General features: G+C 35.7%; 1 protein-coding gene across 1 annotated transcript; it reads right to left on the bottom strand.

The window, feature by feature from the left end:
• Positions 1-21910: 21910 nt before the first annotated feature.
• On the bottom strand, positions 21911-51463 carry LOC116888617 (E3 ubiquitin-protein ligase RLIM-like). Its single transcript, XM_032889915.1, is given in 4 exon segments — positions 21911-23403; positions 24840-25010; positions 31314-31508; positions 50836-51463. Coding segments are annotated over 4 exon segments (2487 nt in total).
• Between the last annotated feature and the right edge of the window lie 20626 nt (positions 51464-72089).

Raw genomic sequence — 72089 nt, 5'->3', positions numbered from 1 at the left:
TATAGTCTTTAGGTAGTGGCTTAGTCCTGAAGCTCTGGTTGCTTGGACATTGTTGTACATATGGGGTCTCGAGCCCCTTCAAGCTCTTCCAGTTCTTTCTCTGATTCCTTCAACGGGGGTCCTATTCTCAGTTCAGTGGTTTGCTGCTGGCATTCGCCCCTGTATTTGCTGTATTCTGGCTGTGTCTCTCAGGAGAGATCTACATCCTGGGCTCCTGTTGGCCTGCACTTCTTTGCTTCATCCATCTTATCTAATTGGGTGGCTGTATATGTATGGGCCACATGTGGGGCAGGCTCTGAATGGGTGTTCCTTCTGTGTCTGTTTTAATCTTTGCCTCCCTATTCCCTGCCAAGGGTATTCTTGTTCCCCTTTTAAAGAAGGAGTGAAGCATTCACATTTTGATCATCCGTCTTGAGTTTCATGTGTTCTATGCATCTAGGGTAATTCAAACATTTGGGCTAATATCCACTTATCAATGAGTGCATACCATGTGTGTTTTTCTGTGATTGGGTTACCTCACTCAGGATGATATTTTCCAGTTCCATCCATTTGCCTATGAATTTTATAAAGTCATTGTTTTTGATAGCTGAGTAATATTCCATTGTGTAGATGTACCACATTTTCTGTATCCATTCCTCTGTTGAAGGGCATCTGGGTTCTTTCCAGCTTCTGGCTATTATAAATAAGGCTGCTATGAACATAGTGGAGCACGTGTCTTATTTATATGTTGGGGCATCTTTTTGGGTATATGCCCAAGAGAGGTATAGTTGGATCCTCAGGCAGTTCAATGTCCAATTTTCTGAGGAACCTCCAGACTGATTTCCAGAATGGTTGTACCAGTCTGCAATCCCACAACAATGGAGGAGTGTTCCTCTTTCTCCACATCCTCCAGCATTTGCTGTCCCTGAGTTTTTGATCTTAGCCATTCTCACTGGTGTGAGGTGAAATCTCAGGGTTGTTTTGATTTGCATTTCCCTGATGACTAAAGATGTTGAACATTTCTTTAGGTGTTTCTCAGCCATTCGGCATTCCTCAGCTGTGAATTCTTTGTTTAGCTCTGAACCCCATTTTTTTTTATTAACTTGAGTTTTCATATACATTTGAAAGTGTTATTCCCTTTCCTGGGTTTCCAGGGCAACATCCCTCCCTCCCTTCTTATGGGTGTTCCATCCCCCCCCCTCCCCCATTGCCACCCTCCCCACAACAGTCTAGTTCACTGGGGGTTCAGTCTTAGCAGGACCCCGGGCTTCCCCTTCCCCTGGTGTTCTTACTAGGCTATTCCTTGCCCTATGAGGTCAGAGTCCAGGGTCAGTCCATGTATAATAGTCTTTTTGGGTGGTGGCTTAGTCCCCTGGTAGCTCTGTTTGCTTGGCATTGTTTTACATGTGGGGTCTCGAAGCCCTTTAAAGCTCTTCAGTTCTTTCTCTGGTTCTTCAACGGGTCCTGTTCACAGTTCAGTGGTTTGCTGCTGGCATCGCCTCTGTATTTGCTGGCTTCTGGCTGTGTCTCCAGGAGCTTAATTCACATCCGACTCCCACGGTCTGCACTTCTTTGCTTCATCATCCATCTTGTCTAATTGGGTGGCTGTATATGTATGTGGGCCACACATGTAAGCAGGCTCTGAATGTGTCCCTTTCAGTCTCTGTTTTAATCTTTGCCCTCTCTTCCTGCCATATATTCTTGTTCCCTTTAAAGAAGGAGTGAAGCATCTACGCTTTTGATCATCTGTCTGGAGTTTCATTTGTTCTAGCAATTCAGGGTAATTCAAGCATTTGGGCTAATAGCCACTTATCAATGAGTGCATAACATGTGTCTTTCTGATTGCTAGTTTCACCAGGATGATATTTTTCCAGTTCCAACCATTTGCCTGTTTAATTTCATATAAAGTCAATTTCATAAAGGAAACCTGCTTTGGGAATGGGACAAGTAGAGAGACTGCTTCCAGGCTCAGATAGAGGCCTTTGGCACTGTGATATAGGATGAAGCAGAGCAGGTGAGATGCTTTGCTGACTGAGAATTAAGATATCCAGTAGATATCTTGGGGCACCATGGTGCTGAACCTAGCGAGATAAAAGACAACCATAGTTTATTATTTTTTATATTTTTACAACACCTCATGGTACCTTATTCAAATTTAACCATATAATCAATCATAAAACATGCCTCAATGGGTAAACAATGATTGAATTAATCCCATGTATCCTGTCAGATCACCAGGGACTAAAGCTAGTCTCCAACAGCCAAAAAATGACATAAAGCCTACATACATATGGAAACTGAACAATGCTATACCAAATGATAACTTGGTCAAGGAAGAAATAAGGAAGGTAATTAGTGACTTTTTAGAATTTAATTAAAATGATGGCACAAAACACCCAAACTTATGTGAATCAATGAGCACAATGTTAAGAGAAAAACTTATTGTACTGAGTGTCTCTAAAATTAAACTGAAGAGAATATAAACTAGCAACATCACAGCACCCCTAATAGCACTGGAACAAAAAGAAGCAAGTACAACCAAGAGGAACATGGGCCAGGAAATAATCCAATTCAGGTCTAAAATCAATCAAATAGAAACAAAATGAACTATACAAGGAATCAACAAATCCAGGCGCTGGTTCTTAGAGAAAAACAACAAGATAGATACACCCTTATTCAGACTAGCCAGAGGACATAGAGGGAGTATACAAAGTAACAAAATCAGAAATTAAGAGGGAGACATAAGAACAGAATCTGAGGAAATCAAAAAATCATCAGATCTTACTATGAAATCTATATTTTACAAAACTGGAAAACCTGGATGAAATGGATAATTTTCCACATTAATACCAGCTACCAAAGTTAAATCAGGAACAGATAAACAATCTAAGTAGTACCATATCTCCTAAAGAAATAGAAGCAGTTATTAAAAGTTTCCCAACAAATAAATGCCCACGGACAGATGGCTTTAGTGCAGAATTTTATCAGAACTTCATAGAAGGCTTCATACCAATTCTGTTCAAACTATTCCACAAAATATAAACAGAAGGAACACTATGTAATTCCTTATATAAAGCCACAATTACACTAATACCTAAACCACACAAAGACTCAACAAAAAAGAGAACTTCAGACTAATTTCCATTATGAATATCAATCCAAAAATACTCAATAATATTCTTGAAAACTGAATCCAAGAACACATCCAAACTAATATCCATCATGATCTAGGTTTCACCCCAAGGATGCAATGATGGTTCAATATAAGGAAATCCACTAACATAATCATAATCCATTCTATAAACCAACTCAAATAAAAAGAAACATGATCATCTCATTAGATGCTGAGAAAGCATTTGCTGCCAGCCTCAGAGAGAGGCCTTTGACAGTGTGATATGGAAAGAGCAGAGGGTGAGATGTTTATTGATTGAGAATTAAGATATCCAGCAGATATCTTGTGACACCCCTTCATGTTAAAAGTCTGAAAGATCAGGGATTGAAGGCCCATAACTAAACATAGTAAAAGAAATATACAGCAAACCAGTAGCCAACATCAAACTAAATGGAGAGAAACTTGAAGCAATCCCACTTAAATTTGGTACTAGACAAGGTTACCCACTCTCTTATTATTATTCAGTATAGTACTTGAAGTCCTAGCCAGAGCAATCAGACAACAGAAGTAGGTCAAAGGGACAGAAATTGAAAAGAAAATGTCAAAATATTACTGTTGGCAGATGATATGATTGTATACATAAGTGACCACAGAAGTTCCACCAGAGAACTACTATGATTCATAAGGACATTCAGTAAAGTGGCTGGATATAAAATTAACCCAAACAAATCAGTGTCCTTCCTCTACTAAAAGGAAAAACACGTTGAGAAAGAAATATGCATTATGACACACTTCACAATAGTCACAAATAACATAAAATAATTGGTGTGACTCAAAGCAAGCAAGTGAAAGATCTGTATGACAAAGACTTCATGTCTCTGTAGAAAGAAATTGAAGATCTCAGAAGATAGAAAGATCTCCCATGCTCATTGATTGGCAGGATTAATATAGTAAAAATTGTCATTTTGCCAAAAGCATAATATACAGATTCAATGTAATTCCCATAAAAATTCCAAATCATTCTTCATAGCATTATAAAGAGCAATTTTCAAATTTATTTGGAATTTCAAAAAACCCAGGAGAGCAAAAACTATCTTCAACAATAAACTAACTTTTGGTGAAATCACCATCCCTGACATCAAGCTCTATTACAGAGCAATATTGATAAAAACTGTATGGTAGTGGTACATAGACACACATGTAGACCAAAGGAATAGAATTGAAATCCCAGAAATGAACCCACACATCTATGCTCAGTTGATTTTTGACAAAGGAGCTAAAACCATGCAGTAGAATAAAGATATTATTTTCAACAAATGGAGCTGCTTCCAGTGGAGGACAGCATGCAGAAGATTGCAATTCAATCCATTTTTATCACCATGTACAAAGGTCAATTTCAGGTGGACCAAGAATCTCCACATAAAACCAGATACACTCAATCTAAAGAAGAAAAATTGGGGAAGAGCCTGGAACACCTGGGCACTGGGGAAATTTTCCTGAACAGAACACCAATGGTTTATGCTCAAAGATCAAGAGTGGAGAAATGGGAACTAATAAAATTGCAAATCTTTTGTAAGGCAAAGGGCACTGTCAATAGGACAAAAGGGCAACCAACAGATTGGGAAAAGATCTTTACCAATCCTACATCTGATAGAGGACTTATATCCAAAATATACAAAGAACTCAAGAAGTTCGACTGCAGGGAGACAAATAACCTATGAAAAATGGGGGACAGTGCTAAACAAATAATTCTCAACTGAGGAACGGAATGGCTGAGAATTACCTAAAGAAATGTTCAACATCCTTAGTCATCAGGAAAATGCAAATCAAAACAACCCTGAGATTCCACCTCACACCAGTCAGAATGACTAAGTTCAAAAATTCAGGTGACAACAGATGCTGGCAGGAATGTGGAGAAACAGTAACACTCCTCCATTGTTGGTGGGATTGCAAAAGGTCATATCCACTCTTGTAATAAATCTGGAGCTTCTTCAGAAAATTGGACATAATTCTACTTGAGGACCCAGATCTACCACTCCTGGGCATATATCAAAAAGATGCTCCACCATATACCCAGGACACACACTCCACTCATGTTTTTAGCTGCCTTATTTATAATATCCAGAAGCTGGAAAGAGCTCAGACGTCCTTCACGAGAGGAATGAATACAGAAAATGTTGTACATCTACACATTGGAGTGTTAATCAATTATCAAAAACAATGATATCATGAATTTCATAGGTAAATGGTTGGCGCTAGAAAATATCATCCTGAGTGAGGTAACCCAATTCCAAAAAGCACACATGGTATGCACTCACTGATAAGTGGATTTTTGCCCAAAATCTCAAATTACCCAAGATATAATTCACAGACCTCATGAAGCTCAAGAAGAAGGAAGACCAACAGGTGAATGCTTCAGTCTTTCTTAAACGTGGGAGCAAAAATATTCATAAGAGGAGATATGGAGACAATGTTTGGAGCAGAGACTGAAGGAATTGCCATTCAGAGCCTACCTTACCTGGTCATCCAGCCCCTATAAATAAACCCAGACAATACTGCTGAAGCTAAGAAGTGCCTGCTGAGAGGAGCTGGATATAGCTGTCTCCTAAGAGACTCAGACAGAGCATTTCAAATACAGACACAGATGCTTGCAGCCAATGATTGAACTGAGAAAGGATCGCCATTGGAGTGGTTAGAGAAAGAATTGAAGTAGCTGAATTGGCTTGCAACCCCATAAAAACAACAATACCAACAACCAGAACTCCCTGTCAGAAAACCACTACCCAAATGGTACACATGGACAGACCCATGGCTCCAGAAACATATGTAACAGAGGATGGCCTTGTCAGGCACCAATGGGAAATGAAGTCCTTGGTCCTGCTAAAGCTGAACACCCCCCCCCCAGTGTAGGGGAATGTCAGGGCAGTGATGCAGGAAGGGGTGGGTGTTTGGGGAGGAGGAACACCCTCATAGACAAAGGGGGAGGGGAAATAGGATAGTGGGTTTATGGATGGGAAACAGAAAATGGGGATAGCTATACCTCTCCTAGGCATATACCCGAAAGATGCTCCAACATACAACAAAGACACATGCTCCACTATGTTCATAGTAGCCTTATTTATAATAGCCAGAGGCTGGAAAGAACCCAGGAGCCCTTCAACAGAGGAATGGATTAAAAAATGTGGTATATCTACACAATGGAGTATTCTATTCAGCTATCCAAAACAATGACTTCATGAAATTCATAGGCAAATGGAATGAACTAGAAAAATATCATCCTGAGGAGGTAATTGAAATCACAGAAAACACACTTGGTATGCACTCATTGGATATGGATATTAGCCCAAAAGCTGAACTACCCAAGATGCAATCTACAGACCACAGGAAATTCAAGGAGAAGGATGACCAAAATGTGGATGCTACCACTCCTTAAAAGGGGAGAAAAAACTTCCATAGGAGGGGAGATGAAAGCAAAGTTTAGAGCAGCGACTCAAGGAACGGCCATTCAGAGCCTTCCCCACATGTGGCCATATATGTATATAGCCACCAAAACTAGATAAGATTGATGAAGCTAAAAAATACATTCTGAAAGGGACTGGATATTATTCTCTCCTGAGAGACACATCCAGAGCATGTCCAATACAGAGGTCACTGCTAGCAGCAAACCACTGAACTGAGAACAGGATCCCCCTGGGTGGAATTAGAGGAAGTATTGAAAGAGTTGAAGGAGCTTACAAACCCATAAGAACAGTAATGCCAACCATCCAGAGCTCCAGGGACTAAACCACTACTGAAAGATTGTATACATGGACTGACCCAGAGCTTCAACTGCATATGTAGCAGAGAATAGACTTGTTGGGGGACCAGTGGAAGGGGAAGCCCTTGGTCCTGTCAAGGTTGGACCCCCAGTGCAGGGGAATATGGGGGGAGCAGTAAAGGGGGATGGATGAGGGAATACCCATATGGAGGAGTGATAGGGAATAGGGGCTTATGGACAGGAAACTGGGAAAGGGAATAACATTTGAAATGTAAGTAAAGAATTATATCTAATAAAAAAGAAATGTAAATAAAAAATCAGATAAATTTTTTTGAGAAAAAATGGAGAAATAACTAAGAAAGTAAATGAAATTCACCAATACATTGGACTGATTAAATTAAATTCATGACAAATTAAGTAACCAGTATTAAAACTATCCATAAGAACAAAAGGAAAGACTCTTAAAAGCAGAATATAATTGTTTTGAAAGTAGTGGACATAGAGAAGGAGTAGGCAAAGAGTTAAGTAAAAAAATATAATATACATATTTTACATGGGTATAAATATAGCATAATGAAATCTAATTTTTGTATCCATAAAATGAGTGAAAATATCAAAATAATAAAATCTCTAAATGTAAGGTAAAAATAGATTATGTGCTTTTGGAAATCTAAGAATTGACCAGAAAATAAGTTATTAGACATGTTGACTAATCCAAAATCATAGTATTAAGAATAGAGACATTTCATTTTTGTATATTACTCTAAGATGTCTTATTGTTTATTCCTTATTTACTCTGTTTCAATTGAACAAACATGTCTGAGTTAATTTTATTTTGCTGTGAAAAGGCATGACAAAGGTAACTTATATTAAAAATAAAGGAGTTAATGGGGGGCTTCAGTACAGTTTCAGGGGATGCTTCCATAATTATCATGGTAGAGATCATGACAACAGTCAGGAAGGCAGGATGCTACAGCAGTAGCTAAGAGATTACATTTGATCCATAAAAAGTTGGAGATGGAGGGGGGGTACAAGGGAGGGAGAGACTGGAACTGACAAGAGTATTTGAATGTCCAAAACTCATCCCCAGTGACACAACATCTCTAACAAAGCAATAGCTAATCTTTCCTAAACCAGTTCCACAAACTAGGAATCATGAACTTGAATACATGAGCCTGTTGGGGGATGACAGAAAAAAACTCATAAAATTAGATATTAAACAAACAAAATAACAGCCCAACCTTCAAAATAAACAAAACCAAAACCAAACAATATAGGATCCTGAATGTGTGAACAAGATTAATTTGATTATTTATTTATTTATTTATTTATTTATTTATTTACAATCTAGTTTTTGCCCTCCTCTCAGTCCTCCCACCCACAATTTCTCAGCCCCTTCCTCCTCCACTGTGTTGCTGATAGAATGTTCCCGCATCGACAGGCCTCCCCGATCCCTGGGTCCCTCTTGAGGACTAAGACTATGCACATCTTTTCAAACTGAGGTCAGATCAAGCCAACCTCTGCTAAGTATGTGATGAGGGTTTCAGACCAGCTTGTGTATTCTGCCTGTTTGGTTGCTTGGTGTCTGGGAGCTCACAAGGATCCTAGTGAGTTCAGAATGCTTGTCTTCCTTTCAGCTTCTTCAATCCTTCCACTAATTCGACCACAAGGATCCTTGATTTCAGTCTAATGATTGACTGTAAGTATCTGTGTATGTCTCAGTCAGCTGCTGGTTGTTGGGCCTCTCAGTGAACAGTCATGCTAGGCTCATGTCTGTAAGCACATAATAGCATCAATAATTGTGTCAGGACTTGGAGCCTCCACTTGAGATGGGTCCCAAATTGGCCAGTCACTTGATCTTCTTTCCCTTAGTCTCTTCTCTATTTTTGTCTCTGCAGTTCTTTCAGACAGGATTAATTTTGGGTCATAGTTTTTGTCTCTGGTTTTGTAACCCCATCTCTCCACTTGACACTCTGTCTTTTTATTAGACATGGACTCTACAAGTTTCCTCTCCCTATTGTTGGGCATTTGATCTAATGCCCTTTAATTTGAGTCCTGAGAATCTCTCATTTCCCAGGATTCTGGTACTTTCTATAAAGTACCTCGTCCCTCTCCCGAACTTACCTGTTTCCATTCATGATGGTGTCCCTCTGGGCTTCTCTCCTGTCCCTCCTACACTTACCCCTTCCCTGGTCCTGTTCTGCTTTTCCCCTTTCTCTTTCTTCTCCTGCCCAAATCCCTCTTTCTCTCTGCCTCCCATGATTACTTTCTTCCCTCAATTAAGTGTAATTTAAGCATCCTCATTTTGGCCTTTTTGTGCTTGTTTAAGTCCTTAAATTTTGTAGATCACAAAAGTATTTTTTTTCTGTATTTTTGTCTAATATCCACTTAATAGTGAGTACATACTATGTATGTCCTTGTGGGTCTCAATTACCTCATTCAGGATGATATTTTCTAGTTCTATCCATTTGCCTGCAATATTTGTGAAGTTATTGTTTTTAAGAGCTGAATAGTATTACATTGTTTAAATGTACCACATGTTCTGTATTCATTCTTCCATTGTAGAGTATCTGTGTTGTTTCTAGACTCTGGCTATTACAAATAAGGCTAACGTGAACATTGCGGATCATGTGTCCTTGTTATATATTGGGGCAACTTTTGGGTATGTGCCTAAGAGTGGGATAGGTAGGTCTTCAGACAGGTCTACTTCTAATTTTCTGGGTAACTGCCAGACTAAATTCTACAGTGGTTGTACCAGCTTGCAATCCTACCAGTAATAGGGGAGTTTTCTTCTTTCTCCAAATCCTTGCCAACATGTGCTGTCACCTGAGTTTTTGACTTTGGCATTATGAATTGTGTTAGGTGGAATTTCAGGATCATGTTGATTGCATTTTACTGATGACTAAAGACTTTGAACATTTCTTTTCATGTTTCTAGGCCATTCAAGATTCCTCTGTTGTGAATTGTCTTTGATTTTTGTGCCTACTCTTGGGCACAATAATATAACTACAAAATACCAGGGACTTTCTTCTGTCAGGTAGTTTGCCCAGTTTCAATTTGTTGATTTTTGTTTTATCTTATTATATTTCATTCTGTCATGTTTGTTAAAAAGATAATTGAGGGCTGAAGAAATGACTTGTGTTTATGAATACCGACTGGCCTTCTAGAGGTCCTGAGTTCAATTCCAGCAACCACATGGTGGCTCACGACCATCTGTAATGGGATCTGGTGGCCTCTTCTGGTATGTCTGAAGACAGCTACAGTGTACTCAGATACATAAGTAAATTTAAAAAAAAATCTTAAAACAGATAAATGATAACTCTGCACTTAATCTCTTTATGTAAACTCACTGTAGTTGAATTAGTAAAGTAAGTAGAAAATGAAACAGTTGACATTATTTTATTTTTTTTCATTTATGTTCCTTAAAATGATTAGCATATAATTTTCTGTTCTGATACTTATTTTGTTTGGGTAATATTCAAGCTAGAAAAATTTTGTTAACTTCTGTGACATTTCTACTTCCATTCTTATGAGTTCATTTTAATTTAATTAAAGTTCATCAGCCCCCGAAATATTTTAGATAACATAATCCATAATGCATCAAATAAATCAATTGTACTTATCATTTCTCAATAAACAGTAACTAGAATTCTTTTCTAATAAGCAAATATAATTCATGAAGTTCAGTGGGAATATCAGTGTAAGCAGCAAGGAAAAATAATATAACTACAAAATACCAGGGACTAATACAATATAATCAGTAACTAACAGTTAATTTCATAATTTATATGTAGTCTTTTTATGGTCTTTAGCTTATGGATTTATTTATGTTTTTAAAATGATCAGTCTGGTGATAATTTTTATTCCTTTTTCTTATGAGTGGTAAACATCTATATGTGGTTCCAGTTTTTACTGTAGCTCCTGGGAAAAGAGATCCCCAATTGAGTGATTACTTTCATCAGTTTGCACATGAACATTTTTTGATTAATGTTTGGTCTGGGAGGGTCCAAACAACTATGGTATCGGATACCAAGGTAGGCAGTCCATGCTTCTATAAAAATGTTAATCTGACCAAGCTTTGAAGATCAAGTCAGTAAGCAGCATTCTTCTTTGGCTTTTGTTTCACTTCCTCTATCTAGTTTCCTGCCTTGAGTCTGCCATTACTTCTTTCAGCGATGGGGTATGACTTGAAAGTTGAATGGAAGTTAAATCATTTCCTCCACAAGTTATTTTTTGCCATAGGGTTTTATCACAGCAATACAAAACACAATTAGAAAAAACTCTATAAATGCTATCTGTGATCACACTACTATTGTCTCGTTTCCAGTGCAATAGTATTGTTGAGACACATAGACAAAATATCAGGTTTCTTTTCTTTTATAAGGATATGGAAGGTACTGTTAAAAGGTAGCAATGAATAGCCTAGTAAGGGCACCAACGGAAGGGGAAGCCCTTGGTCCTGCCATGACTGAACCCCCAGTGAACGGGATTGTTGGGGAGAGGGAGGTAATGGGGGGAGGATGGAGAGGGGAACACCCATATAGAAGGGAAGGGGGAGGAGTTAGGGGGATGTTGGCCCAGAAACCAGGAAAGGTATTAACAATTGAAATGTAAATAAGAAATACCCAATTTAATAAAGATGGAGAAAAAAAAGTTAAAGTGCATTATTGAATGGTGGGTCATATTTGCAAATTATCTCAGAATTCAAGAATGTGATGCAAAAGAATTGCAATAAATTTCACACCAGTTTATACAAATTAAGTTCCAGGAAGTACAGTGATATCCTGGTTGAAAAAGAAAAAAAAACAAATCATATTATAATAGATTTATAACTGTATAAATATGGTATTTTATAAGCTTTCAAAAAGTATGTTTGAAATTTTATACATTTATACATTTTATAAGTTGATATACATGAAGTATGTATGCATTATAGCAAAAGAGAAATCTTTAGTACATATTTATTTTACAAGCCTTTCATACTTTAAACTACCTATGCTTATTTTTTTCACAGAAATTGTATTAATGAGATTTCAAAGCCTGGCTAGAAATGAAAGAAATGATAACTGAAAACCTTAAGGAAAATTGACTTCTAGAAATTAAACGGAATATGTCAAAATATTAATAAGTTTATAAAAAAATTGAATACTTTTGAAAGAAAGCATACTTTGAAAGTTAATAACTATAATGTTGATAGAAAACAAGGAAATAAATGCAATAACTAAGTAATCAAAAAGATATGCCTTATTTCCATTTTTTCTAGTGTCTCACAATAAAAACATTTTTCTTACTTATGAGTAAATTTATTTTATGACAAAATTTGGAAGGGGTGAAGTCAATCTACTAACTGAGAACAATTTGACACAGAATCAAATGCATTTTTTTCCTTTCTCCTAGACAGGAATATTAATAATTGCACTCAGTACTTTAAGTGAAGATATGTATGCTAAGAAATTAGATCATCAATTATCTCATTTCCAAGGGCTGCTACTGAAACATATAGATATAACTTTTTGCCAGGTACTAGAATATTCATTGTAAGTAAAATTAATATAAAAGGGATACTTCAGGTTAAAGAAATGAGTTCTCAAAATGTATGTGAATGGCTAGTACACAAATACAGTGACTAGATTTTACTTATGCAGATCTCTAATTTCTTACATGAAGGACTGGAATGATTACTCCTTGGTTAGGATCACTTGCTGCTTTTGCAGAAGAGCCTGGTTGGGTTACACAGTTCTCAACTACACATAACTTCAATGCTATGTGATCTGATAACTTCTTCAGTTCACTGCCAGAATCTTTATGCAAATATACATATAGAAGGAATAAATAAGTACATAAATATATAAATATACTTAAAACAATAATTCCTTTACAGTGGATTGATTAAGTCATAACCCCATGTTTTGTCTAGTTTTGATTGTACTACATATTTTAAAGATCATGGATTCTTAACATATGTTCTTCCTCATCCTACAGTACACTATATATTTTGATTATAACTGACACATAATGCTGTTTTTGTTTTTTGATTTGCCATCTGCATGAGACTAGTCAAAGGTGATCTTGAATTTCTGATATTCTTGCCTTTATAGGTATGTACCACCATGCCAGGCATACAATACTATTGTTCCTTTTTGGGATTAAAAACTATGAGCCCTTACAATGTTCAGACATTTAAGGGCAACATTTAATTGGAGCTGGCTTATTGGTTCGTAGGTTCAGTCCATTATCATCAAGGCAGGAATATGGCAGACTTCAGGCAGACATGGCACAGGAACAGATGAGAATTCTACATCTTGTTCCATAGACAAACAGTAGAAGACTAACTCCCACATGGTTAGGGGGAGGGTATTATTGCCTACCCCACAGTGGCACACTTGTTCCTAAAAGGCCGGACCTCTTAATAGTGCTATTCCATGGGCTAAGCATATTCAAACCACCACATCCATCCTCCTTCATTCACCCCAAAAAGAAGAGCAGGCCTTTTAGGGACATCAACCAAATATGGCATAGCAAGATACAATAAAACTAGGCATAATCCTAACATCAAATTTGGAAGAGGAAACCAAGTAGGAGGGAAAGAGTTCTTAAAACAGGCAAAAAGAGTCAGAGACAATCCCTGCTTTCTTCCAGTTAGGAACCCAACAAGCACACCTAACTACATTACCATAACATGTACACAGAGGACCTAGTTCTGACTCATACAGGCTACCTGATCTATGTGACCACACTTTAATGTCAGTCAGCTGATTCTGTGATCCCTGTTCTTTTGGTGTCCTTGATCCTTCTGGCCCTTTCAATCTTCCTCTGCTTCTCTGCAGGAATTCACAACTTCTGCCTAATATTTGGCTGCATCTACTCCCAACAGCAGTTGAATTAAGTCTCTCTGCTCTATCTGATGAGGATTAAACTAGGCTGTAGTCCAAAGACATACTGCAGGCAGAATGAGCTGTAGCCCAAAGGTTTTTGGGCTGGATTGTCCTAAATATCCCACTTGGGGCTTACCTAGTTACAAATAATAGTCAGTTCCTGCTTTGTGTCCCCTACTACTAGAAGTCTTTGCTAGTTTCCATAGTTCTAGTTTTCTACCTAGCTCTCAAAATACAGTAGTCTCTTCCAGCATTCTCCCCATACATCCTACTGCTTCCTGATACTGTTTCCATACCCTCCCTCCTGCAGCTTGACTCCAAATTTATACTATTTTCCCTCCCAGGAAGGTCATTGCATTCAGCTTTAAGCATCCCTTTAAGCCTCTCTAGATCTCTGTATTGGAGTATGATTATCCTTTAAGTTACTGCTAATATCCACTGTTAGTTAAGTTAGTATATATCAAGGTTGTCATTTGTGTGTCTGGGTTACTCTACTCAGGAGGATTTAAGTATCATCCATTTGCCAGCAAAAATGTTACATTATTTTATTAGTTGAGTAATTCTCCAATGTATAAATGGACAACATTTTCTTTATCAATTTTTTATTTGAGGGAAACAAAGGGTGTCTGCAGTTTCTGGCCACTAGGAATAAAGTTGGTACGAACATAGTACTCCAAGGTATGGATAGAAGTCTACCTGAACATGTTGGATGATCGTTTTGATGTGTTCTTGTATTCGGTTTGCAAGAAATTAATTGAGCATTTTTGTGTTGATATTCATAAGGGAAATTGGTCTGAAGTTCTCCTTCTTTGTTGGGTCTTTGTGTGATTTAAGTATAAGCATAATTTTGGTTTCCTAGAGGGAAATTGGTACTGCTACATCTGTTTCTATTTTGTGGAATAGTTTGGAAAGTATTAGTATAAGGTCTTCTATGAAGGTCTGATAGAATTTTGCATTAAACCCTTCTGGTCCTCGGCTCCTTTTGGTAGGGAGACTTCTTCTATTTATTTTGGAGTTATGGGATTGTTTAGATAATTTGTCTGATACTGATTTAACTTTAGTACCTGGTAATTTTCTAGGAAATTGTTCATTTCCTCCAGATTTTCCAATTTTGTTGAATATAGGCATTAGTAGTAAGATCGGATGTTTTTTGAATTTGCTCAGATTCTGTTGTTATGTCTCCCATTTGATTTCTGATTTTGTTAATTTTAATAAACTCTCTGTGCCATCTGGTTAGTCTAGCTAAGGGTTTATCTATCTTGTTGATTTTCTCAAAGAACCAGTTCCTGGTTTTGTTGATTCTTTGTACAGCCATTTTGTTTCTACTTGTTTGATTTCAGCCCTGCATTTTCCTTCCTTTTACTCTTCTTGGATATATTTGCTTCTTTTAGTTCAAGATTTTTTATTTGTTCTGTCAAGCTGTTAATGTATACTTTTCCCAGTTTCTTTTTGGAGGCACTCAGAGCTATGAGGTTTCCTTTTAGCACTGCTTTCGTTGTGTCCCATAAGTTTGTGTGTGTGATGTCTTCATTTTCATTAAATTCTAATGTCTTTAATTTCTTTATTTCTTCCTTGACCAAGGTGTTTTTCAGTAGAATATTGTCCCACTTCCATGTATATGTGGGCTTTCTGTTGTTTTTGTTGTTATTGAAGACCAGCCTTAGTCCACGGTGATCTGATAGGATGCATGAGATTATTTCCATCTCCATTTATTTGTTTAGACTTGGTTTGTGACCAATTTTATATTCAATTTTGGAGAAAGTACCATGAGGTTCTGAGAAGAAGGTATATTCTTTTGTTTTAGGATGAAATGTTCTATAAGTATCTGTTATATCCATTTGGTTGATAACTTCTATTAGTTTCTCTATGTCTCTGTTTAATTTCTATCTGTTCATTGATGGCAGTGGTCTCTTGAACTCTCCTACTATTATGTTGTGAGGTGCAATGTATGCTTTGAGTTTAAATAAGGTTTCTTTTATGGACTTGCATTCCCTTGCTTGTGGAGTATAGATATTCATGATTAAGAATTGACTTTAGTGGATTTTTTTTCTTTGACAAACATGAAATATCCTTCCTTATCTTTTTTGATAACTTTTTGTTGAAAGTCAATTTTATTCAATATTAGGATGGCTATTCCAGGCTTTTTCTTCGAAACATTTGCTTGGAAAGTTGTTTTCCAGCTTTTAATGTGAGGTAGTGTCTTTCTTAGTCTCTGAAGTGTGTTCCTGTATGCGGCAAAATGGTGGGTCCTCTTTTCATTTCCAGTATATTAGCCTATTTTTTTTTATTGGGGAATTGAGTCCATTGATGTTAAGAGATATTAAGGAATAGTGATTCTTGTTTCCTATTATTTTTGCTGCTAGAGTTGGTATTATGTGTCTCTCTTCTTTGGTTTCATTGCAAGGAGATTACTTTCTTGCTTTTTTTCAAGGGTATAGTTTCCTCCTTGTGTTTGGATTTTTCATCATTATCCTTTTTAGGCTAAATTTGTAGAAAAATATTTTGTACATTTGTTTTGTCATGGAATATCTTGGTTTCTCCATCTACGTTAATTGAAAGTTTTGCTAGATTTAGTAACCTGGGTGGGTATTTGTGTTCCATTAGGCTCTACATGACATCTGCCCACGATTTTCTGGATTTCACAGTCTCTGGTGAGAATTCTGATGTAATTTTGATAAGTCTGCCTTTATATGTTACTTGACCTTTTTCTATTACTCCTTTTAATATTCTCTCTTTGTTTTGTGCATTTGTTGTTTTGACTATTATGTGTCAGGTGAAATTTCATTTCTGGTAAATTCTATTTGGGGTTCTGTAGGCCTCTTGTATATTTATGGGCATATCATTTTTAGGTTAGGGAAGTTTTCTTCTATAATTTTGTTGAAGGTATTTACTGACCCTTTAAGTTGGGAGTCTTCACTCTCTTCTATACCTATTATCCTTAGGTTTGATCTTCTCATTGTGTCCTGGATTTCCTGGATGTTTTGGGTTAAGGGCTTTTTGCTTTTTATATTATCTTTAAAGGTGGTGTCAACGTTTTTCATGGTATCTTCTTCCCCTGAGATTCTCTCTTCTATCTCTTGTATTCTGTTTATGATACTTGCATCTATGACTCCTGATCTCTTTCCTAGGTTTTCTCTCTCCAGGGTTGTCTCCCTTTGTGCTTTCTTTATTGTTTTTATGTCCATTTTTTAAATCGCTGGATGGTTTTGTTCAATTCCTTCAACTGTTTGTTTCTTGTTTTCCTGTAATGTTTTAAGGAATTTTTGTGCTTCCTCTTTAAGGGCTTCTATTTGTTTACTTGTATTGTCCTGTATTTCTTTAAGGGAGTTATTTATATCCTTCCTAAAGTTCTCCATTATCATCATAAAATTTGGTTTTAAATCCAAACCTTGCTTTTCCGGTGTGTTTGAATATCTAGTATTTGCTCATTGGGGGAACTGGGCTCTGATGATGCCAAGTAGTCTTGGTTTCTGCTGCTTAGGTGCCTGAGCTTGCCTCGCATCATCAGGTTGTCTCTGTTGTTAGCTTTTTTTTTTTTTTGTCTCTGTTGTGGCTTGACCCTCCTGTATACCTGTGTGTCAGCACTCCTGTAGACCAGTTTTCTTTCAGCCAGATCTGGGAACATAGAGCTGTTCCTGGGTTTGTATGATTTGAAGTCTCCAGGCAGCTTGCTTAGTGCAGAAGAGTTGGTCTTACTGCTCCTCTCATGTGTGTAGGTGCTCTTGGGATTGGCTTTCATCTCTTGGTGTAGGCAGAAACCCAAAGGGTCCTGCCTCTGACTGCTCCTAGGTCCCTGTCTCCATTGGAAACAGATGGCACTAGGCAGTTTCCTCTTGGTTCAGGATTATAGGCAGGAAGTAGTTTTCTCCTCTGCTTTTTCAGGATTGGCTGAACTTCTGATAGTCCAGCTCTCTCCCCCAAGGAATTTGGGTACAGGTAGCTATTTGGACTGGTTCTTCTTAGGTCAACGAGCAGACAGAAACCAGCAGGTGTCTGCAGCTGACCTCTCCCATATTCCTGTATCCAGAGGCCATTATGCATGTTCCTCTTGGGCCAGGAATGTGAGCAGAAATAGTTGTCTTCTCTGAGCTCTCAGGAGTTTCTGCACTTCTAAGAGTCCAGCTCTCTCCTCAACAGGATTTGGGTACACAGAGCTGTGGGACCCTGTTAGCTCTGGGTGCAGGCAGAAACTGGAAGTGTCCTGTCCCAGAATGTTTCAAGATTTGTTTGTCCTAGGGACTCCAGGCAAGTGGCTTGGAGCAGAAGAGTTGGTCTTACCTCTGCCCTCAGGTGTATAGGCAACCCTGGTGACTGGCTTTTAGCTCTCAGAGCAGACAGAAACCCAAAGGATCTTGATTCTGACTGTTCCCAGACCGCTTTGCCCAAAAGGGCACAGATGGCACTGGGAGGTTTCCTCTTAGGTCATGAATGTTGGCAGAAATTAGTTGTCCCTTCTGAGTTCTCAGCTTTGTCCATACTTTGGAGGGTCCAGCTCTCTCCCCCATGGGAATTTGAGTTATTTCCTTGTTAAACTCTTCTGTCATCATCCTGAGATGTGATTTTAAATCCAAATCTTGCTTTTTCTGTGTGTTGGGATGTCCAGTATTTTCTTTGGTGGGAGAACTGGGATCTGATGATGTCAAGTAGTTTTGGTTTTTGTTGCTTATGTTCCTGTACTTGCCTCTCATCATCTGGTTGTCTCTGGTGTTAGCTGTTCTTGCTGTCTCTGACAGTATCTTGTCCCTCCTGTAAGCCTAGGTGTCAGCACACCTCGAGATAGGCTTTCTTTAAGCAGGATCTGTGTACAGAGAGCTTTTTACAGAGTGAGCTCTGAGCTCAGGTGGAAATCAGAAGGATCCTATCCCAGATTGTTCCTCAGTTCTTGTGTCCAGAGGTCTCCAAATTGATCCATCTGCTCTCAGTTTTGTCAGCACTCCTGAAGACTGGCTTTCAGCGCAGGGTACAGGCAGAGACTAGAAGGTCCTCTCCCAGACTGCTCCTTACTTCCTGTGTCCAGCGGTCTCCAGAGGTCTCCAAGTAGGTTCCTCTTTGGCCAGGAATATAAACAGAAGTGATGATCTTCCCTGAGCTCTCAGGATTGTCCAGACTTCTAAGAATCCAGCTCTCTCCCCCACGGGATTTGGGTACAGAGAGCAGTGGGCCTGGGTGAGCTCAGGGCACAAGCTGATTCTGTGAATTTCTTAGTTGTCTGTTGTATCTCCCTTTTCATTTCTGATTTTGTTTTTTTTATACTGTGTCTTTGTCTTTTTGTTAGCTTGGCTAAGGGTTTTTCTTTTTCTTTTCTGCTGTTGTTTGTTCTTTTGAGTATTTTTCTTTTTAATTGATTATTTTATGTATTTATATTGCAAATGCTTTCCCCTATCCAGGTCTATGACCCCTACCAAATACCCCCTCCCCTTTGTCTCTAAGAGTATACTCTCCCACCCACTCTTCCCATTGCTCTCTAACATCCCCCTTTTCTGGGGCAATAAGCCTTCACAGGACCAATTGCCTGCCCTCTGATTGATACCTGATGAAGTAGTCCTATGCTACATATGTAGTGGTAGCTATTGAACCACCCATGAGTACTCTTTTGTTAGTGGTTTATTCCCTGGAACCAATAGGAGATCTGGTTAGTTGATAGTGTTGTTCTTCCTATGGTTTTGCAATTCCCTTCACTTCCTACAGATCTTGCCTGTTTCTTCCATTGGGGTTCTGGAGCTCAGTCTAATGGTTGACCATTAGTATCTTCATCTGTCTTAATCAAGTGCTGGCCGAACCTCTCAGAGGACAGTCCTACTGGTTTCCTGTCTGCAAGCAGTTCCTGGCATCAGTAATAGTGTCTGTCTTTGGTGTCTACAGATGGGATGGATCCCAAAATGGGGAGGTCTGTGGATGTCCTTTCCATCTGTCTCTGCTCCATTTTTTGTCAACTAAGTGATTTTCTATCTTGTTCTTTTTGTTAAAGAACCAGCTCTTGATTTCATTGATTTTGTATTGTTTTATGTGTTTCTACCTGATTGACTATAGTCCTGTTTTTAATTATCTCACAACTTCTACTACTCTTCCTTGTGCTTCTTCTATTACTGTTTTTTTCTTTTTTTCCCCCTTTTTGTTTTTTAGATTTTCCAGGTGTACATTTACATTGCTAGTATGAGAAAAGTCTCTAACTTTTTTATGGTGGCACTTAGTGCTATGCACTTCCCTCTTAGAACAGTTTTCATTTTGTACAATAATTTTGAGTATGTCATGACTTCCTTTCATTGAATTCTAGAAAGTATTTAATTTCTTTACTTCTTCCAAGTCCCAGAGCCCACAGCGTAGAGTTATTTAATTTCCATCAGTGTGTAGCCTTTCTGGTTTTTCTGTTGTTGAAGTCTAACTTTAATCCATAGTGTTCTGATAAGATACAAGACATTATTTCAATTTTCATGCATCTGTTGAGACTTTGTGACTGATTATATGGTCCATTTTGGAGAAGCATCTATGAGGTTCTAAAACGAAGGTATATTATTTTGTATTTGGGTGAAATATTCTATATATGCTTATTATGTTCATTTGACTCATAGTGTCAGTTTCATAATTTCTCTGTTAGTGTTTTTCTGGATAATCTGTCAATTGGTGAGAGTGGGATGTGGATGTCTCCCACTATTTATGTGTTGGGTTTGATGTGCAATTTAAGTTTTAGCAATGTTTCCTTTACAGAATTGTGTGCCCTTGTGTTTGAGGTGTAGGTGCCCAGAATTGAGATATATTTCCTTTGATGAGATTGTAATATCTTCACTGTCTCTTTTGATAAATTTGGCTGAAAGTCACTTTATTAGACATCAGAATGGCTACACCAGCTTCTTCTTTGCGTCCATTTGCTTGGAAAATTTTTTCTCTTAGGTAGTGTCTAGTTTTATTGCTGTATGTTTTTTTTATAAGCAGTATATTGATATATCGTGTTTTCAAATTTTATTAACCTGTTTCTTTTTATTGGAAAATTGACTTAATTGATTTTGAGAGATATTAATAACCAGTAGCTGTTACTTCCTGTTGTTTTGATGTTTGTGGGGTGTGTGTGTGTGTGTGTGTGTGTGTGTGTGTGTGTGTGTGTGTGTGTGTGTGTGGTGTGGTGTGTGTGCTTCCCTTGGTTGTGTTGTTATGGAATTTCTTATTTGTTGTGATTTCTTTGTTTTTTTACCCTATTTTGTTGATATCTTCCTTGTATTATTTTCTGTAGGGCAGGATTTGTTGGATAGTTTTTTAAAATTGAAATCATCTTGAAATATCTTACATTATCCATCTGTGTTGATTGGTATCTGGGTATAGTAGTCTAGGTTGACCTGTCAAATAGTTTTAGTTTTTGCAAGATATCTATTCAGGCCCTTATAGCCTTTATAGTTTCTGTTTTGTTAGGTATAATTTTGATAGGTATACATTTGTATGTTAACTGGTGTATTCCCCTTGCCAGTTTTAATATCTTTCTTTGCATGTTACTGTTTTATTATATGATGGAGATTTTCTCTTCTGTTCTAGTCTAATTGGTGTTCTTTTCTAAGTTTCTTATATGTGTATAGGCATCTCTTTCTGCCAGCTGGAAAGCTTCCTGGAATTAGTTTTTTGAAAATATTTTCTGGTCCTGGGAGTTTAGAATCTTCACCTCCTTCTATTCCCTTTATTCTTAGGTAAGATCTATTCATGATTGCAGATGGTTCAGGGTAGCTAAGAGTGGCCCAGAAATCTCAGAGGGCTGGGAAATGTGTGCAGGATGGCAATCCAATGTGTATGCTCCTTGATCCACAGGTCTGATGAACATGGGCAGAAAGGGGGTAGAATAATCCTAACCAATTCTTTTTGAGAGGATTGGCAAGGACTTTGGAACTTTGAGGATGCTGTGAGCTCAGTGGTCAATTCTGTATACAGAAATCTAGAAGATACAGGTTATTGTGGGTAGGCTCAGCTCATTGAGTTTTGTGTAAGAAAAAATAACTGTATAAAGAGGAAGCCAGTAAGCAGCACTCCTCCATGTCCTCTCAATCAGCTTCTGCATCAAGGTTCCTACCTTGTTTGAGTATAAACCCTTTCTGGCCAATGTTGTTTTTGTTCATGGAGTTTTTCAAACCATTAGAAACCCAACACAAGACAGCAAATGAAAATAATGCATTGAATATTATAACAATTTATTTATCTGTGTTCCAGAACTCAAAATAGAAATTCTATGTCATCAGGATTAATTATATGTTTTCGACAAATAGGACAGGTAGAGTTTTCAGACAGCCAGCGGTCAATGCATTTATCATGATATTCATGAAAGCAAGGTAGTACACGAATCTTGCTATTTTGTATATATGGTGTGATACAAATACTGCAGTGGTTTAATTTATCATTTTCACAAAACGTTTTTACTGGTAAAGTATTTATCTGTTCTTTGGTAAGTCCTTTAGGGTGGTTATTATGAATATCATTGAAGTTTGAAAAATCAGGCAAAAGTGGCCAAGAATCACTATCATTAGATATTTCTGGGCTTATAACATGCATTTGCTGTCTGTCCTCTAAAGGTGGGTAATGAAATAAAAAGAATTCATCACATTCTTTGTTAATTTGTGAGGTATGTGGTGAATTTATATCATTGCCAATAGTATTATTGGCAATAATATTAGGAACAGGTAAAAACTGTTGATTGTAATTTAACAAAGAAAGCAGTGAGTAATTTATATTAGAATTACTGGTAGAATTTGAATTAGTGATGGAAACAGAACTAGAAATATTACTGTGACCAGATTGAACTTTTCTATTATTTTGACTCGCCAATGAGTCACAAGACTCTAAGTCAATCTCAGTAAAATTATCATTTACTTCAAAATCTCCTGTCATAATGTTGCCTGCTGTTCCATAAGGAGTTGTAACTATTGTAAAGTCTAAATTAGTTTTTAAAGTTTCATCAGAATTTTTTTCAGAATTTTGTATACCTGTCTGGTTATAACAAGAAGAGAGGTTTGTGTCTTTTTGATCAATTTCCACAGTGGTAAAGTTAGTTGGTGTTACAGATGTAGATTGACTTCTATGAGCAGTGCTCTCTGTCAATATGTGTTCTCTTGTTGGAAAAGATGCAAAAAAATATAGTTTTTGCAACTCAGATATGTTTAAGTCATCTCTCAATGGCAGAAATGTGTGACTATTAGAACAGAAGTAAGCCTCATCTTTCCTAAGATCTTTAAAAGTTTCAGGTGATAAACAATGATGAGTTTCCACTAGTGCCATATCCTTAGTTTCTGGAAGTAGACTACTTTCAATTGTTTCTTTAAGTATCAGCATATCTGGACTTTTACTTCTGGTGCTTCTATCTTTACTAAATGTATCTTCCACTAAAACTTCAGTTATATTTCCTTCTTTTGTAAATGGACTTACACATGTTGACTCAGGTTGTTGATAGTCCACTTGTTTCTGGATTTTCCTATTATTGTCATGACAGCTAACCCCTGAAAGGTCATTTTGAGGATTTGAGTTCCCTTTATTAAAGGTAAACCTCACTTCTCCAGTGATATCATTATTGCTTGGGTTACTCTGACTTTTTGCTGTCCAAAACCCACATTCCCTTATCCCCATTTTCATTCCCTTCTCAGATTGCTGAAGGGAGTTAAGCTGGCTTCTTTCAGAATCACCACTCTTCAGAACATGTGCAGTGTTTGCTCCACCTGTAAATACAAAATGAAAGTTAATCAGAAAGAAATTGTCAAAGTTAGAATGTATACATATTTGACAGTGTTTCAAAAGGGAATAAAGAAAACACCTAATAATTTAGATATTTTAATCTGAATTTGATTCAGATTTCACACAGAATCTAGATAAATCAGTACAAATGCAAATTATAATAATCTAAATTTGCAAGGAAAGAGGGTTTCAAAATGGCCTTTGAAATAATTTAGCTTATTCTATATTAATTTATGAAAATTTAAAGTAAATCAGAAGACATTTTATTCATTTTCAGAATTTTATATATCACCATGGTGATGAACATAAGCAAGAAGCTAATCAAATAAAACAAAATAACACTTAAATGTTTTAAAAGTTTTACTTATGTTGTACACATGTGTACTCATCTATGTGAGTATTTATTAAATATGTTCAGATGCATATTAAAACCAGGAGGGATCATATATCCTGAATCTAGAGTACTAAACAGTTGTGAGATACCCAAACTGGGGAAAGAAATGGAAGAGAGGTTCTCTCGAACAACACAAGGTGCTCTTAACTGCTAAGTTATCTCTATAACCTTCAAAACAAATTCTGCACTAGATACAACACTAGAATCAAAGTTCAATTTTTGATTTTTAAATAATAGTGTGTAAATTTATTTCTAGATTCATGAATTACATTGGAAATATAAAAAGAAAATAAAACATAATAGTGGGTATTAATTATATAACAATATTTGCTCTTGCTTCTGAGAGAAAAAAACACTAATTATTGGTTTCAAGTATGATTTTTATGTGAAGCACCAACAATATTGGGGGCCACATAGTTGTGTTGGATTTGACTGTGTGGTAAAATGACTAGAAGCATTCTTAATCTTGTCACACTGGATAGAATAAACATATCCACAGATATTACCAGTCATCATAACCAAAATTGTTTTACAGATATCAATGGATGACCCTGAGGAAAAGAACACAATTATGCATAATTTTTTGTTACTGGTTTTATCTCATGAATTCTCTAAAGAAGAAATGCAAATAACCTACAAATAAATTGAATATCTTTTATTGTCAGGAAGTAAGGGTGTATCAAAGTTATATTGAGATGATCTCTCACTTATTTATAATAGTTTAATACCACTATTATTATTGATAATTATAATACTATATGGTTTGCAATCTACTGTCAGGACAAACTAAAATAATAGAGGATTTTTCCCACATCATCACTTTTGTTTATAGTGTTTTGAGAATATTCTTTGTTGGGAAAGCCCAAAAAACTCCTACAATTTGTAACTCAAATTTTCTTATATGCCAACAAAATGTTTGTCTTGCTAAAATATCACAGCCTCATTCACTCAAATATGGTGAAAAGAGTCAGGTAATATACTGAAATTTCTACGGTATTGAATTTGGAGATTTGAAAAGTTACTGACATCTATTCGAATTGTTGGATCATGGAAGTCCTTGGCTACTCCTTCTTGTTCTCTGAGATCTATCATATACTGTCAACATTTCAAGTTCAATTTCTTTTCATAAACATTTTTTTATTATTGACTCAGATTGTGGATATTCCATTTGCCTTTGGTTACTTTCTACATGTTTTCCTTCAAGAAATTTTATAAATAATAATGTTTTGTGCAGGCAAGATTGTACCATACATGTTAATTAATACTTACCACTCTACTGACATTGGATATGTTTGAATTATTTTAATCGTTTGCTGTCCAAGGTTAGTGTTTTCCTAGTTCACTCTTCTGCCATATTTTAATAATATCCAAAACAGGTTATTTAGACTCTAAAAAATATCACTAGGTACATCCTAAAACATTTGCCTATACCAGTTACCATCAAATGGTACAAGATTGGAAAGGAATTAAAAATGGAGTGAAATCATAACAACGCTTTGAAGTTTGTTACAAAATAGTAATAGTAAGGGGCAAAGATGATGGCAGATCAGATCACAACACATCAAGTTTTGATATAGTTTCCCGGGTCTAACAGGGAAAATAGGAGAACAGCTATCCAATAAGACAAGTCATGACAGTAAAACATAATTTTCAGCAACAACAAAAAGAAAAGTGACATGTTCATCTTGAAAGGCTCATTGTCAATAGGGGTTACTTCTGTGAACTGAATCAAAGTCATGTTTGGAGAAGGAGCTGAAGATAAAGAATAAGTATTCAAAAATTTACACAGTATACTAGGTAACAGAAAATTTTCAGGGCAGAGGTAGAGAAGAGAGAAGAACCTTTTGTGGTAGCTGTATGAGCAGATAGGGATATGAAGAACAAAGGACAAAAATAACAGAATATAAAACAGATGTGAAGTGCAAGTTTTGAGGTTTACATAGCTTGAAATTACATAATACGGTAAGTTGAATTACAAAATTAGTACTCTATCTTACAATGGGGTCTTTGCTTTTTGTATTTTATGAGAATAACTGCCAAAGGCCAATTTCTTATATCTTGGGGGTCAAGATAGTCATATGTTTAAGTAGTGTACAGTGTAGGTAAGATAAAATACTAGTTTTGTAATTCAACTTATAGTATTATGTAATTTTCATTATCCCATGGATTTATTTCTAGGCTACTTTTTAACATGATTTTTATATTTGTGATCTTCACAAAATATGACTACTATAGAGATGGAAAAATATAATAAGATCTATATAGATTTAATATCATTTGCATATATCTTTTTTGTGAAATATCTTTTTATCATACATTTGTCATAGTGAAATTACACTTTAAGTTCTTTTAACTAACTTATATAATTCATTGCAGAAATCAGTATCCTTTTCTGGTTTCATTTTAAAGGGAAAAAAGAGCTGGAAAGTGTTTTAGAACAATTGGAAGCATATCAGGATGTACGTGTTAAATGTGAAGAAGAATTTTGGATGTAACATGATTTTCCAAATTCCAAATCAGTGTCAATAAAGATATAAACAAAATGTAAATTTTTTGATTTATGCAATACCTAGAAACCTAGAAAAATCAGTGTATTTTAATATCATGCAAAATGACGTTGCTTATATGTAACATAGATTTAGGTTATCTTCTCTGATAATATGCTAGTTAATGGGTTTTGTTGTAGATTTTCTTTTTTGTTTTGTTTTGCTTTGTTTTGTTTTGTTTGTTTTGTTTTGTTTTCCTGTCAACTTGTCTGAAGCCAGAGTCATCTTGGAAGAGAGAAACTAAATTGATAAAATGATTTCATAACACTTACCTATAGGTAAGTCTGCTATGAATCTGCCTAATTAGTGATTAGAGAGAATACATCCCAATGTGGTTGGTTCTTCTCCTTGTTAAGGAGGCCCTGGGTGATGTAGGAAATCAGGCTGAGAATGTCACCAAAGTAAAACAGTCAATACTATTTTCCACTGTCTCTTCATTTCTCCATCCCTCCAGGTTTTTGCCTTGAGTTCTGACCTTGAATTCCCTTCATTAAAGCCTATATAAATTAGGTATCCTATACTATAAAATTGACTGAAACACTTCTCTTTGATCATGAACATTATTTTGAAGCCAAGAAACCTAATTCGACATACCACAATTATACTTTCATACGCAGTTATACTTTCATTCACTATAATAGTCAGGAAGTTAAGCCTTAAACACAAGCACACATGAGTCATTTCATTAGATGCTGAAAGCATTTTGACAAATTCAACACCTTCATGATAAAAGTCCTGGAAAGAATAGGAATTCAAGGGCCATACCTAAACATAGTAAAAAGCCATATACAGCAAACAGTTGCTAACATTAAACTAAATGGAAAACATAAGCAATCCCACTAAAATCAGGGACTAGAACAAGGCTGCCTCTCTCCCTACTTATTCAATATAGTTCTTGAAGTTCTAGCCAGAGCAATCAGACAACAAAAGGAGGTCAAGGGGGATACAGATCGGAAAAAGAAAAGTCAAAATATCACTATTTGCAGATGATATGATAGTATATTTAAGTGATCCCAAAAAGTTCCACCAGAGAACTACTAAACCTGATAAACACCTTCAGCAAAGTGGCTGGGTATAAAATTAACTCAAATAAATCAGTAGCCTTCCTCTACACAAAGGAGAAACAAGCCGAGAAAGAAATTAGGGAAACGACACCCTTCATAATAGACCCAAATAATATAAAGTACCTCGGTGTGACTTTAACCAAGCAAGTAAAAGATCTGTACAATAAGAACTTCAAGACACTGAAGAAAGAAATTGAAGACCTCAGAAGATGGAAAGATCTCCCATGCTCATGGATTGGCAGGATTAATATAGTAAAAATGGCCATTTTACCAAAAGCGATCTACAGATTCAATGCAATCCCATCAAAATACCAATCAATTCTTCAAAGAGTTAGACAGAACAATTTGCAAATTCATCTGGAATAACAAAAAACCAGGATAGCTAAAACTATCCTCAACAATAAAAAGGACTTCAGGGAATCACTATCCCTGAACTCAAGCAGTATTACAGAGCAATAGTGATAAAACTGCATAGTATTGGTACAGAGACAGACAGATAGACCAATGGAACAGAATTGAAGACCCAGAAATGAACCCACACACCTATGGGCATGATTTTTTGACAAAGGGCCAAAACCATCAATGGAAAAAAGATAGCATTTTCAGCAAATGGTGCTGGTTCAACTGGAGTCAACATGTAGAAAGAATGCAGATCGATCCATGCTTATCACCCTGTACAAAGCTTAAGTCCAAGTGGATCAGGACCTCCACATCAAACCAGATACCTCAAACTAATAGAAGAAAAACTAGGGAAGCATCTGGAACACATGGGCACTGAAAAAATTTCTGAACAAAACACCAATGGCTTATGCTCTAAGATCAAGAATGGAAACAAATGGGATCTCATAAAACTACAAAGATTCTGTAAGGCAAAGGACACTGTGGTTAGGACAAAACGGCAACCAACAGATTGGAAAAAGATCTTTACCAATCCTACAACAGATAGAGGGCTTATATCCAAAATATACAAAGAACTGAAGAAGTTAGACAGCAGGGAGACAAATAACCCTATTAAAAAATGGGGTTCAGAGCTAAACAGAGAATTCACAGCTGAGGAATGCCAAATGGCTGAGAAACACCTAAAGAAATGTTCAACATCTTTAGTCATAAGGGAAATGCAAATCAAAAACAACCCTGAGATTTCACCTCACACCAGTGAGAATGGCTAAGATCAAAACTCAGGTGACAGCAAATGCTGGCGAGGATGTGGAGAAAGGAACACTCCTCCATTGTTGGTGGGATTGCAGACTGGTACAACCATTCTGGAAATCAGTCTGGGGTTCCTCAGAAAATTGGACATTGAACTGCCTGAGGATCCAACTATATACCTCTCTTGGGCATATGCCCAAAGATGCCCCAACATATAAAAAGACACGTGCTCCACTATGTTCATTCATGCCTTATTTATAATAGCCAGAAGCTGGAAAGAACCCAGATGCCCTTCAACAGAGGAATGGATACAGAAAATGTGGTACATCTACACAATGGAATATTACTCAGCTATCAAAAACAATGACTTTGCTGTAAAATTCTTGAGGCAAATGGTTGGAACTGGAAAATATCATCCTGGTGAGGTAAGCAATCACAGAAAAACACACATGGTATGCACTCATTGATAAGTGGCTATTAGCCCAAATGCTTGAATTACCCTAGATGCCTAGAACAAATGAAACTCAAGACAGATGATCAAAATGTGAGATGCTTCACTCCTTCTTTAAAGGAACAAGAATACCCTTGGCAGGGAATAGGGAGGCAAGTTTAAAACAGAGACAGAAGGAACACCCATTGAGAGAGCCTGCCCACATGTGGCCCATGCATATACAGCCACCCAATTAGACAAGATGGATGAAGCAAAAAGTGCAGGCAGACAGGGCGGATGTAGATCTCTCCTGAGAGACACAGCCAGAATACAAAAATACAGAGGAGATACCAGCAGCAAACCCACTGAACTGAGGAATAGGACCCCCGTTGAAGGAATCAGAAAAGAACTGGAAGAGCTTGGAAGGGGCTCAAGGACCCCTTATGAACAACAATGCCAGCAACCCAGGCTTCCAGGGACTAAGCCACTACTAAAAGACTATACATGGACTGACCCTGGACTCTGACCTCAGAGTAGCAACAATGAATATCTAGTAAGATCACCAGTGGAAGGGGAAGCCCTGGGTCCTGCTAAGACTGAACCACCAGTGAACTAGATTGTTGGGGGGAGGGCGGCAATGGGGGGAGGATGAGGAGGGGAACACCCATAAAGAAGTGGAGGGGGAGGGATTAGGGGGATGTTTGCCTGGAAACCGGGAAAGGGAATAACACTTGAAATGTATGTAAGAAATACTCAAGTTAATAATAAAAAAAAAAAGAAACACAAGCAATACACTACTTCTGTGATATATCTCATTAATATTTGAGCAAAGACTACCAGGGATAAGAGCAGATTTAAACAAGACATATTTGTGATATTTTCAATCTGCTTCTTAATGTTTTGATTATTTTGGTTTGACATAAATTTTCTATCATACTAAATCAATATGTTCTTCCTAATATAGAAATGTATATGCTGCAGAATCTAAAATATTGTTGAATAAACTGTTGGGTTAATATAATACCATTTTAATAACAAAAAAATGTTTTAATCACCTTTGCCATGAGAGTAATAATCCATATTTCACAATGAGAAAGCAATATAAATCTATGGTTAGAACATGTTTGGTTTTATTTTTCAAAATCAGCAATACTGAATGTATACCAAGATGATTCCACTGAGAAAGTGTTCTTTGCATTGCAAGATACCAAAAATATTCTTAATTACTACATAGTGGATAAGTAATAGAATGGTGCCTAAACTAACTTCAAGTAGTTCACAATTATTTCTCACGTTTAAAAATGCCTTCATAGAGAAACATAATTTTCTATAGGTAAGGGATACTTGGTTATCATAATGCAGCCTTTCTTGCATTGTTCAAGATGTTGTGATATGACTCTTCAAAAGAGAACTATAAATATCTAAACATATGTAAAATTGATGACGTTCATTAAACAAAAGTATGGAAAATTAGCAAAATAATTTGATATGTTTTCAAACTCCATTGAAAGTAGTTGTCAAAAAATTGATAAAAATTCCATATCATAAATTCACTGTTTCCTGGAATACATTCTACTGAAGAGTAATTCTTTGATAAAATTTTGAAAAATAACAAAAACAAAACATTTTACTCAGTGAATTTAGTGGTAACTCCTGTCAGATCCTAAAAAAACCCACAAATTATCCAAACTCCAGAAGGCAGTCCAGGTATCATGAAATAAACTCTGATCTAGACTATAGGAAGATTTTTCACAGTTAGATAAAAGCCCAGAATATCTTAGGAACATGAAGCTGGCTCTGGCTACCAAAAGGCAATTTCCTTTTACCTCTAGTAAAAGGGACATATTACACTCTAATTAACATATGCTAATGTTGATTTTTATCATATTGAGGTCCATGCTGGCCTCTAGAATCCATTAGTGTCATGCACTAGTAGGTTTCAAAGACCCAAGACCATTTTTCTGGCCCTCTTCTCCCCCCAAATATTGATCTCACTTATAATCTGTCTATTCTCACTTTTCTGCTCACCTTTTTATGCTACTCTCACTATGCTTTCTCTATTGTCTATCTCCTGCTATTCTCCCCTCTCCCATAGATAACTCTGGCCATGTCCAGAATGCTATCCATGTTCTACTTTGTTTTTCTCTCTGTTTTGCACTCTTTTAAATGCCTCTTGTTCTCTCTCTCTCTCTCTCTCTCTCTCTCTCTCTCTCTCCTCTCTCTCTCTCTCTCTCTCTCTCTCTCTCCATGAACAAAATAAAAACTTTCCACAAAAATAGAACCAATAATGTTATCAGTTAATACAACTTACTTTCCAACCTTGGGCTTTCTCTTAAATTTTGTGGGCTTCTGCATCTTTTTCTTTTCTGACTTCTGGTAGATGGACTTGCCATCAATGTGTGAGCAGCATTTCCTTTTGATCGACATGACTTTTTAAACACAGACTTGGACTGTACATTTTCCACTTGCTTTTGCTTGGTATCCATATTTTCTATCACAAGACATCCTGCAAAATGTAAATGGTTATGTTTTAGATCTGGGTTCTAAAAATTACCGACACTCTCTATGTTCTTGATATTGTGACTTTGAATGACTTCAAATTGTTTTGTAGTATTTGGCTGGAAAATAGCAATATCTCAAGCATATCATGGAAAGGGTCTTCTTTACCTGTTATAACAAAAAGGGAAGGAAGTATGAAGGAATACTAAATATCAAATTCATTACAAAATATTTCTTAAAAAGCTGTAATATATATAGCATGCACCAGATTGTCTCCAAGCTGGTATCTTGGTGTTATATTGGTCTCCTAACAGTGGAAATGAGTGTGTCTCTGACTCTTTTGCCTGTTCTTGAGACCCTATTCCTCCTATTGGGTTGCCTTGTCCAGTATGGATATGAATTCTTTCACCTTTTCTTACAGTATCTTGTTTTATCCTATGTGGCTCTTGACTTTTGTAGGCCAACTCCTTTCTAAAGAAAAACAGAGGGGCAATAGATCTGGGAGATAAGGGAAATGCTAATAGAACTAGGGCAATTAAAAGAGGGTAAAGTATGGTAGAGGTATATTATATGAGAGAAGAATCTATTTTTAATTTAAAAATATCACATAAAGGAGAGTCTAAACAGCTAGATGTTTCATGAAGATGTAATATTTTCACAAATTTGGAAATCTGAACTTGATTGAAGTAACAAGAAAGATAGTACACATTCATATTTGCAAGCTGGATATTTTCCTAGATAAATTTAGGAATGTCTTAGAGAAAATCGGAAAATATTCTTTAAAACTATCCCCCTTATGTATACAACTCATAGGAATTATCAAAAATTAGTTTCTTTTAATTCATGATAAAGATACTAGTATGACCAAACAAATATATTACAGTTAAGATTCAATACAAATATTTTAGTTCACATTTTAATTTTATCTGATTTTCATTATTTATTTATACTTGTATTTGTTTGGTTTGGTTTTTACTGACTATTTTATTTATTTACATTTCAAATGTTATGCTTCTTCCTGGTTTTCCCTCCCAAACCCGTCCTTATCCTCACACTGTTTTCTGTGAGATTGCCTATCCACTCTCAACCCCACCACACTAGGAATTCCCTATGCTGGGGCAACAAGCCTTCAGGACCTCCCATATAACTGATGCCAGATAAGGCTATCCTTTGCTACATATTCAGCTTGAGCCATGGGTCCCTCCATGTCTACTATTTGATTGGGGGTTTAGTCTTTGGGAGCTCTGAGTGGTCTGGTGTGAAGTAACCAAGTCACAAAAGAACACACATGGTATGTACTCACTGATAAGTGGATATTAGCCAAAAAGCTCAGAACACCCATAATATAAGCCACAGACCATATGAAGCCCAAGAAGAAGGAATGGATGCTCCAGTCCTACTTAGAAGCGGGATCAAAATAATCACAGGAAATAGAGGGAGGGAGGGTCTTGGGATGGAAAGAGGTGAAAGAGGGGAAAAGGAGGCACAGTATTGAGTGTGGGAAGAGATAGAAGAGATAGTACAGAGGGTCAGGAATTTTAAGAGAAATGTGTACCAATGGGGGATAGGGAACTGGGTGTAGACACCAGAAGGCACCAGATGCCGGGAAAGCAAGAGGCTCCCAGAGCTCAATGGTGATGACATTAGCTGAAATCCCAACAAAAGGGAGAGACAACCTGTAGAGACCATATCCAGAAGTTTGGCAAGGCCCCAAGTTGAGTGATGGTAACACCCATCCATCTCAAATATTTTTACTCAGAATTTCTCCTGTCTAAAGGAAATACAGGGACAAAGAGTAGAGCAGAGACTGAATAAAAGACCATCCAGAGACTGCCCCACATGGGGATCTATCACTTATGCAGTCACTAAACCCAGACTCTACTGCTGATGCCAAGAAGTGCTTGCTGGCAGGAGTCGGATATACCTATCTTCTCAGAGGATCTGCCAGAATGTGACCAATACAGATTTCAATGCTTGCAGTTAAATATTGGACTGAGCACAGGGACCCCAATGTATGAGTTAGGGGAAGGACTAAAGTAACTGAAGAGATTTACAATCCCATAGGAAGAACAAAAATATCAACCGACCAGTTATTTATACTTTTATAGTAGTTACATAAACTTGTATTTCTAGGGTACATTTGATAATATATGTTATTTTGATAATGCATGATATCATTTTAAATATGTCTATTATAGACACTGGAAAACTTTTAAAAATTAACTCATATTTTTACTAGGAATATGAATTGGCCTGAAACTGTAGATCGAACATATCAAATGTGTATGTAGATCAATTGTGCTATATGAAAATTCCTGTTAATATTAGAGGAGACTAGTGAACAAAAGTGCCCATTAAGGAACCACTGGAATGACCACTCAATAGGGGGAGAAGGTACGTTGAAAAAGAGAACAGTTTTACCAAAAGCAATCTACAGATTCAATGCAATCCCCTTCAAAATACCAATCCAATTCTTCAAAGAGTTAGACAGAACAATTTGCAAATTCATCTGGAATAACAAAAAACCCAGGATAGCTAAAGCTATTCTCAACAATAAAAGGACTTCAGGGGGAATCACTATCCCTGAACTCAAGCAGTATTACAGAGCAATAGTGATAAAAACTGCATGGTATTGGTACAGAGACAGACAGATAGACCAATGGAACAGAATTGAAGACCCAGAAATGAACCCACACACCTATGGTCACTTGATTTTTGACAAAGGAGCCAAATCCATCCAATGGAAAAAAGATAGCATTTTCAGCAAATGGTGCTGGTTCAACTGGAGGTCAACATGCAGAAGAATGCAGATCGATCCATGCTTATCACCCTGTACAAAGCTTAAGTCCAAGTGGATCAAGGACCTCCACATCAAACCAGATACACTCAAACTAATAGAAGAAAAACTAGGGCAGCATCTCGAACACATGGGCACTGGGAAAAATTTCCTGAACAAAACACCAATGGCTTATGCTCTAAGATCAAGAATCGACAAATGGGAACTCATAAAACTGCAAAGCTTCTGTAAGGCAAAGGACCCTGTTATTAGGACAAAATGACAACCAACCGATTGGGAAAAGATCTTAACCAATCCTACAACAGATAGAGGGCTTATATCGAAATTATACAAAGAACTTAAGAAGTTAGACTGCAGGGAGACAAATAACCCTATTAAAAGATTGGGTTCAGCGCTAAACAAAGAATTCAGAGCTGAAGTATGCCGAATGGCTAAGAAACACATATAGAAATGTTCAACATCTTTAGTCAGAAGGGAAATGCAAATCAAAACAACCCTGAGATTTCACCTCACACCAGTGAGAATGGCTAAGATCAAAAACTCAGGTGACAGCAAATGCTGGCGAGGATGTGGAGAAAGAGGAACACTCCTCCATTGTTGGTGGGGTTGCAGACTGGCACAACCATTCTGGAAATCAGTCTGGAGGTTCCTCAGAAAATTGGACATTGAACTACCTGAGGACCCAGCTATACCTCTCTTGGGCATATACCAAAAAATGCCCTACATATACCAAAGACATACGATCCACTACGTTCATCACAGCCTTACTTATAATAGCCAGAAGGTGGAAAGAACCCAGTTGCCCTTCAACAGAGGAATGGATAAAGAAATTGTGGTACATCTACACAATGGAATATTACTCAGCTATCAAAAACAATGACTTTATGAAATTCATAGGCAAATGGATGGAACTGGAAAATACCATCCTGAGTGAGGTAAACCAATCATAGAAAAACACACATGGTATGCACTCATTGATAAGTGGCTATCAGCCCAAATGCTTGAATTACCCTAGATGCACAGAATACATGAAACTCAAGAAGGATGACCAAAATGTGAATGCTTCACTATTTATTTGAAAGGCAAACAAGAATATTCTTGGCAGGGAATAGGGAGGCAAAGTTTCGAAGAGAGGCAGAAGGATCGCCCATTCAGAGACTGCCCCACATGTGGCCCATACATATACAGCCACCAAACTAGATAAGATGGATGAAGCAAAGAAGTGCAGGCTGACAGGAACTGGATGTAGATCTCTCCTGAGAGACACAACCAGAATACAGGAAATACCTAGACAAATTCCAGCAGTAAACCACTGAACTGAGAACGGGACCCCCGGTGAAGGAATCTTAGAAAGGCCTGAAAGAGCTTGAAGGGGCTTGAGACTCCATATGAACAACAATGCCAACCAAGCAGAGCTCCCAAGACTAAGCCACTACCCAAAGGCTATACATGGACTGACCCTGTGTTCCAACCTCATAGGTATCAATGAATAGCCTAGTAAGAGCACCAGTGGAAGGGGAAGCCCTTGGTCCTGCTAAGACTGAACCCCCAGTGAACGTGACTGTTTGTGGGAGGGTGGCAATGGGGGTAGGATGGGGAAGGGAACACCCATACTGAAGGGAGGGTGAGGGGTTAGGGGGATGTTGGCTAGGAATCAGGGAAGGGGAATAACAATCAAAATGTAAATAAGAAATACTTAAGTTAATAAAGATGGAAAAAAAAAATGTGTAAATGCCATGAGCAAATTCTAGTTATTTAAATTAAAGTCTGTGGGTTCTATCTCAAAAAAAAAAAAAAAAAAAAAAAAAAAAAAAAAGAGAAAGAAAATGGGAAAGAGCCTCAAACATAAAGGTGCACGGGATATTTTATAGAACAGATAATATTACAGTATACTTAAGTGACCCCAAGAATTCAACAAGAGAAATTCTAAACCTGATACACAACATCAGCAAAGCAGCTGGGTATAAAATTAACTCAAACAAATTAGTAGCCTTCCTCTACTCAAAGGACAAACAGGTTGAGGAACAGATTAGGTAAATAACACCCTTCACAATATTAACAAATAATATAAAATATCTCGGTGTGACTCTAACCAAGCAAGGGAACGATCTACATAACAAAAATATCAAGTCTCTGAAGAAAGAAATCTAAAAAGTCCTCAGATGATTGGACTATCTCTATGCTCATAGATTGGCAGGATTAAAATAGTAAAAATGGGTGTCTTGCAAAGCATTCTACACAAACACAATCCCGACCAAATTTCCAACTCAATTCTTCATAGAGTTGGAAAGAGCAATTCACAAATTCATTTGGAATAAAAACAACAACAACAACAAAAATAAACAAAAACAAATACAAAACAAACAAAACAAAACAAACAAACAAAAAAACAGGATACCTAAACTATTCTCAACAATAAAAGAAGTTTTGGGGGAATCTTATTCTCTAACATCAAGTATACATTAGCATACCTAAAACTCAAAAACAATAAGAAGCACCCAAAAGGAGTAGATGACAGGAAATAATCAACCTCAAGACTGAAATCCAACAAGTAGAAACAAAAAAGACGATAGAAAGACTCAACAGAACAAGGAGCTGATTCTTTGAGAAAATCAACAAGATAGATAAACCCATAGCCAGACTATCCATAGGCCACAGAGAGTATATCCAAATTAACAAAATCAGAAACGAAAAGGGAGACATAAAAACAGAAACTGAGGAAATTCTAAAGTCATCATATCCTAATACAATAGTCTATATTAATCAAAACAGGAAAATCTGGAGAAAATGGACAATTTTCTAGACAAATACAAGGCACCAAAGTTAAATCAGGAACAAATAAACCATGTAAACAAACCCATAACTCCAAAGAAATAAAAGCAGTTACTCAAAGTCTCCCAACCAAAAAGAGCCCAGGACCAGATGGGTTTAGTGAAGAGTTATATCAGACCTTCATAGAAGAACTCATAACAATACTGTCCAAATTATTCCACAAAGTAGAAACAGACAGAGCACTACCCAATTCCTTTTATGAAGCCACAATTACCCTTACACTTAAACCACACAAAGACCCAAAAAGAAGAGAAGTTCAGACCAATTTCCCTTATGGATATTGACATATAAATACTCAATAAAATTCTCCAAAACCTGCCTAGCAAGCACAAGGCCCTGGGTTCGGTCCCCAGCTCTGAAAAAAAAATTAAAAAAAAATTCTCCAAAACCAAATCCAAGAATACATCAAAACTATCATCCATTCTGATCAAGTAGACTTCATCCCAGGGTTGCAGGGATGGTTCAAGAAATGGAAATCTATCAATGTAATGTACTACATAAACAAGAAAAAACACATGATCATTTCATTAGATGCTGAGAAATCATTTGACAAAATTCAACACCCCTTCGTGATAAAAGTCCTAGAAAGATCAGGAATTCAAGGCCCATACCTAACCATAGTAAAAGCAATATAGAGCAAACCAGTAGCCAACATTAAACTAAATGGAGAGAAACTTGAAGCAATCCCACTAAAATCACGACTAGACAAGGCTGACCACTCTCTCCCTACTTATTCAATATAGTACTCAAAGTTCTAGGCAGAGAATTCAGAAAACAAAAGGAGGTCAAAGGGATACAAACTTTAAAGGAAGAAGTCAAAATATCACTATTTGCAGATGATATGATAGTATACTTAAGTGACTCCAAAAGTTCTACCAGAGAACTACTAAGCCTGATAAACAACTTCAACAAACTGGGTAGGTATGAAATTAACTCAAACAAATCAGTAGCCTTCCTGTACTAAAAGGATAAACAGGCTGAGAAAGAAATTAGGGAATTGATATCCTTCACAATAGTCCCAAATAACATAAAATGCCTTGGTGTAACTCTAACCAAGCAAGAGAAAGATCTCTATGATAAGAACTTCAAGTGTCTAAAGAAAGATATTGAAGAAGATCTCAGAAGATGGAAAGACCTCACATGCTCATGGATTGGTAGGATTAATAAAGTAAAAATGCAGACTTTGCCAAAAGTAATCTACACATTCAATTCAATCCCCACCAAAATTCTAATTCAATGCTTTATAGAGTTAGAAAGAGCAATTTGCAAATTCACTTGGAATAACAAGAAACCCAGGATAGGAAAAAGTATAATCAACAATAAACAAACTTCTGTAGGAATCAAGATCCCTGACCTCAAGCACTATTACAGAGTGATAAAAAACTGTATGGTATTTATACAGAGACAGGCAAGTAGATCAGTGCAATTGAATTGAAGACGCAGAAATGAACTTGCATACCTATGGTCACTTGATCTTTGACAAAGGAGCTAAAACCATCCAAATGAAAAAATAGAGCATTTTCAACAAATTGTTCTGGTTAAACTGGAGGTCAGCATGTAGAAGAAATGAAAATTGATCCATTCTAATTGCCCTATACAAATCTTAAGTCCAAGTGGATCAAAGACCTCCACATCAAACTACACTCAGATACACTCAAACTAATAGAAGAAAAAGTGGGGAAGAGTCTTAGTCACATGTGCACTGAGGAAAATTTCCTGAAAAAAAAAAAACAAACATGAATGGCTTATGGTCTAAGATCAAAAAAGCACAAATGGCACCTCTTAAAACTGCAAGGCTAAAAAACAAAAAAACAAAACAAAAACAAAAACAAAAAACAAAACAAAACAACAACAACAACAAAACTGCAAAGCTTCTGTAAGGCAAAGGACACTTGTTATTATGACAAAAACAGCACCCAACAGATTGGGAAAAGATCTTTACCAGTTCTACATCTGAGAGCGGGCTAATATCCAAAATATACAAAGAACTCAAGAAGATAAATTCTAGAGAGCCAAATAACCCTGTTAAAAATGGGGTACAAATAAACAAATAGTTCTCAGTTGAGGAACACCATATGGCTGAGAAGTACCGAAAGAAATGTTCAACATCTTTAGTGGTCAGGGAAACGCAAATCAAAGAACCCTGTGATTCCACCTCACACCAGTCAAAGTGGCTAAGATCAAAAACTCAGATGACAACAGATGTTTGCAAGGATGTAGAGAAAGAGGAACACTCCTCCATTGTTGGTGGGATTGCAAATTGATACAATCACTCTGGAAATCAGTCTGGAGGTTCCTTAGAAAATTGGATATTGGACTACTTGAGGACCCAGCTATATAACCCTTGGGCATATACCCAAAAGATGCTCCAATATACAACAAAGACACATGCTCTACTTTGTTCATAGTAGCCTTATTCATAGTAGTCAAAAGCTGGAAAGAACCCAGGTGCCCTTCAAAAGAGGAATGGATTCAGAAAATGTGGTACATCTACACAATGGTGTACTACTCAGTGGTCAAAAACAATTTTTATGAAATTCCTAAGCAAATGGATTGAACTGGAAAGTATCATTCTACGTGAGGTAAACCAATCACAGAAAAACACACATGGTATGCACTCATTGATAATTGGATATTAGCAGAAATTCTCGAATTACCCAAGATACAATCCACAGACCACATGAAGCTCAAGAAGTAGGAAGACCAAAGTGTTACTGGTCCATTCCTTTAAAGGGGCAACAAAAACATTCACAGGAGGGTATATAGGGGCAAATTTTAGAGCAGAGACTGAAGTAATGGCCATTCAGAACCTGTCTCACCTGGGTATACAGCATGCATATATACAAGCATATATATTCACCAAAACTAGATTAAAACTGATGAAGCTAAGAAGTGCATGCTGACAGGATCTTGATATACCTGTCTTCTGAGAGGCACAGCAAGAGCATGTCAAATACAGAGGTGAATTCTAGCAGCAAACCCATTGGAATGGGAATGGGGTCCCCGTTGGAGGAATTAGAGAAAGGATTGAATGAGCTGAAGGGGCTTGCAACCCTTTAAGAACAACAATGCCAACCAACCAGAGCTTCCAAAGACTAAACCACTACCCAAAGACTATACATGGATTAACCCATGGCTCCAAATGCATATGTAGCAGAGGATGGCCTTGTTGGGCACAAAATGGAAGGAAAAGTCCTTGATCCTACCAAGATTGGACACCCAGTGTAACGGAATGTCATGAGAATGGGACAAGGGCTGGTTTAGAGGGGAAAACCCTTGTAGAAGGAGGGGAGGGGGCTAGAATAAATGGCCTAAGTCTGGGAAACTGGGAAATGTAATAACATTTGAAATGTAAACAAAAATATCCAAAAAATTTATCAAAAAAGGGGGTATACATGGACAGACCCATGGCTCCAGCCTTATATGTTGCAGAGAATGGCCTTGTTGGGCATCAATGGGAGGAGAGGCCCTTGTTCCTGAGGAGGCTAGATTCTCCAGTGTTGGGAAATGCCAGGGCAGGGACGAGGTAGGGAGTGGGTATGTGTGTGTTAGACCACTCTCATAGAGGCAGAAGGTAGCTGGATGGAGTAGGAGGCTGCAGGTAAAATCAGGAAAGGGAACAACATTTGAAATACAAATAAAGACAATGTCCAATAAAAAAAAATCCAAGAGCTGAGCTGAAAAGCAAAAAAAAAAAAAAAAATCCAATATAAAAGGAAAAAAAAAGACATTGAGAGTGTATTCAATGCCATTATTACAAAAAAATTACCAAGATCCTAGAAATTCAAATTCAAGCACAACCAATTATAACCCCAGATACTAATGAACAGGTAAGAGCTTCTGTACAATACACTCACATAATATGAATTTCAAAGTAATTTATGTAAACATTTCACAAACCATAAGGGAAATTCAAAGATGGAAGTTTATAGGAATAAATATTTACATTAAAAAAACAAAGAGATGTCACATGGAGAACAATGGTTCTAGCTGCATATGTAACAGATGATGCCCTTGCTGGGTACCAATGGAAGGAGAAGCCCTTGGTCCTGCCAAGTCTGGACCTACAGTGTAGGGGAATATCAGGGAAGGGATAAGGGAAGCCATGGATTGTTGGGTGGGGAAACACCCTCATACAAGAAGGGGAGATAGGATAGGGGTTTTATGGATGGGAAACTGGGAAATGTCAGTAAAAAATCCAATAAAAAATAAAAGAGATTCCAAATAAATAATTCAATGGTATACATCAATGTCATAGAAATAAAAAAACAAAGTATGTAGACTGAAGGAAATATTAAAAATCAGGGCAGAATGTTATTTAATGGACAGCAAAAGCATACAAAGAATCACCAAAGCAAATATTTTTGAAAAGGCAAACAAGATCGAAATCCCTTAGCAAAACTAATAAAAAGAAATGGAGAACTCAAATCAATAATAATAGAGATGGAAACATATAGCAGTAAAGTTAAAGAAGGTATTAAGAAATGTTTTGTGAACTATATTTGGAAGCATAATCCCATAGAAACATAGATAAATTTGAGGGTATATATGATTTATAAGTATTGAATCTAGGAATACATCAGTATCATCAGCATATCTATAGCAAAAAGATTGAACCAGTAAGGTAGATTACTCAAAAAGAAATTGGAAATAGCCTTGAATTTATTGGCACAGAAGATAACTTCCTGAACAGTACAACAATAGCTGAGGCCCAAATATAAAAAATGTCTGGGATCTCATGAAACTTATATTAGGCAAGAGGCACTGTCAAAAGACAGCTGTTTTAAACATACATTTATAATGCTTATATATCTCTAATGAGAAAAAGTTCAATTGCAATACATAGATATTTTAGTATTTTTATTAAATTAGCAAATATTTTAGAATGTGGTTATATATAAGCACACAATTCTACATAATGGCTAAGGTTTTCACCAACTCCACATCTTATTGAGGGCTAATATACAAAAATATATAAATAACTCAAGGAACTGGATATCAACAAACAACATAACCCAACTTAAAAATGGGGGTACATATTTAGAGAGAAAATTCTCGACAGAGGAAAGGCTAATAGTTAAGAATCACTTTTTAAAATGTTTAATAGCCTTAGCCATCAGGGGAAGTACAAAAAAACTGACTCTTGTGTTCTATGGTACACATATCATAATAGCTAAGATAAAACAATGAAGGAACAGCTCATACTGATAAGGACTGGAGCAAGGGGAACTTTCCTCTATTGCTGGTAGGAGAGCATACTTGTACAGTAAATTTGGAAACCAATTTGACAGTTTTTAATGAAAAAATTCTTAAAAAACTATATACCACAATTGAATCTATTTCATTACAGATATAAGCATGTTTAAATATATGCAAATAAAAAACTGCAATGCACCATATAAATAGACTACTCCAGAAATGATGTGCCATTTCAATAGATACAGAAATGTCCTTTGAAAAAGTTCAAAATCCTTTCCTGATGAAAGTTGTTTAAAAGCCATGTATAGAAGGAACATATTGCCAAATAAAGAATGCTACACATGACATACTTACAGCAAATACTAATATAACAAGTACAGGGAAATAAGATATTATTTCATCTAAAAAAACATGGGTTTCTACATAATAGTTTCACAGACTACTAGAATTACTCTTACACAATACATGATTCTTTTTTGTATTTTTATTGTATATTTTTATTTACATTTCATATGTTATTCCCTTTTGCGGTTTCTTGACCATAAGCCTCCTATTCTATCCCTTTTAACATCCAGAATTTTACCACAAAACTGTGAGATTTGGTAAACATTTTAAGAAATATAATCTTTCTACATATTAACATTGAGGATGCTGCTAGACAATAAGGGTCAATAATTCTACTTACAATTGCCTTTAAAACTAATGGAATGTCAGATATAAAATTGAGCAAGGAGCTAAAAGGTCATTACAATGAAAAGTTTATAACACGTGAAAAATCAAAGAACCCAGACTTTCACCTATGAAGCTTCGTACATTGATTTCACTAATAAATTTGTAATCTTCCTTTAGCTTGTTCAGAAATTGATTGAAAACTTCATCCTGAGCCAATCTATATTTGTCATCCGTGGAGTGATATACTTTCACTCCCTTTACTATTAGAAAATCAGCCTTTCTCTCTTGTTGAACAAGTGAAACAATGACTCTTGCCCCAGTGTTAGAAAAGAAGAGCTGTGTTTTACTCTACTTAACTCTTAAAATAACCATTAGTAGCAGAATTCAATACAGTTAATTTTACCTCAGAAGTGGCTCCTCCTTGTTTAAGACTCTCTCACCCCAATCTGTAGCACAGTGTCAACAAAGAGGAGTTTCTTAGGCTCTCATTATCTTCTGCATTTTTTACTAAGTGGGTACCAAACGCATATTAAGTTTTACTTTACCCTAAATCAGAAAGTATTTCCATGTTACTATGCTTTACAAACCACTGCCTATCACTGGCTTTCCACCAGTGGTACTTGTTTTCATAGACCCTTTTAAGTTCTAATGTGCTCCAATTATTTTAATCTAAATTACAGGGATTAGTGCTAGTTGGACATTAAATAGTCCATATGTTTCAAAATGCTCTCCCAAGGCAATATTAATTATTTGAAGTAGTTTTCATTTTCAGATGCATAAGAATTGACTTTTCTCCTTGTGAACGTCTCCAATCATATCTATATCTGATATTTATCATAATATTTGATAGTTTATCAGAGTTAGAACTAACGCTCTTCAATTGTAGCCTCTCATTTTTAAAACAAAATAAAATATTAATGTCTTCATCTTATGCTATCAAAACCATTCCACATTGTGTAAAGGATTTTAAACTGTTTCAAAGTGCTCTTTGGAAATGGGGGAATTGCATAGCACAATGGTAAGCATTTTGTGTTTTCAAGCATGAACTGCAAGCTATATTTTATTTCTTAGCAAATATATTTGAATATATTTGAATAACAAACAAAATATTAAATAAATACATTCTGTATGAGGCTTCCTGTTCCTCAGATTTTGCTTGAAAGCATCATTTCAGCTTTATGTTACTTTTTCATAAATATAATAAAAAATAAAGAAGAAAACTAAAATGTTATAGGCATTTTTAGAACAGATATAGACTTAAGTCAAGACTGGTAATGCCTCCCTGGACCCTTGGCTGGAAGTAGGATAGAAACGTCTGTATACTTTGGGCAACATAAAAAAAACTGTCAAAACAAACAAAAATCATAAACTAAATATTGATATCATTAATAGATATACTGACATGGGAGAGGGAAATCTCAAGGGGCCTCATACTTGATGCAGAATAACAGACAAGTAATGACTTCTGGGAGAGGGAATCCTACATTATCAGGGAGGAGATCAATACCAAGTCGTCAACCCAGGAATCCTATTCATATAAGCAACACTAAATGTACTCAATATGTCATATGAATATACTTACGTAATGTATTACTAATAATTAAAGAAAAAGATGTCATAAATTTGAAAAGGTGTAAGGATAGGATTATATGGGAAATGATAGAAGGAGAAAATTGAAGTGTGGAAAACTGAAGTATAATTGTGTTTTAATTATGACTTTATTGATCTGGTATTGAGGTTTTAGTTTAGTCAAGTTATCTATGGAAAAATAAGCCTTATTTACAATATCATTTTACTTTACAGATTTTTTAATTTATTAGTATTACCAATCTCCACTTACTTGTTTTAATATTCTTCATTTAAGGTTCTTTAATGAAGACATTTTGGTACTATATATTTAATGTATTTAATTATTTAAGAAATCTATCTTGCATAAACCAACTGAAGTACTGTTCTCTATACTAAATGAGTTGTCTAATACTGCAGTAATCTGCATTGTCCATTTAGGTTCCATGTGAAGGAAATAGCACATATTACCCAAATGTATTGTGTTTTCACTTTTGCATATGTATAGGAAAATGATTGATATGGACTATGTAATAGAAGTTGGAAAATCTGCTGCAAACATATTAAAATTAAATCTCAGTATTGAAATATAACCATGAGGTTTTAAGTAGAGGATTTGTAATTATGCATTTTCATATGTTGCGGGAAAAAAATCTATGTCAGACATAAGCAAGAATCTTGAAAGGATTTCACTCACTTTGAAAATGTGCTTAAACTGGGGGCTTATGATCAGAATGTGAAATTAATTCATTAAGAAATAATTGGAGGAATTAGAGAAAAGATTGAAAGAGCTGAAGGGGCTTGCATCCCCATAAGAACAAGAATACCAACCAACCAGAGCTCCCAGGAATTAAACCACCACACAAAAACTATATACATCGACTGACCCATGATTCCTATTGCATATGTAGCAGAGGATGGCCTGGTTGGACACCAGTGGAAGGGGAATCCCTTGGTCCAGCCAAGGTTAGACCCCCAGGGCAGGGTAATGTCAAGGGAGGTGTGGTAAGGGAGAGTGAGTGGGGGGAACACCCTTATGGGGGAGAGGGAGGAGCTTATAGACAGGAAAGAGAATAGCATTTGAATATAAATTAAGAAATATATCCAATTAAAAAAGGAATATTTGATGCAGTCTATAATTTGGATTTTGGTATTATTTCTTCAAAATAAAAGACATATATGTATATATATACATATACATATATATATATATATTACTACCTCTTGAGTAAAACATATTTTGCCTGTAATATCTACTTATGCTATTTAAGTCAGTGCTACATTTCTTTACAAGGGAGAAACAATTAAGCTCAAAATCTTGGTCATTTGGTTTAGTATACCTGAATCCAGCTCTCTGAGCAAAAGAGGGATATAGAATGAGCCATATCTAAATAGCTATTTTCATTGCTAGTAATGATTACTAGCTTAAGCATGACATAAACAAGTCAAATTAAATATTAAATCTGTGCTCTCTATCACAGAACTCAGAGGCAAGAAGGGCTGGGAATCCGATAGAAACTTTTTTTTTCTTCTCTTCTACCTACCACTACAAGTCTTCGAGCCTCATTGCCAGCCTTATAGTAGATCACTTGGAAGGGTCTGCCTTCCCATGTTCCTCCCCTGGGCACTCTACTTACAGTGATCTCAGCATTCCTGCATTTGTGAACTCATTAATTTCCCCCTTTTGTCTACCCTCATCCCTTCCTTTTAGCATCTATACCTAGAAACACTTTGTACTCTACAAGTGAACACACTTGGCAGGGACTCATGTTCACAAATGATATTTTTGGCCCTCTTACCATCTGGCTGATAACAACCTACTTACAGTTTCCTGCCACTTCAACTTCAATATTGGAGGGTCCCACTCCTGATTCATATCCAAGGTTATTAGAGCCCTTTCATTTCTATCTCTCTAGATGATTCTTTACCTTGCTTCAACCTTCATACAGGATTTTCTATTCCTATCATAGCTCTGACTTCATCTGGACACTTAATAAAGTGTCAGCAGGATCCCCCTTATTCTTTGCTGAAGCCCCCGTTACCTTTTTCTTCTAATGCATGTCTATTCATTTCTGACACCTTCCTACTTGCAGAAGGAACCAGGCAGCCTTAATGAATTCTGTGAATATACAGTGGAATGAAATAATGAAAGATATTCATGACATGGTGCCTGAATTTACAAAGAAATAAAATCACTAAAAAAAACACAAACTCAGATAAAACTAGAAATAGAAAACTTAGAAAATTAAACAAAACCCTCAGATATAAGCTGTACCATCAGAGGCTTAGAAGAGAGAATATCAGTTATTGATAATAAGGCAGAAGAAATATATATTATATATACATATATATATATATTTATAGCATTATATATACATATACATATATGTATATATAGTATTAAGTTTAAAAAATCCAAGCAAAAATCATTCAGGAAATCTGGGAATGCTGTGATAAGGTCAAATTAATGACAATAGAAAGATATATATCAAAGCACATGAACTCAAAATCATAGAAGAGAATTTTACTAACTTCCAATGGAAGTTGTGTATCAATGCCCAAGAACCATATAAAACATCAATCTGAACCAGAAAAGAAAGTCCCCTTGGAATGTGATAATTAAAGAAATAATCACAGAAAACAAGGAAAGAATATTAAAAACTGAAAAGAAAAATGACCAAGTATTACATGAAACCAGACCCATTATAATAAGAACTGATTCTTGATGGAGACTCTAAAACACAAAGGGGCCTTGGCCTGTTCTTCAAATGCAAAGAATCAAAACATGCCAGACTAAACTACTATATGCTGTAAAATTATCAATCATAATTGATGAAAAATAGCATTTCATGAGAAAACCAAACTTATACAATATCTATCGTACAAATTCATCTCTACAGAAGGCACTAGAGAAAAGACTTCAACTAAAAGTGGTTGTCCACACTCAATAAAACTCAAGTAATAAATAATCTTTAGCTGGCAAATAAAAAGATGGGGAAGGGACACAAACAATAGCAACAAAATACTAGAAATCAACAAGGACTTCTCATTTATAACTCTCAATATCAGTAATTTATCAATAAAAAGATACAATCTAAAATCTTGGATTATAAAAACAGGAACCATCCTTCTGCTATATCCAAGAAAAGCACATTAATATCAAAAGAACTTTAACATCACCTCAGGATAGAAGGCTCAACAAATATATTCTAAGCAGCAAATGAACCCAAGAAGGAAGCAGGTAGAGCAATTTTAATATCGTATGAAAAAGACATCAAAAAAGCTAATCAGAAGAGACAGAAGACACTGTATACTCGTTAAAAGATGAATCTACCAAGATTATATTACCATTCTAAACATTTGTATACCAAAGTTAGGGGCACGCAACTTCATAAAAACTGTATATTATCATCCTCAGAGGGATAGTGTGTAACTTTAATACCCAGCTCTCACCAATATACTGATCCTGCAGACAAAAACTAAATATAGAAATGCTGTAGCTAAATAATATTACAAATCAAATGAACTTAGCGAGCTTTTATGTAACATTTCCATCCAGCTTGTCAGTACCTGGAGAAACTTACTCCAAACTAGATCAAATGTTTGAACATAATGCAAGTCAAAATCGTTATAAGAAAATTTAAGTAGCACCTTTTATCCTACATGACCAGCAGAGATTAAAGCTGAATATTAACAAAAGCAAAAACAACAAAATGTTTACCAACTCATTAAAATTGAGTCACTTACTGATGAATAAAAATTGGTCAAGATATAAATGAAGAAGGAAATTAACTACATTTAGACTTTAATGAAATTAAAAACACCATATACTCAAAACTGTACCACACAAGGAAGGGTGTTCTAGAGGCAAATTAATAGCACCAAATACCTATATAGGAAAATTTGGAGAGATTTAACATTAGCAGCTTAAAGGCAGACAGATATTAATGCTCTAGATGAAAAAACAAGAAATAACATCTCAAAGTAGTAGAGAGCAATAAATAATCAAACTCAGGGCTGATATTAATAAAACAGAAAGAAACAAAATAATAAAGAATCAATGAAATGCAAAGTTGGTTCCTTGAGAACCTACCAGTAAGATTGGCAAACCCTTAATCAAATTAAATAAAATGTAGAGAGACAATATCCAAATTAATAGAATTGGAGAATAAATGGAGGATATAAAAACAGACACCAAAAGAAAAAATTTCAGAGAATAGTAAGGTCATTATTTTAAAAATGTGTTCTCTAAAAAACTGAAAACCTGAAAGAAATGCATAAAACTCCTGATATAAAAAACCTACTAAAGTTAAATCCACACTCACTGCATAATCCATTAAAGCAGACCCACAGCTCTAGTGAAATAGAAGTAGGAATTAAGTCTCACAACAACAACAACAACAACAACAACAACAACAACAACAACAGTTAAAAACTCAGGGCCAGATAGGTTTAGTACAAAATTCTACTAGGGTTTCAAAATATTGCCAATACTCATTAAATTATTCTGCAAAATAGAAACAGAAAGAACACTGTATATTTTTTTATAATACCACAATTACCATGATACATATATCACACAAAGAAACAATAAACAGAGAAGATTATAGGCCAATTTCTCTCATGAGCCCAGATACCTAAATTCTCAAACCAAATCCTTCAAAATTCCTTCAAACCAAGTCCAATGACATATAAAAATATTTTTCATGATGATAAAGTTTATAGGTTTTATACCAGAGTTATGATAGGGAAAATGGCATGGGATGATTAAATAGATGGGAAGTGAAGAGGGTTTAAGTGTAGGAAGAGAAAACTAAACAGAAGGACCAATTGAGGGGTTATATGAAAACCTCTCTAGTAAATTATTCTTAAAAATATACTTATATAAAAGTAATATAAGCTTAATAACCAAATAATGGGATGGCAATGCCCCAGTAGATATCTCTTACAACCAAGTGAAACTTTTAGTGCCAGGAATGTGTTATATTTGATAAAGTTCTTGCCAAAGCGGCCTCACAGAAACTCCAAAACAAATGAGGTTGCTCTCCACAAATTGAGGCTAAATCCATATTGCTGAGCACATCTACATAATTCATTGAACATGGAGAAATAAAACTGGTGCCTACTTAAAGCCTTCATTCCTCCTGACTAATGCTCTTTGTACTAGAAAATACCCAGCCTGGCATCAAAGAAAAAATGTAAAATATAACCCAACCACAATATTTTTGATTTATAAGGGTAATCCGTCTGCAAGATAGACAAATTCAACAGTGGCATAAAAGTTTTTAGAGTAACAAAATATTATTTGATTAGATTTAAGGCCCATTTCTTAAGATTGAACCCATGCTGATACTGTGCAGATGCCCAAAAACCTGAAATAAAAAGGAAGGGTAACAGAGGATGGATTTGGATGGTTGAGGAGGATCTTGGAAAATTTGAGAGAGAAGAAACCATAATCAGAATATATTGTATAATAAATCTACTTCCAATTTGAAAACATAATGAATTGAATACATTTCTGATTCAGAAATTTTATAATGGTAACCGTGAAGTAAAGAATAAATAAGATCGACAGTAGAACTAGTTTTAGCAAGTGCATAACACAAAGAGAAACAGTTTCCATAGCAGTTTCAAGCTCTAAAGTTATCAAGTAATCTTTACTGGAAATGTCACCTTAATAGCCAAATACACTTCCTCAGCAGCTATACAGTTGTGCTTGATTCTTTCAAAAATGTAAAAATATTAGAATTTTGCCTGATAAATTATTAAAGAAACTATAATATCTCTATATCTATGAAAGTTTTGATTATTGTTTGAAGTGAAAAATATAGAGAGAAATACAAAGCAAAAGTATATTTACAATTTTTATGGGATTTTAACTTGAAAGGATGAAAGCTACAAGAAATTGTGCTTTTACTGCATTTTAGATAAGAAGGAAACATAGACATTTTCATAGGAGGCTTCAAATGAAGCTAATACTCTATTAACATTTTTCTTAATTAAGCATTCTTAGTCTTAAGTTATGTTTTACTTCAGATTCCTAAATAAGAAAATATTAAATCTTTCAACAATTTCCAGTGAATTAAATAATATTCAAATAGCAGCTATAAAACTAAGTTTAAATCACAACATTTATAATTAAATCCTGTGCAATATATCATTCTTTTATATTTCTATTGACTTTTTATCAAAAACTCACTTCCTTTACCTTCATGCTTCCTAGTACTCAGACTACTTGTTGAGGAATTTTTAACCTATTTTGGCCTACCTCCTCCTGAAGGATACTTGAAGACACTCTTACATGAAGACTTAGACTTGGGTTTCTTCTTTTCTCCTGGGCAGTTTCTAGACTTTGGACAGGCCCTGTTTGGCAGCTTTTGAGTAGACACTGAAGACTGGATCGTGGATCGTTTGGTTGATGCCGATTTTCTGTGGGAGTGATTACGAGATTGAGATTTGGATTCTGAGTTGTCTGGAGACAATCTGCTCTGAGATCTGGTTTGGATCCTGGTATTGGAACAATGTTGTCTTTTATATTGTCTCTGTAATTCATGGTTTTCTTCCTCATAATGGTATTGTCTTCCATGGCCACAGTCAGGTTGAGCATAATGTAGATCATCATTGTGTACCATTTGTACCTTCAGTTTATTGCCATCCAGTAAAATCTCATGTAGGCCATGCACGGCATCCTTGGCATCACAGTTGTTGTAGAAATGGATGAAGGCAAAGCCATAGTTCTCTCCAGTTAAATGATTTCGGGGGATGAATACATCACCAACAGGCCCATAATCCTCAAATATGTGCTTCAGGGTATAAGATGAAGTGTGGTAGGCCAGGTTTTCAACCTTGAGGCAGGTCATTCCATCTACATTGAGAAGAGCATGAGAGCATCGCATTATCCTTGATAGTTTTGGATTCTCCGAATTGAACATTTTTTAATGGAAAATACATTGGATCTGTAAGAGGAGAAAAAAATGGCTATGAGCGTTTTCTCCGTTTCAGTTGACCACGAGGCTTTCACCGTTAAATTTCAGTTATATTCCCTCAGACATTCTAGAATGGATCACAGAGCCCTACTGATTCAGAGATCTGAAACCATTCACGGTATCCCAATGGAGGAGTTAGAGAAAGAACTGAAGGAGCAAAAGGGGTTTGCAACTGCATAGGGAAAACAACATTATCAACCAACCAGCCCCCTCCCCTCCATGACATGCTCCCAGGGACTAAACTTCCAACCAAAGAGTACACATGGAGGGACCCAAGATTCCAGCTGCATATGTAACAGAGGATGGCATTGTCTGGCATTAATCGAGGAGAAGCCCTTTGTCCTGTGAAGGCTCATTTCCCCAGTGTAGGGGAACAACCGTGTGTTAAAGCATGAGTGGGTGGGTAGGGGTGCGAGCATCTTTATGGAAGCAAGGGGGAGAGGGAAGGGAGGGAGAAAAGGGATAACATTTAAAATGTACATACATAAAATATCCAATAAATTATTTTAAAAAATAAATAGAGGAATAAAAGTATACACCAGTATTTTTTAAAAGGTTATTTTGTGTATATAAGGGTCTTCATACACACTAGAAGAGGGCATCTGTACAGATGACTGTGAGCTACCCTGTGGTTCCTGAAACTGAACTCAGAGCCTCTGGAAAAATAGCTAGTACTCTTAACTACTGAGACATTATTCCAACCCACTGTTTGCAAGTTTAAATGTCATATAATCACAACACAATTCTTTTAAATTTTTCAGTATAAATTCAGACATGCAGCACCAATAAAATATTAGAATTGGATTGATTTATAATTATTATAACTTTCAGCTTTCAATACTCTTCATCATAAAGTGGTACAAAGTTATTAAAGTTTTTATTCCTTCCACTCAATAATCTATATAGCAACAATATAAACAAAGCAGATTGTAAATTTGAAAATAATTTTTTGCAGCATGGGGAATTGATGATTCATTTTTGTTCCAACACATTTTTATTTAAAATAAATGAATTTACATGTTTTATTTATTTTGAGATAGAATTTTTTCTACGCAGCCCTAGCTTTCCTGTAATTCACGTTGTAGATCAGGATGGCCTAAAGTTTATGGGGATCCATCTGCTTCTGTTTCCCCAATACTGAGAAAATGGATCTGTGACCTCAGGCCTGGCCCACAAAATATTTTTTATAGTACTAGGATTTGAACCAAGATCTGCACAAATTCTAGTCAAGTGCCAGACATATATACATTTTAAATAAATATATTTAAATAGAAGAAAAAATAAATATACAGACAAGTAAAATGACTGAAATATATAAACCACTTAACATGTATCTTTCTCTCTTTTTGGACTCCACAATTTCTGAAATGTTTGTTCTGTGTCAGCTAAACCAAATTAATTTTGGACTCAACAATTTCTGAAAAATTTTCATGATTTTATATCAGCTAAACCAAATTAATTCATTACCTCTTTGAGTGAAGCACCAATACTTCTTTACATTGGCAGTGATCACTATTTTGTTTTAAGTTTAGATAATATCATCATTGCAACTGATATTGCATATATCTAGGGAGAGTTCAAAATGATTTTAAAAGGGAAAGCAGAAATTATAATAAATAACATGTTTGTTTTGCTTTGAATCCATCCAAAAATTTTGAAGAGAATGATATATTAATGAAAATGAAAGAGTACTGAGAGAAATTTGTAAGAGACTCTTAGAAGGTAGTTTGATTGTTGTTTTCCATACTAGACTATAACCGATTCAGGTTATATTTAGGAGAATATATTTAGGAGAATATATTATATATAATATATCCCAAACCCTCTTGTATGAAATAGCTGCTTGAAATCTCAACATTAAGCCTATCTGTTTTCATACCCTTTTTTTCTTTCATCCCTTTCTCTCTTTTCTCTACAAAGACCAAAATCCTAAATTTCATTTTTCAGACTCTTGGATCATTGTTACTATATGGAGTGTCATTCCCCATCCTCACACTCAATGCCCATATGGCATTTATCTGCTGAATTGGCATATTTTTTTATACTTCTAGCTCACAAATTGCTTTTACTTTTTCTCCTCTTGCCAACTCCCTTTGCCCATGTGTTAAGATATCCAGTGTGCTTGAGTGCTTGAATTACTGTTTTCTTTCTCCCTTTTCAAAAGGCAGCATCCAGTTCCCTCATGAGTACAAGTTTTGAAATTATTTTATCTATGATACAGAGAACCTCTAAAAGGGATCTAAATGGAATAAACAGTTGTCATACTGTACTAGATAGTTACTTCTTTCATATAAATTCTCTCTCTCTCTCTCTCTCTCTCTCTCTCTCTCTCTCTCTCTCCCAACCAAAGAATACATATAGACAGACCCATGTCTCCAGCTACATATGTAGCAGAGAATGGCCTAATCAGGCATCTATGAGAGGAGAGGTCCTGAGCACTGTGATGGCTCAATGTCCCAGTGTAGGGGACGCCAGGGCAAAGAGAGGGAGTAGATGGGTTGGTGGGTGGGTGAACACTCTCATAGAGGCAGGAGGAAGGGATAGGGGGATTACAGAGGGGAAATATGGAAAGGAGATAACATTGGAAATATAAGTAAATATCCAATAGAAAAAAGAATTTTTATAAGTATTCCATGCATTTATAAAACAAGCAAACATAGAAAGACACAGACTTTTCAAGCTAATCATAATAAACAGAGAACTTGTCTATTAGTGTATTATTACTCATTTTCTATTTCCTTGGTTCCTTGTTTACATTAAGAAATGTTAAAGATCCCTAATGGCATGCTGTTCTTGAACCTATTCAATAAAATTTTTCAATGTATTTCTTTAGAGAGCTTGCTATTATAATCACCTTCTCTCTTGTGTATTAGATTTGCATATTAGTTATCATAAACATGTTGCACACTGTTAGCTCTCTTTTATTCTATGAGATGAATATTCTCAAAGACCATGAGATTTGATTTCCTCAATCATGCCTCTGAGAGATGAATGAGAGATTCTATGACAGTGGAAAAAATAACAAGTCTGTTTTCTAAAGCAAAAGTAGTAGCATTTCTATAGTCAAATGAAATACAATCTAGAAGGAAAAGAAACTAGTGAGAGAAGTGAAAAGGAGAAAAAATGAAACAGTCTAAATTTCTTCATTATTATTTCTTTTAAGATATATATATATATATATATATGTATATATATATATACTTGGTTATATCACAATTAGAGTGTTTAAGCATATATTCTGTACTATGCTATTGCTTCATAATGATACCTAAGTAACTCAATTTTTAAAAATTTTATATAAGCAGCATATCCTATATAATCATAAAATGTTCATATAACATAATATGAGATTTTGAAAGATAACATTAATTTAACATTTACCTCAGTGTATCATTAATTGCTTGACTTTATTCTGTTGCAAATGAATTCTTAGTGCATCTAATTCCTACATTATTTACTGCTAAATATATGTATATACGATAAGCACTACTCATGTCTTTCATATTTGTGAATTCTGTATTTGTGAACTCGACCAACAAAGAATCAAGAATAGCCAAATAGTACAAAGACTTTGGTATGTTTTGGGGTGATGTCTTACAATGTATATATTCCTTTGTATAAGAAATGATAAAGTATGTGTTTATGTTATTACACAGATTAGATATGATTAATATGTTTTAAATAAAAGTCATTTTTACTTTCACCTATATCATACATGTCTTTTATTTACCTAATTGTTCTGCTAATATCTTAGGATGCTAGATAATTTTGAGTTAAATTTTCTGTCGAAATTTCAGATATTATAATGCACTCATTTTTATGCTATCTAAACCACAGAAGACAAAAGTACTAGAAAGGAAGAAAACTACTTCATGAAATGAATTGCTGTCCTTGAAGCACTCTATACATAGGAAATAGTCTTCTTTCATTCTATCACAGGTATTAAATTTATGAGATCAAATAAATATAAGGATACAGATCAGTCAGAAAAATTATAATTCCAAGAGTATACATTGAAGCCCATTTTAAAAAGAAAAAAGAACAGAAAATTCAAAATGAAACTATGCATTAAATAATTTTATAACAGGCTAAGAAATATGAGAATAATCATTATTTCCTAAACTAATATAGATGTTGTCTTTTTATAACTAAATCACCAAAGAAAGAAAATATAAACCTCACAGTTTCCTCCTATGTTTATAGAGGGACTATACTTTTCTTGTTCACTTATGTTGTCTCTCTAAGTAGTCCATAGAATCTACACTGAAAAAAATTCGCAAACATCTTTCTTCATTTCCAAATAGAAATTAAATTATTTTTGAGGTGCTAGAAAGTACAAGAAAATAATTTATCATTAAGTTCCATTATTTGTCTTAATTAAAAGGTACATCATTCATTTTGCTGTTATTTTGGATATAATATTTTAGGTATATAAATTATTTTCAGATTTTAAAAACTTGTTTTTAAGCTACATATATAGAGCATATTTTCAATAACCCTAAAATTAATTTGCCATTAATTTTTCAAGTAGTCATTTATAAATTAATATGTAAAAATATCACAATAAATAAATAAAACTTCCATTTCATCTCTCTTTCAGACATAATATTGTCATATGTGGAATAACTATGCCACAAAAATTCCATTATCACAGTCTTGGTAATAAGGAGGATATACTGGGTTAGTAATAAACAGCTCTGCTGGGAATTCTATTCAGTAAATGAATTAGTTACCAAATATAGAAGCAACCATTTGAATTTGTTCAATATGAAGTACACTATGGATTTATCATTGAGATATGTGACAGCTTTAAAGTAATGTACATATATGACTGAGTTTATTAGAAATCAAATAATCATGGAAGTATGTACTTTTAAACGAAGATATGATGTCAGTGTTCATCAGACAAAGAACACAGTAAGAGGGATACCTAGTGAGTAAAACATTGTATATGGTGTAATAAAGATAAATGGAATTTAAGGCTGGTATTATACTCTCTATTTCTTGTGAGTATATGCTATTTAAAGCAAGATAAGTTTAAAAGCATATATTAATTTATATTATGAAACTTGACATGTAGTTTAGATGTTTGTACTAATCTGTATATAAATAAAATACACTAAGGTTTTGTTTTTTACAAATATTTAAGACAAAAACTAAACTTGTGTTTGAGAAAGCACATATTTAAAGTATAAGAAATAAAGACAAACAAGGATATATTTTGTAATGTTTCATATTTCATTTGTTTTCCAAATATCTATGATTTTGAGACTTGATTTCCAGCCTCTTCTTGACACCTGATTCTCAAGCTTGCAGTATGTATATGAGGTACAGAACCTTAACAGGTAGGCCTAATATGAGGTTCTCAGGTCAGCTTGAGTGTGCAGCTCTTTTGCAGCATGGGACCATTGGTGTGTTGGTTCATTTCTGGGTCTTCAATTCTATTTAACTGATCTACCTGCCTGTCTATGTACCAATATTATACGGTTTTTATCACTATTGCTCTGTAATACTGCTTGAGGTCAGGGATGGTGATTCCCCCAGAAGTGCTTTTATGGTGGGATATAGTTTTCACTATCCTGGGGTTTTTGTATTCCAAATGAATTTGCAAATTGCTCTTTCTATCTCTATGAAGAATTGAGTTGGCATTTTGATGGGGATTTCATTGAATCTATAAATTGCTTTCAGCAAGATGGCCATTTTTACAATATTAATCCTGCCAATCCATAAGCATGGGAAATCTTTCCATCTTCTCAAATCTTCTTTAATTTCTTTCTTTAGAGACTTAAAGTTCTTGTCATACAGATATTTCACTTGCTTGGTTAGAGGTACACCAAACTATTTTGTTATTTTTGTCTATTGTGAAAGATGTCATTTTCCTAATTCCTTTCTCAGTCTTTTAACACTTTGAGTAGAGGAAAGCGACTGATTTTTTTTTTTTAGTTAATTTTACATGCAGCCATGTTGGTGAAGTTGGTTATCGTATTTAGGAGTTCTCTGGTCGAAGTTTTGGGACCACTTATGTATATTATCATATCATCTATCATCATGAGTGTGATAACCCAGTCACAAAAACACATATGGTATGCATTCATGGATAAGTGGACATTAGCTTGAAAGCACCGATTACCCAAGTTACAATCCACAGACCACAAGAAGCTCAAGAAGAAGGGCAACGAAAGTGCAGAAGTGTCAGACTTTCATAGAAGGGGGAACAAAAGTATTCATACAGGAGATATAAAGACAATGTTTGGGGAAGAGACTGAAGGAAAAGCCATCCAGAGACTACCCTAACTGGGGATCCATCCCATACACAACCACCAAGCCTAGAAAATATTGCTGATACGAAAAAGTGCATTCTGACAGGAACCTGATAGCTGTCTCCTGAAAGGTTGTGCCAGAGCATGACAAATAAAGAGGTGGATGCTCAGAGCCAATTGTTGAACAGAGAACAGGATCCTTAATGGTGGTGTTAGAGAAAGGATTGAAGGAACTGAAGAGATTTGCAACCCCACAAGAACATCAATATCAATCATCCAGAGCTCCCAGGGACTAAACCACCATCCAAAGAAAGACCCATGGCTCCAGGTTCATATGTAGCAGAAGATGGCTTTGTTCAGCACCAATGGGAGGAGAAACTCTTGATCCTGCCAAGTCTAGAACCTCCAGGGTAGGGGAATGTCAGGGTAGAAAAGTGGAAAGGGGTGGGTAGTTGGTGAAGGGGAACACCCTCATACAAGAAGGGGGAGGGGAATGGGATAGGGCATTTATGGATGACAAACCGGGGAAGGGAATAACATTTGAAATGTAAATAGAAAATATCTAATAAAAAGATAATAGATTGAAATGCTTCTCAAGCTAACATTTAAACCAGTTCTAGTGTGATAAAGTTTAACAATTCTTCAATCTTATCAGTCGCTTTTGAAACAAAACAAACCAAAACAAACAAAAAACAGTAAATGTTCTGTGGTTTCCAGATAAACTTTGGGTGTTAAGATTAATTCACCCAAACAGTACATCTCACATGTACTGTGAGCACCACCCAGTGGCAGAAACATATTCTAGAAATTTTATTTTATTTTATTTATTTATTTTCACAGTTTGGCATTTTCCCTTGCATTATCAAGGAAAAAATGGATGGTGGGGGCAGAACCTCATGAAATCAACTTGTATTGAGTTTGGGCTAAAGTCTACACTTTTTAAGTTAACCATTAGGCTGAAAATAAACAAGGGAGAATAAAAAGTAAATGTTAAAATAGATAACATGTTTGAAAAAAATCTAAGTCCTTTTACAGTTTCATATGGTATATATTAACTCCTTCTTTTCTCTACTCACTTAAATTTGTGTCTTGTTTTACATTCTTTAAACTTAGTAAGTTCAGTTTGTGTTGTTCAATTATTATTCTTGGACTTGGGGTTTTTTAGGGGCTAGACTTATCAGGGGCTACATTCCATTCACAGAAAAAGAAAACAAAAACAAAGAAAAATCCAAATTGCAAAAGCAATATACAGTAAACCAGTAACCAACATCAAACTAAGTGGAAACTTGAAGCTATCTCACTAAAATCAGGGACTAGACAAGGCTGCCCACACTTACCCTTTATTCAGTATAGTACTCAAATTCCTAGCCAGAGCAATCAAACAACACAAAGAGGTCAAAGGGATACAAATTGGAAAGGAAGAAGTCAAAATATCACTATTTGCAGATGGTAAATAGTATAATTAAGTGACCCCCACAAGTTCCACCACAGAACTACTAAGCCTGATAAACAACTTCAGCAAAGTGGCTAGATGTAAAATTAACTCAAACAAATCAGTAGCATTCCTTTACTTTAAAGGATAGAAAGGCTGAGAAAGAAATTAGGGAAATGACACCCTATAGTCGAAAACAATATAAAATACCTCTGTGTGACTCTAAGCAAAAGAAAGACCTATATGACAAGAACTTCATGTCTCTGAAGAAAGAAATTGAAGAAAATCCTAGAAGATGGATCGCCCATGCTCATGGATTGGCAGGATCAATATAGTAGCAATGACCATCTTGCCAAAAGCAATTTACAGATTCAATGAAATCCCCATCAAAATGCCAACTCAATTCTTCATAGAGATAGAAAGAGCAATCATTTGGAATAAAAAACAACCCCAGGATAGCAAAACTATCCTGAACAGTAAAAGAACTTGAGGGGGAATCACCATCTCTGATCTCAAGCTTTATTACAGAGCAATAAAAAACAAAACAAAACAAAACAAAAAACCGTATGACACTGGTACAGAGAGAGGCAGGTAGATCAATGGAATTGGATTGAAGATATAGAAATGAATCCACACACCTATGGTCACTTGATGTTTGACAAAGCAGCTAAAAAAAATCCAATGGAAAAAAGATAGAGTTTTCAACAAATGGTGCTGGTTCAACTGGAGGTAAGCATGTAAAAGAATACAAATCGATCCATTCTTATGGCCCTGTACAAAGCTCAAGTCTAAGTGGATGAAGGACCTCCACATAATACCAGATATACTCAAACTAAGAGAAGAAAAATTGGGGAAGAGCATTGAACATATGGGCAGTGGGGAAAACTTCCTGATTAGAACACCAATGCCTTATACTCTAAGATCAAGAATGAGCAAATGTGACTTCATGAAATTGCAAAGGTTCTGGAAGGCAAAGAACACTGCCAATAGGTCAAAACAGCAACCAACAGATTGTTAAAAAGATCTTTACCAATCCTACACTCTATAGAGGGCTAATATCTAATATATACAAAGAACTCAAGAAGTTAGACTCTAGAGAATCAAATCACCCTATTAAAAATGGGGTAGAGAGCTAAACAAAGAATGCTCAACTGAGGTATTCGAATGGCTGAGAAGCACCTAAAGAAATGTTCAATATCCTGAGTCATCTGGGAATTGCAAATCAAAACATACCTGGAATTCCATCTCACACCAGTGAGAATGACTAAGATCAAACTCAGGTCACATCAAAATGCTGGCAAGGATGGAGAAAGAGGAACACTCCTCCATTGTTGGTGGGATTGCAGACTGGTACAACCATTCTGGAAATCAGTCTGAGTGTTCCTCAGAAATTGGACATTGAACTGCCTGAGGATCCAGCATACTCTCTTGGGCATATACCAAAGATGCCCCAACATAAAAAAGACACGTGCTCCACTATGTTCATCGACAATTATTTATAATAGCCAGAAGCTGGAAAGAACCCAGATGTCCTTCAACAGAGGAATGGATACAGAATATGTGGTACATCTACACAATGGAATATTACTCAGCTATCAAAAACAATGACTTTATGAAATTCGTAGGCAAATGGTTGTAACTGGAAAATATCATCCTGAGTGAGGTAACCCAATCACAGAAAAAACACACATGGTATGCACTCATTGATAAGTGGCATAGCCCAAAAATGCTTGAATTACTCCTAGATGTATAGAACACATGAAACCTAAGACGGATGATCAAATGTGACTGCTTTACCCTTCTTTAAAAGGGGAACAAGAACATTTTGGCAGGGAATAGAGAGGCAAAGATTAAAACAGAGACAGAAGGAACACCCATTCAGAGCCTGCCCCACATGTGGCCCATACATATACAGCTACCCAATTAGACAAGATGGATGAAACAAAGAAGTGCAGGCCGACAGGACCCGGATGTAGATCGATCCTGAGAGACACAGCCAGAATACAGCAAATACAGAGGCGAATGCCAGCAGCAAACCACTGAACTGAGAATAAGACCCCTGTTGAAGGAATCAGAGAAAGAACTGGAAGAGCTTGAAGGGGCTCGAGACCCCATATTTGCAACAATGCCAAGCAACCAGAGCTTCCAGGGACTAAGCCACTACCTAAAGACTATACATGGACTGGACCCTGGACTCTGACCTCATAGGTAGCAATGAATATCCTAGTAAGAGCACCAGTGGAAGGGGAAGCCCTGGGTCCTACTAAGACTGAACCCCAGTGAACTAGATTGTTGGGGAGGGCGGCAATGGGGGAGGATGGGGATGGGAACACCATAAAGAAGGGGGAGGAGGTATTAGGGGATGTTTGCCCGAAACCAGGAAAGGAATAACACTCGAAATGTATATAAGAAATACTCATGTTAATAAAAAAAAAATAGATACAAATAGTCATATTCTCACATAAAATATGTTAAAAAAAAACGTATTACAGAGATCCTTGCAGCTTTTATTCTCTTTCTAAACAGAAATTTATTGTTCTATGGCCCACATATTTTTAAAATATCTGTTTTAATAGGAAAAAAATAAAACAATGACTTCAATGATTAAATTTAGGCAAATGGATGGAACAAAAAAAAATATCATCTTGAGTGAAGTAACCCAGTCATCAAAAACACACATGGTATGTATTCACTGATAAGTGGATAATATCCCAAATGGCCAGCATATGCCAGTTATTATTCACAGACCATATGAAGATCAAAAACAAACTAGACTGTTATGGGGGCAATGGGGGAGGGTCGGGAGGGAACACCCATAAGGAAGGGGGGGGGGAGGATTTGTCCGAAACCGAAAGGAATAATACTTCAAATGTATATAAGAAATATCTTGGTAAAAAAAAAAAAACAAAGGAATACCAAAATGTAGCTGCTTCAGAACTTCTTAGAAGGGGGAACAAAATCCTCACAGGATATAGAGGGTACAAGGACTTGGAAGGAAGAGAGAAGGGGAGGGACTTTGACAATTAGGTATGAGGAGAGGAGACAGACATGATATATAGAGGGTGTAGCAATGGGAAATGGAGAACTGGTGGTAGCCACCAGCATGTCCCAGATGCCAGGAAAGAAAGAGGGTTCCAGGCACAACAGAGATGAAATTAGTTGAAATAGTCAAAAAGAAAAAAAAAAACACAGGAGGGAGACCTGTAGAGACCATATTCAGAGGTTAGGCAAGGCCCCCAGTTGGGAGATGGGGCCACTCACCCCTTTCAAAAAAATATATACTTTTAAACTGAATATGAAATAAAATGAGAAGTGCTGAGAGCTGTTCATAAAAGTGTTCAATAAATATCAACTTGTTTTTTAAAATTTCTTTAAGCTTCTAAAATTATAACATAATGATATCAAATAATCACATTTAAAATGCCTTTGGTAAGGGGGGGAATAAGCAGAACAAAGAAATTCAGGTAAGGGAGGCTCACCAAGGAGAAAAAGCTCAATTTGGCAAGCGTCTTCAGTTGATTTCTGCTGTAGGTTTGCAAGCCTTCTATTTGATAACATGACTTTGGTTTGAATAAGTCCACTTCAATCATCTCAGTTATAACCCCATAACTTGATATATACACAATGTTACAATGTTCTACTTGCTACTTGCTATATGTTCTTTTCCTTCTGTTCAGTGCATGCTTAATAAACTTCTTCTTTTAAAATAAAAAAAATAAAAAGAAAGAAAGAAAGAAAGAAAGAAAAGTAATTCTGGGTTTTTATTTTATGTCTCAGGTTCTCCAAAAGAGATCAATATCCTAGGAAAGTGATCAAGAGTCATAGATACACATTACGAACAGAATACAAGACATAGAAGAGAGAATCTCAGGGGACGAAGATACCATAGAAAACATTGACACAACCATCAAAGAAAATACAAAATGCAAAATTCTCCTTATGCAAAATATCCAGGAAATCCAGGAAACATTGAGAATATCAAACCTAAGGAAAATAGATGTAGAAGAGAGTGAAGATCCTCAACTTAAAAGGCCAGTAAATATGTTCAGCAAAATTATAGAAAATTTTTCCCTAAAGGAAGAGATGCCCATAAACATATATGAAGCCTACAGAATACCAAATAGATTGTACCAGAAAAGTAATTCCTCCAGTCATATAATAATCAAAACAACTAATGCATTAAACAAAGAAGAAATATTAAAAGCAGGAAGGGAAAAAGGTCAAGTAACCTATGAAGGCAGACCTATCAGATTTACTCCAAACTTCTCACTACAGACTCTGAAAGATCATGGGCAGTTGTCATACAGACACAAAGAGAACACAAATGCCAGTCAAGGTTACTATATCCAGCAAAAATCTCAATTAAGATAGATGGAGAAACCAATATATTCCATGAGAAAACTAAATTTGCAAAATGTCTTTCTACAAATTCAGCCCTACAAAGGATAATAGATGGAATACTCCAACATAAGGAGGGAAACTATATCCTAGACAAAGCAGGGAAATAATTTTCTTGCAACTAATGCAAAAGAAGAGATCCACACAAACATAATATAATTCCACCTCAAAAAGCGAAAATAAGAGGGAGAAAAAAATCATTTGTCCCTAATGTCTCTCAACATCAATGGACTCAATTCACCAATAAAAAGACATAGACTAACAGACTGAATAAGGAAAGAGGACCCAGAATTTTGCTGAATACAGGAAATAAACCTCAATGACAAAGACAGAAACTACCTCAGAGTAAAAGGCTGAAAAACAACATTCCAAGCAAATGGACTGAAGAAACATGTTAAAATAGCCATCCTAATATTGAATAAAATCAACATTAAACCAAAAGTTATCAAAAAAGATAACGAACGAAAATTCATATTCACCAAAGGAAAATATCCACCAAGATGAACTCTCAATTCTGAATATCTATCCTCCAAATGCAAGGACAACTACATTTACAAAAGAAACCTTATTAAAGCTCAAAGCACACATTGTACCTCACACAATAACAGTGGGAGACTTCAACACCCCATTCTGAGCATTGGAGAGACTATGGAAAGAAAACAGAGACACAGTGAACCTAACAAAAGTTATGAAACAAATGAATTTAACAGATATCTATATAACATTTATTCTTAAAACAAAAGAATATATCTTATTCTTAGCACCTCAGGGTACCGACTCCAAAATTGACCATATATTCGAACACAAAATAGGACTCAACAGATACAAGAAGACTGAAATTATCCCATGGTCTAAGATGGATCTTCAATAACAAATAAAACAACAGAAATCCCACATACACGTAGATGATGAACAATAGTCTACTCAATGATTACTTTGTCAAAGAATTAATAAAGAAAGATGTTAAAAACTTTTTTGAATTTAATGAAAATGAAGGCACAATACAACAAAACTTATGGGACACAATGAAAGAAGTGCTAAGAGGAAAAATCATAGCTCTGAGTGCCACCAACAAGTAAACTAGGGAGAGAAGTCTCCAATTTTTATAGCACATCTAAAAGCTCTAGAACAGAAAGAACAAAATACATCAAAGAGGAGTAGATGGCAGGAAATAATGAAATTCATGCCTGAAATCAACCAAATTGCAACAAAAAGAATTATCAAAAAAAAAGATTAAAAGGAGCTGGTTCTTTGAAAAAAATCAAAAACGTAGTAAAATCCTTTGCCTAACCATTAGAATAGGCAGAAGGCACAGAGAGTGTTTCCAAATTAACAAAATCAGATATGAAAAGGGAGATATAAGAACAAGAACAAAGAGAATTTTAAAAATTATCAGATCCTACTACAAAAGCATATACTCAACACAACTGGAAAATTTGGATGAAATGGTCCATTTTCTAAACAGATAAGAGATACAAAAGTTAAATCAGTATCAGATAAACTATCTAAACAGTCCCATGACTCCTAAATAAATAAAAGCAATCATAGAAAGTCTCCTACCCCCAAAAAGCCCAGGACCAGTTGGGTTTATTGCAGAGTTCTCTCAGACCTTCAAAGACCAACTAATACCAATGTTCATCTAAGTATTTCTCAAAAATAGAAACATAGAACACTACCCAATTTATTCTTGGAAACCACAATCACACTTATACCTAAACCACACAAAAACTCAACAAAGAAAGAGAACTTCAGACCCATTTCCCTGATGAATATCAATGCAAAAATAATCAATAAAATTCTTATAAAACAAAAGCAAGAACACATCAAAATGATCATTCAACATGATCAAGTAGGGTTCATCACAGGGAGGCAGGAATGTTCCCAGTATAGGGGAATGTTGTGTGGTGGTAAGGGGGTAGATGGGGGGAACATTCTTATGGGGGGAGAGAGAAGCACTGGGAGCTTATGGATAGGAAACCAGGAAAGGGAATAACATTGGAAATGTAAATAAAAATAATATATCCAATAAAAAATAAAGAAATGAGGACTATCTGAAAAAAGAAGGAATACAGGAGAGTATATGTCCAAGTAATAATACGAATACAAATACCAACATGGATACAAATAATAATGCTAATAGGAATACCCATCAACTGTTTTACATACACACTTTATAATGTCTGAATTCTAAATACAATTACAGTTTAGACCTGTGGTTCTCAACCTTCCTGATGTTCCATCAGTTTAATATAATTTTTCATATTTTAGTGACTCCAAACCAAGACTTTTTTGGTTGCTTCTTCATAACTGTTATTTTGCTCTTGTTTTCAATTATAATGTAAATAAAAATTTTTCAATGCTTATAGGTGACACCCAAAGTGATTGTCATTCACATGTTAGGAACCAGTACTCTAGAAGAACCATATTTCACCTTGTATTTTCTGTTAGAACTTTCTCCCTAGTGCCATGTTCTGCTCCATTGTAGCTTGTTAAAGTTAAAATGCCCTTTTAGATATTTAGATATTCTTTTTTTTTCTTTGAACCAATTGGTAAGATATAATTGGCCACCTAAACCTACAAAGCCCAGTACCATCCATCCCTTAAGAATATTAATAACAACCTGTAAACACGCAGAGAAGAATCTTAATGTCACCTGCCATGGCTTCTTGCCCTCTCCCTCCTGTCTATTCCTCCTTTCTCTTCCAGTCTCCTCCTCTTCCTTCAAACTTTTCTCCTGCCTATCCTTCCTTCTCATCCAATGACAGATCTCTTTCTATCCTGTACCTGCCCCTCACCTGTATTTTACAAATTCAATGGGGAGAAGGTTATGGTGAAGTCACCTGAGTCCTGAGCACATGACTAGGCAGCAGTCCTTGGGGGAGTGGAATTAGCATCAAAATACAGATAACTCCAGGGCAAACCACAATATTTCCCCCTTTTGTCCAGTTAAGAGAAAGAACTGGAAGAGCTTGAAGGGCTCTAGACCCCATATGTACAACAATGCCAAGCAACCAGAGCTTCCAGGGACTAAGCCACTACCTAAAGACTATACATGGACTGACCCTGGACTCCTGACCTCATAGGTAGCAATGAATATCCTAGTAAGAGCACCAGTGGAGGGGAAGCCCTGGGTCCTAAGTTAATACTGAACCCCAGTGAACTAGACTGTTGGGGGGGAGGGCGGCAATGGGGGGAGGGTGGGGAGGGGAACACCCATAAGGAAGGGGGGGAGGGGATGTTTGCCCGAAACCGGAAAGGAATAACACTCGAAATGTATATAAGAAATATTCAAGTTAATAAAAAAAAGACCTTTTTCACTTGTATATAAATTGAGTACAATTATTACTATTCTACAATTTATAAAATATATGATATACTGAACACTCAGTCCATCACTATATCAATTAAACAGAACATTTAGTTATCCATTCCAGCTTAAGAAAGGCTTAAAATCTATATTATATCTTGGCTAGCTTGTATACTATCTGATAACTATCTAATAAAATATGTATTTCCGGAGTTAAACAGCCTGATAGGCTCTAAAACTATAATCAGTCTTCAACTCCATCAGAAATCTGAGAATGACCAAATATCTATACACGTAGGAAGCCTAATACGGCTTCCAGAACTGAGAGGTTGTAGAGACAAATCTCCACTAGCACAGTCCCCTGTTAGCAACATGTGAGCACAAGTCTTCAACCTTCTGGCCCAAAATCAACTGAAAGACTGTTGAAATGCAGATTTTTGAAGGGCTGATCACCCTGTCTTGGTGGAGCTTATCAGTCAACTATTCTGCATAATTTGTCATTTTCTGGACAGCATAGTCTGCAGATGTAAACAGGCAGTTTTGTCCAGTGGCTGCCTATCCACAAAGTATTGCCTTATCTGGAGGTAGAGATGTTCAAATTCTTCATTAAATCTGACAAAGGGGAACTGTTAGGAGCAGATATGTCTCAACAAAAGATAACTTTAAATCTCAAATTTTGTGGATTTCTGACATTTTTGAAAACCATCTATCTATACAAGACAATCTGGACTATTGTCTTTATATCTTAATATTATCTTGAAAGTACTCTCACAAAGTCAGAGCCATGAATTTGCTATTTGGCCCTTAAGTCACATGTGGACTCAACTTAGAAGTTTGTAATGATATCAACAGGAGGACTGGCTCTAAACCTTGTACTTTTAAATTTTTTGACAAATAAATTTTATACCAAAGCAAAGACATGATTTTAGCTTAGTTACCAAATGAGATTATGTCTATACAACTCATTCTAGCTAATTCCTCCTTGTTAAATTACAACCGATTTTAAATTCCTCCTAAGAACAACTTTAGAATAACCACTTTCAGCCCCTAACATGGGCTTTGAGATATCCTTGGGGGTAGGTGGTAGGAAGAATGAAGCAAATGCTGTAGCCATTGTGTCCTGACTGGACTCAGCTGAAAGTCCTTGAGATCAGGAATCCAAGTAGGCACACTGTAAAATAAAACTCTCAAGACAAAAGTTTAGAATCGAAATCTCTTTTTGTTTGATTCTCATGAATTAATGTTTTCTTGTGGTCTACCTCTATCAAATCTGATCAGTATGACTCTGTGAAGTCTAATCGCACTTTTTAAAAACAAAAAGACAAAATCTTTCTCCCAAAATACTGTGTTTTTTAGTGTGTAAACAGAATAGCTTGTATCTTGCAATCTCTCCCAGAGTAATAATGTAACCATAAAACTCAAAGTCACACCCATCATGAAGACTAAACAATTTTTTTTAAAAAAGGAAGTAAGCTAAACAATGAGCCTGATAGGCTTTTGTACTCTGTGAAATCAGGAAATTAACCCAAAATTCCTGTGGAGCCCATGTTAAGAGAATCTGATCTTCCTGTTGTGGTAGATATAAAAAATTACCACAAACCCTTGCTAGCTGGCATCAATGAGCCATATGGCCTTTGGAGGGGTAATTCATAAAATAAACCAAATACCTTCTATCAGTTCCAATGCCAATAAGTAACATATCAAACCAGGACTTTAGTCCAAAATATATCGATCAGTTAAGATCTCTACCCGGAGCTACAGATTTTTATTTAACCTTAATAACTTGTAAATATCACAATACTCTACTTGGAGTCAGTGACTAATTTTTCTTTATCTAAATTCCGAACCATGGATGAAAATCCCCAAGTGATTTGGATAATCTCTGTATTCTCCTTAAAACAAACTTAAACACCTTCTACCAATTCTAATGCCAATAAGCAACTTATCAAACCAGGACTTTAGCTCAAAATATTTACATCTGTTAAGCTCTCTACCTGTAACCACAGACTTTTATTTAACCTTAATAACTTCTATAATACATGGCTGCATTCACTCTGCCTCGTGTTACAGACATTTATCACAACTCTCGATTGGAGTTAGTGACTAATTTTTCCATATTTAAGTTCCGAACTATGGATGAAAATCCCCATGTGATTCGGGTAATCTCTGTACTCTCTATTTTAGCTGCATTTCTATCAATTTATGCCATAATTTTTTTTTAAAAATTTTGTTCTTACACCCTGATGAATTTTCTTCATGCAATAGATTTATATAATTGGGAACTAATAGAAACCTCAGTAAACATCTTATAAATATGTATATAATCTTCAATCTCTGGCTCTATATTCTTTAACACACAGAATGCAATGATTATATCAAAATAATCATTTTCACCTTCCCATCATCTCATATTTTTAAATGCAGCAATATTTACTTCATTATCTGAATTACTAAATACCAGGCAAAAAAATCTTGAAAAATTTATGTGGAACTGGATAAATGGATTAGTGGTTAAAAAGCTCTTTCTCTTGTACAGAACTCAGGTTTTGTTTCTAGCATTCATACAGACAAAAACAGTCATTTGTAATCCCTCTTCTGTGTAATTTCATACCTTCTTCTGAACTCTGTGGCCACTGGGCATGCATAGAATATACATGCAGACAAGCATTAATAAACGTAAAATAATATAATCTTAAATTATTAAAAGTTTTTTTTTTTGCTACAGTAGAGTTATATTGCATAGGAAAAGACGTCTTTCAACAGGAAGAAAGCTATGGTAGTAATATTGATGAACATATCAAAAGATATTTTCGTCTTTAACAAAGACTGAGACTATGGAGAATAGAATGAAAATTAGACTGTGTGTCAGATATGATTTTCGAGTGTCTCAGCTTATTCTCAGGAGGGGCTATATATCACAATATTAGGAATGTGTTCAGAATTAAAAGACCTGGAGGAAAGAGAGAAAATTAACTCTTGTACATGTGGGGAAACCAGTTCTTATTTATAAGATGTTATACTCAATATGCTACATCAGAATATTGGATCCTGGATGATTCATGAAGAAAACTGTAATTATTGAATTCATAATTGTTGATTTATCAATGTGCAATATCAGGGGGCTGCAACTAATAATAGATTCATGCTCTATTCCAACCTGTCAGAAAGTAACAGGTGCTGGGAGTACAAAAGTAGTAAGTAGGCAAGTGCAGAAGAGAGGAGGAGCCTGAGGCTTTTTTAGAGAGCCAGAGTTTTATAGCATCCATTATTTTACTAAATTGTGTCACTCACTGCTGTCTTCAAGAGGGTTCTGCTTCATGAATCAAGAACCTCCGTTTTGGCTTCACCTGCAGTATTTGGACTTGAGTGAGTAAGGCCTAACATAAGTTTTGGTAGGCAAAACTCATATTAAAACTATAGCATGAAGTAAAAAATAGGATTTTGGGAATTTTGTTGGACCTTGTCATAGGTAGACAAAAGGTAATATTCTTGAAACTTCTTAAGTCCTGTTGTATAAATTTAGTGTTTACAATCCACTATATTTTCTGGAATACAAAGAACAGGACCTTCTTAATCTCTGGTCACATTTTCCATGATTATACAGCTTAGACAAAAATCTTGTATGGCACTAATTATATTGTGTTCTGTATTGAAAGAAGGAGACTTGTATGTATATAAACTTAATTTTCTTTTTCCTGTGGTTACCACACAGCCAGTCCACTGCTTAATTCAACAGTTGCCTTTTCTGCTAGCTGTTTCTCTAAATTAAATACGTCAGGAATGTCTATAAAGAATTAAATATAGCTTGTCTGCCTAAATCAGCAGATTTATATTTGAGTATCCAGACTTATCACGGTTCTTTCAAACTGAAGTGACCTTCATTCACTTGGCAATACTGTAGAGGGCACAATTATAAAGGAATAAAGCTTGAATGAAAAGCTAAGAACTATATTATACAAACTACACATAGATAATACGTGACTGCAAGCTGTTAGTGATTCATATCTGCCTTTCAAAACACAGGATTAAAAAACGTCCTTTCACAATAGAGATTTCTTATTAGTCACTCTTCTTTCTTTTTAATTAATTTCACTTCATTTCATGTGGGACAATGTGTGAAAAGAAGGGATTACAAATGAGTTCATCTTTATTGTTCTATTCCCTTTGCACTAAAACATTATTGGAAAATTCAGTCAAGCAAGGAAAACACATGGCATTAAGGAAAGTTTACTGGAGAAAAGAATACTTTGATGAGAAATGAGGATGTGAGTGGCAGGTTTTTATCATGTTTAGTGTGGCTAGTGGTAACAAGACTTTTACATAATAAAATTTTTCTAAATATCATCTCAATGTACAAAATGCCCCAGTATACTTGATGAATACACTGTTAAAATAGAGGAGACCATTTTATCACAGTCTATAGTTTCCTTTGTGTGCACTATAATATGCATAAAAGAGTGGCCGTGTATGATATTGTATTGCCTAAGTACAGTGGCTTAATTGAGCCTTCTACTGATATTAAAAAGCATCATTGGCAATTTTTTACTTCCCCAACACAAAGATTTATATTAATGTCATTTACTTCAAAACCGTCTTTTGGGTGGAGGGCATTTTACTACCCAAGGTTTTATGAAAATCTTGTGAGTATATACTATTTTATCATTCTTCTTAACTCTTCAGCAAATTATTTTCTTACTTGGAGTGCTTCATTATTTTCTCCTTTCCACTTAGCCTTCTATGCCTTTTATCATTGTCATATATTGCAAATAAGTTGGAATTAATATTTGGGATATAGCTGTATGTCATTTAGTTTTGTGCTACCATTAACGTCTTGTTAGATACATAAAAATATTTATTGCATTGAGTGATTGTTTGTCTTAATTTCCAATTAGTTTATGATTTCCACAGTTTGAAGTTCCATGGGTATGTGTGCTCCTTCTTCATCAAAGAGTTATTCAACCTTACAATTTTAACTAAAACATGTGATTAAGTCAAGTATTAACAAAGAATATTGCTAACAAACCACGAATCTCTTTTTTATCCTTTAGATGAAACAGCCGCTTATCTTTAAGACAGTGGTGTTTCTCTCTCTCTCTCTCTCTCTCTCTCTCTCTCTCTCTCTCTCTCTCTCTCTCTCTC

The sequence above is a fragment of the Rattus rattus genome, chromosome X, assembly GCF_011064425.1.
Source record: "Rattus rattus isolate New Zealand chromosome X, Rrattus_CSIRO_v1, whole genome shotgun sequence".
Classification (NCBI taxonomy): domain Eukaryota; kingdom Metazoa; phylum Chordata; class Mammalia; order Rodentia; family Muridae; genus Rattus; species Rattus rattus.
The sequence above is the reverse complement of the archived record's forward strand: the minus strand, read 5'-3'. Positions and strand labels throughout refer to the sequence as shown.